The following is a 72,089-nucleotide window of genomic DNA, read 5'->3' as shown; positions in this document are numbered from 1 at the left end:
GAGAGCACTGCTGACCCGGTATCAACAATCCAAAAATACAACTCAATAATAACTCTAACTTCGTTCTAAACGTAAATCATTGTTCCAATTGAAGAAACGAAGCATTGTTAACAAGATTAATCAATAGAAATCATGAATTGACGAAGAAGATGAAGAAAATGAATTTACCGACGAGGAGAAGTGAGAAAATAGAGAGCCGGCCGGAAAACTTGCTAAAATCCCACCAAACTGGAGCAATGGACTCGGAGAATGTTGTGAGAGTGTTTTCAAGTGAAAAGGAGTCGTGAAGAAGGAGAGAAATCATCCCCGTTTTAAACAGAACTCGCGACTTTTGACGTTATGTGCATCCACACGGGCGTGTGAAAATTCCCCATGCCCGTGTGCCTCACTTCAAAAGCTCCACAGGGGCGTATGCACGCCCCTGTGGCTTCCCTGGACATCCGAGAAAGATATCAAGTCTTCCACACGCCCGTGCGGAAATTCCCCACGGGCGTGGATATTCACAAGCCCGATTCATAGAGGCAGCCACACGCTCCTGTGTTTTCTCGGGATGGAGGGAACAACTCGCGAAAGCTTCGCGCAGGGCATGCGAGAGTACCCCACGCGTGTGTGGTTCACAAGGTCACCCAGTGGGCGAGTCCACACCTGTGTTCTCGGGAAAATCGCCCTAACTCTGCAGGGAAGGCACACGCCCTGCACGGAGTACCCATGGGCGTGCGCCCGGTCAGCATGGTCATCCACAGGCGAGCCGCCCTGCGCCCTCTCTCGAAGAGTTCACGGCACAGCCGCGCGTGACGGAAATTCCCCACGCCCGTGCGTTTTCTCTGGATGACTTAGAAAAACCTGCAGGCTCTGCAGAAATATTCTGAACATGTTGACATACTCAGAGCCTGCCCTATTATGCAAAATTTACCAGATAAAAACACAAAAATAGAACTCAAATGACCAAGTTTTGCCAATTCGCAACAAAACACACAATGAATTCCTTTAAAACCCACAATAAAATCCCAGCACATGCACTCAAAAATTTAAACACCAACACTTAACAACTTATTCATGCAAACAAACTAAACTAAAAGGCACGAAAATAGTAAACACTTGGGTTGCCTCCCAAGAAGCGCTTGTTTAACGTCACTAAGCTTGGCGTATCTTTCTTACCTCACGGGGGTTCATGAATGAAGGTTGCCCTCTTACCCATAACTTGAAAGCATGATGAGCAAAGTCTCTTGAGAGTAGAGGGTGTACTATCGGGCTTCGGACCACCTAGCAATCGTTCATCCAAATTCCTTGGCTCATGTACGTCTCCAATAGTCTTGGTGCATTTTCGGTGGCGTCTCCTAGCCCTCTTCATTTTCCGGAGCACATTCTTCAAGATCCCCGGGGTAGATGTTTCCTCTCCATTCGAACCAAGCATCATTACTTCTTCATTGCTGTCCTCTTGGTCGAACAAACCTTCATACAGATCCGGGTTGAACATTTCCTGTATATATTCATCAATAATCTCATCAGTAGTGTCTAGAAAATAAAAAGTGTCATCAAAATCAAGAGAATGCCACATGGCTTCAGCAAGGCGGTAAGTGAGCTTATCGTCTCCGACTCTCAATGTAAGCTCTCCTCCGTCCATGTCAATCAATGCTTTAGAAGTTCACAAGAACGGTCTACCAAGTATCAAGGGTACATCTGCATCCTTATCGACATCCAGCACTACAAAGTCAACCGAAAAAATGTACTTGTCCACCTTGACAAGCACGTCATCAATGATGCCTCTCGGATGTTGTACCGTTCGGTCCGCTAATTGTAAAGTCATCCGAGTAGGCCTAGGCTCACCCAAGCCTAGCTTTTGGAAAAAGTATGGCATGGGGTTGATACTTTCCCATCGAATGCCATTTCCTCACCTAAGTTGCCGATGTTACACGGAATAATGAAGCTTCCCGGATCCTTCTTCTTGTTCGGCATGTTCTTTTGCAACACCGCCGAGCTTGAAGCATCAAGCACCACTGAAGCACTCTCCTCTAATTTCCTCTTGTTGGTCAATAGGACTTTCAGGAACTTCGCATACTTAGGCATTTGAGCCAAAGCCTCAACAAAAAGAATGTTGATGTGGAGTTACTTCAACAAACTCAGGAACTTCTTATACTGTTTATCCCCTTGGTCATTCTTCAATCTAGAGGGATAAGGGATTCTTGGCTTGAAACGTTGGGGTGCCACCTCTTTCTCTTTGTTTGCTCCCTTCTCAACCTCTACGACCTCGGGTGCGTGTTCTTTCGGCTTCTCATTCGGAAGCCTCCCTTCAACCTCACGACCGCTTCTCAAAGCGATCGCCTTCACATGTTCTCTCGGGTTGGTTTCCGTGTTACTTGGTAAACTTCCATGTGGCCTTTCGGAAAGATAATTTCGCAATTTGCCACTTTTGATTTTCAAGATTGTGTAAGAAGGCGGTGTGATTGCGAAGTGTAGCCTCGACTGATTCAAACCTTGTATTTGTCGATTGAACAAATCTTGCCAAGTGCTTCTCCAAATCCGTCATTCGGGTTTCCAAGCCCGAAATTCTGCTTTCCACTTGAGGGGCTTGTTGTTGTTGGAACCCCGATGGCCCCATGGTCTTTTGTGGTCCTTGATTACTCCATGAAAAATTGGGATGATTCTTCCAACCTGAATTGTAGGTGTTCTTTGTATGGATTCCCTTGAGGTCTCATTCCATTACCTACAAAGTCAACATTCTCAAGCGAAGAAACATCACCAATGACGATTGGAGCAATCGGAGGGAGCATGTCCTCCACCACAACGGTGCAATTGGTCATGGCCACAACTCTATTTCGAAGCTATAAGATCTAGCTTCTTACTCAAACTCTCCACTTGCGCCCGCCAATGAAGTTACCGCATCAATTTCATGGAGTCGGCCACTTTTTTTCTTTTTCCCTAGCGGTCCACTTTGGTAACTATTTAACCCCTATTTCCTCAATCAATTGACGAGCCTCGTCGGGGGTTTTTGCTACCTAAGGTACCTCCACGTCGCCGCATCCAAGAGTTGCCTTGTACTCGGGTTCAAACCATTGTATGAAAGGTTTGAACAATCATCCACTCCAGGGAATCCGTGTTGCGGACACTTGCGCAGGAGTTCCTTGAACCTTTCCCATGTCTCGAATAGAGACTCCAATTAGAACTGCATAAAGGATGAGATCTCATTCCTAAACTTTGCTGATTTTCTTGGAGGGAAATAACGGCCTAGAAAAGCTTCTACCATCTCCTCCCATGTAGTGATTGATGCTCTAGGTAATGAGTGTAGCCACTGCTTCACTTTCCCATTTAAAGAAAATGAGAAGGTTCTCAACTTGATGGCATCATTCGTCACACCATTTATCTTCAGCATGTCACACACCTCGAGGAAGCTCTCTATGTGACTGTTTGGATCCTCATCGGCCAAACCGTTGAATTGTGCGGACTGCTGCACCATATGGATGAATGCCGGCTTTAGCTCGAAATTCTGAGCTGTAATTGGGGTATGCACAATAATCGATTGTGTCCCCAACACTGAAGGTCTGGCATAATCGGATAGTGTTCGTTGTTGCTCATTTTGTTCTGCCATGTTGTCAGATCCCTCTACTTCCAAATCAGCTGTGTTAGGCTGTTCTTGTACAGGTTCTTTCCCTTTCCTTCAAAGTGTACGTTCAAGCTCAGGGTCTCCTTCAATCAATATTGATGGATTCCCTCGGGTCATAACCTGGAGCTGCACCAAAAGTAAAGAAAAAGAAAATCAGAATGATGATAGAATAAGAAGATATGAAATAGAATGTGTAGTGAAATAGCTAAGAAAACAAAGTGCAAAGTATCTCTAAACGCCTAACTCCCCGGCAACGGCGGCAAAAACTTGACAAGATCCCCTTGCTTATATCCCGCAAGTGCACGGGCTTGTCGAAGTAATAATCCCGGGTGAGCGGGGTCGAATCCACAGGGAGTAGGGAGTAAAGACACTTAATTCGATTCTTAGCTATGTGAAGTAGCAACAATGATAAGTGTGGTAATGATTCAATTCTCAGAAATTAAAAGCAACAAGTAAGGAGCAAAAGTAAGGAGGAGGCAAGGCAATCAATAAAGATGGGGTACTCGGATGATGCTTCAGCTAGGATAATTGCTTCAAGTGCAAGAACTCTCTATTATGCTTCCTAATCAATGCAATGGTGAGTCGTGGAAATCCTTACATACATAGTCCCAAATCTAAGGTCAACTATGGCTAACTCTATACATGAGCTCTAGGGATTCCATGTGATAAATCTCTTCTTAGATTTAGACCTAACCCTTTGGTCCAGGCGGAAGGTCCCTAGCCACAATTAAGCCCTAGATACTAAGATCACCTTAACGCTTCACTCCATTGCACGCGCAACTAGGCCCCAGCGGAGGTTCATCCCTTAGACCATTCACTCTATTATGGTTGCAAAGAACTCGAGGAATGGAGGTAGAATCTATCACGTTGGAGGGAAAAAGGGGACGCTCCTGTACCTCTCGACTCACCCTCTCAACCCTCTCAACCCTCTCCAACCTAGCTTTGTCTAACGCTCATGGTGTGTCACTCACTCACAAGGTTACCAACAAGAACTCTCAACCCTAGTGTCACTCTAGGGGAAATGTTCATACAATCAAGCATTCAAGGTTGGAGCTCACAATAAACATCAATTTATTGAAAGCATAATAAAGAAGTTCAATGAAACGAATACATCCTAGGGTTCACAATCACCCAAGTACCAGGGTGAGGGTTTAGCTCTCCATGGAGCTAAGTACAATCAAAGAAATCGAAATGTAAAAAGCAATGAATCCATAAAAGAAACCCCTCGATGGTCGTGTCGATGGTCTTGTGGAAAGCCCTCTACTGTCAGTCCAAAGGATTCCTTCAGTCCGGTATAGGATACGCCTCGATCGAAGCTCCCCTACCAACCTTCTTCCTAATGGAATCGCGATGTCGGAGCCATAGAACCTCTCCAAAACCATGGCCAATACCCCTCCAAACCCTAGCCGAAGCCCTCTCGCAAGTTGGGGAAAAGATGGAGAAAAGAATACCAAAATCGGGGCTGAATCGGCTTTAAATAGAGTTAGAATCGGGCAACTCCACGGGCGTGGATGGTACACGCGCCCGTGCGGAATTTCCACACGGGCTTGGATAATTTCCACTAGCGGCTGTAAACAGTGCTGCTGCAGTCGTTGCTACATTGTTGCTAAAGTACTCTTCTACAGTCTTCGACCTGAATAACTTCCCAATTCCATACTTTCATCGGGGTAATACAAATGGGCACACGTTCACGTCGTGAATCACTTGCTTCTTCAATGATATATATGTTGGTGGGGTTCTTGTTCTTGTATGCATAAGACGGAATGCTCGAGTGTGCCTGCCTTTGTGCCCCACCAAATGGATGTACTCACTCGAATGCGAGGAGGTTGGCACACACTCTAGCATCTCACACCTGTCCTATGTCTTCGCGTTTGAACCTTAGTAAGATCTCCTCCAAAATAGGTGCATTATGATCCACATTGACCCATTTCCTTCACACTCGGCCTCACAACCCTACCTGCATAAAAGTAACATAAAAACACACATATTAATGTAAAAACCTGAGAAAAGTAATGCTCAACATAAGGAATGAACGCTTCGCGTTCATATCGCGCAAGCACTTATCAAGTATACTTTGGGTTGACTTGAGTGAGTTCACACACTTACACGATTTCAGGTTTGTTGTCCTTTTTTATTCAAGTTTTTAGGTAGAGCATTGATTTTTAGTATTTAGTGTTGAAATTTCTCTTGTAGAATGATCTCTTTGCATGCATTGGTGAACCTAAGGCCAAGCACTTCCAATATTTCCTTTATCTATGCATGCAATGTTTTAATTTTTGCTTGAGGACAAGCAAAAGCTTAAGTGTGAGGTAGTTTGATAAATGCTTGTGTGTTGAGAATGCGAAGTGTTCTTTCCTTACAATGAGCATTACTTTTATCAGGTTTAAGCGCTAATACATGTGTATTTGTGTTCTTTTGCGCAGGTAGGGTTGTGAAGATATGTTTTATGAAAAGAAGCCAAAAATAGATCGTGAATGCATTATTTGATAAATCTTGGAAGGAACAAACGCGAAGACACAAGTTGGCCTCAAAGATACGTCAATGTGTGCCAACCTCCATGTATTCAAGCAATTATAATGATTTGGAGGGGCACATGGGCAGTCACATTTGCGTATCCTGACTTATGCATTGTTAGCAAGATCCTCATCAATGAACCCATTTATTAAAGAAGCGACGCGACCTACAGCGTAAACGTGTGCCCGTTTATGTTGCCTCGATGAAAAGTGGATTCAGGAGTGTTTTTGGCGGAGTACTGTAGTAGGTAATGTATCAATGTACTCTAGTAGTTACTGTTCATAGCACATAGAAAATCAGAAATTCAAAGAATCCACACGGGCGTGTGGAAATTCCACACGCCCATGTGGATGCCCGATTACAGCCCTTTAAAAGGCGCGATTCAGCCCTGATTTCTCCATCTTTTCCCCTATCTTTTCTTCCACCTTTCCCCATCTTTGGAGGCGCCGGCGGCTAGGGTTTGGAGAGATTTTGGCAAGGCATTGGAGAGGTTTGATGGCCTTCGACACCGCGTTTCCTTCAAAAGAGAGTTATTGGGGGAGCTTTCGTCGGCACTGATCCGGCGAGGTGTGCCCTAGATTTGACGATTGGACCTTTGAAGAAGACACGGCCGATCCACAAGACCTTCGACACGAACACAAGGGGGTTTTCATTTATTGATTACATCTCTTTACTTTTGATTTCATTATCTATTGTATTTTGCTCCATAGAGAGCTAAGCCCCTAGTGGGTACTTGGGTATTTGTGAACCCTAGGATGTATTCGTTTCATTGAATATCTTTATTATGCTTTCAATTAATTGATATTTATTGTGAGTTCCAATCTTGTAGGCTTGATTGTTTGAATACTCCCCTAGAGTGACATTAGGGTTGAGAGTTCTTGTGGTAACTCTTGTGAGTGAGTGACACACCATGAGGGTTAGACAAAGCTAGATTAGAGAGGGTTGAGAGGGTGAGTCGAGAGGTAGTGAAGCGTCCCCTTTCCCTCCAGTGTGATCTATCCTACCACCATGTTCCAAGAGTTCTTTACGACCATAGTAGAGTAAATGGGCTAAGGGATGACCTTCCACTGGGGCTTAGTTGCGAGTGCAACAGAGTGAAGCGTTAAAGTGATTTTAGCACCTAGCGCTTAATTGTCGTTAAGGACCTTCCACCAGAACCAAAGGGTTAGGTCTACACATAGGAATAGGGTTTATCATTTGGAATCCCTAGAACTCATTGCAATTCTATACGAGTGTGAGGTTGAGAGGTTATTCAATTTCTCCTCTGTGAAATGTATAGAGTTAGGCATGGTTGACTTTAGATTTGGGACCATGTATTAAAGAATCTCCAAGACTCATTAATGCATTACTTAGAAAGCATAATAGGGGGTTTTGCACTTGAAACGATTGTCCTAGGCGGAACAATATCCGGGTACCCCATTTATCGTCGATTGCCTCCCCTATCTTTTACTTGCACCTCCTTTATCTTTTTCTTATTTTTATTTGCATTGAGTTTGTTTTCACATCACTTTCAACATATTTCCATTCTAGTTAAATAGCAATCTTGGTGGTTCTAAGCACTATTCCCTGTGGATTCGACTACCCTCTCACCGGGGTATTATTACTTCGACACTCGTGCACTTGTGGTTTACACGCATATTCAGTCGTGTCATTCTTCATTCTCTAACTCTCCCAAACACTCATCCAAAGGGTTTATCGAGAGCATCTCCTTCACACAATCAGAAATCAACCTATCAGTTTCATCAATGAAGTCAAGTGTGTTATCATGATCTAAAGAATATTTCATAGCAGCCGGCAAAGTGTACACCACTTCCTCTTCTCCAACTCTTAATGTTAATTTCCCTCCTTTCAAATCAATTAGCGCACTTGAGGTGCTGAGGAATGGTTGGCCGGGAATCAATGGTATCTCCACATCCTCATCGATGTCCATGATGACAAAATCCATAGGGAAAACAAATTTGTCCACTCGGACAATCACATCTTCAACAATCCCACGAGGTTTCCTTGTTGATCGATCCACCAATTGTAGAGTCATCCTCGTGGGCCTTAACTCATCCAGGCCAAGTTTTAAATACATGGTGTAGGGCATGACATTTATACTAGCCCCCGAATCCACTAGAGCATTTTCTTCGACTCTACCTTCAAGCATGTACGGGATAATGAAGCTTCCCGAATCTATCAACTTTTGTGGGAGCTTTTTTCCTAAAATAGCCGAGCAATTCCCCGTAAGTGCAACCGTGCCTTCTTCGTCCAACTTTCTCTTGTTTGTAAGGAGCTCTTTTAAAAAATTGGCATATTTTAGCATTTGAGTCAATGCTTCAACTATCAGGATGCTTAAGTGGAGTTGCTTAAAGATGTTGATGAATTTTTTGAAATGAACATCCTCCTTGTCATGCTTCAATCTGGTTGGATAAGGGATCGGAGGCTTGTACTCGGATGATTTTGACGGTCCTTGTTGTTGCAGCTTATCATTTCTTCTCTGATTTTGATCTTCACTGTTTTATTCAACTAGCTTGGGGGTCTTCCCCGAAGGCTACCCTACTTTCCTTGACACTTGGGTCATCCTCGACCTTTGTCTCCACTTGCCTCCCACTTCTAGGAGCAATGGCCTTCAAGTGCTCCATTGGATTGTCTTCCGTGTTACTTGGAAGACACCCTAGAGGACATTCAGAATTTTCCTTCGTGAGTTCCCCTACTCGATGCTCAAGTGACTTTACCGAAACTTTGGGGTTTCTCAAGATAGAACCTATCTCACTAAACTGTTCGGTGTGCTGAGTGAGCTAAGCATTCACCTTGGCAAGTCGTCCATCCATGCTACTAGTTAGGCTATTGAACCTGTCATTAGTACTGAGCATGAACTTGGCAAAGGACCTCTTCTGTAGTAAATTTCTTCTCAAAGGCTGGTTGCTGAAATTGAGATCCTTGAGGTGGTGTACCTCTTTGTTCTTGGCCTCGGTTCCATGAAAAATTTGGTGTGGTTCTTCTACCCTGGATTGTAAGTTGAGTTGTATGGGTTTTTTTTCTTTTGTTGCCCCCCAATATAATCGGCATTCTCAATGGAAGCGATAGAGGACCTAGCAATAGGACATTGGGTTGCACCATGCCCACCACTGCAAGTGCTACAACTCAACACTGATTCCGGCCTTGAACTACTTCCCATAAAAAAATCAAGCTTTCTAGTTAACACATCGACCTTTGTGGCCAAGGCATCATTGCTACTCACTTCATAAAGCCCAGCAGTCTTTTGTAAAGATCCTCTTGAGGCCCAATGTGATTCATTGCTCGCCATAGACTCAAGTAATTGCTTGGTCTTATTGGGATACTTGTTGCTAAGGGAACCACCGGCTGCGGCATCAATAAGTTGGCGAGTAGCATAATTCAGCCCATTATAAATGATTTGTACACGCATCCATGAGGCAAAACCATGATGGGGACACCTTCTAAGGAGATCCTTGAATCTTTTATAGGCTTCAAACAATGTTTCTGACTCCCCTTGTTTAAAGGCTGAAAATTCTTATCTCAACTTCGCATCTTTGCTTGGCGAAAAATACCTCCCAAGGAACATCTCAACCATATCCTTCCATGTTTTTATAGACCCTGGAGATAATGATGTAACCCAATGATATGCCCCGTCTCTCAAACTGAATGGAAATAGCCTCAAACGGATAGCATCGTCTAACACCCCATTAATCTTGAATGTAGAGAAAATTTGGAGGAACTGGGAAAGGTCGTCATGTGCATCTTCATTTGCACGACCATTGAATTGAACCGAGTTCTGGACCATGCCGATTGTACTTTCTTAAATTTCAAAGTTGTTGGATGCCACGGATGGTGCTTGAACACTAAACTCATCACCCGTGAATTGAGGTCTTTCATATTCGAATAAAGTGTGTCTCTCTTCGGCCATGATTGAAGACTCTCTATCCTCAATTTCAATGTTTTGTGTACCCAACCCTTCACCAACTTCTCTCAATCTCCAATGTAAAGTTCTTTCAATCTCACTATCTGGTGTAATCAAGGTCGATGGGTTTGAACGTGTCATGCACAACACCTTGCAAAACCAAGAAAAATGGTAGAAAGTTAAGATCAAAGGAAAAGACAAATAACTATAAAAATGAGTAAAGAATGAAATGGCTAGAATAATAATCTAAAAGTTTCCTAGAATTCCTTAATGTTCCCCGGCAACGGCGCCAAAAACTTGATTGCTTTCCCGCAAGTGTACGGGATCGCCAAGTAATACCTTGTGTGAATATGATAAGTGTCTAAATGTAGGTGTTTTCGTATATATATCGTATTCACTTTGCATCATATATATTTTGTATGCACTGTACCAGCGGAATGACTTGGAGTTGTCTGCCCAGATTTTAATACTACCCAGTATACAGGCCATATGGAGGTTGTATGCACCCCGTATGAAACACGAATCTAGGGTTTTTGAGTGCTATACGACCCCCATACGACCCCTATACGGCCCGTATGTCATGGGGGAGTATAAATACTGACTTTTAGGGCAGAACAAGGGACTTTTTCTGGGCATATTTTGAGAGATAACTTGAGAGGCTTTGGACGACCTTGGGAAAGAGAAGAAGGGCAAGGAAGCTAAGAGATCATTCAAGGCCAAGGTCCAAGACTCTCAAGGCAAGAAGGTAACATCATTCAAGGGGAGATCTACCATGATTTGAAGAAAGGAGACCCGTGGCTAGAGTAAGCATCATTCAGCACATTTTCTACCTCCTCCTCCACTATTTTCTCTAGGGAGTGTCATGTATGCTTTTCTTTTGTGTTTCAGTTGATTGTATTGCTTGTTGTGGGATGATGACACACTAGACCCCCAAGGCCACCGGGTGTTTGTGAACCTTGGGGCGTTTTATCATGTATTTTGGATGATTACTTGTTAATTCCATGCTTGGGTAATTTTGAGATTTAATCGATTATTTTTATGCTAAGTGCTACACTAAGGAGAAATCTGTAGCTCTTTTATGAGTGATGCATGTAGATGTGACTTACTCGCATGTATTAGATCATGAATGGATTAGAAGGGAATACTTTTATAATCACGCCGAGAAATTGGGTGTTGGTAGCCCTCCATGGTTGGTTAAGCCAAAGAAGAGTAGGTTTACTCCTATTTGAGATTTCCTTGTGCGTAATGCAATCATAGGAATGTGGATTTGGAAGAAATTCCTATCTATGTTCATATGGGATTAGGGTTCAATAGCCGAGAAATTGGGGTTGTTCTAATCTAGAAATCTCTTGGTCCATTTTACCCTTACATCTTTTAATCATCATCCATGTTTCATGATACTCCTCAAGGGGATCCACACCCATAGGCCTTTGCATTACATTGAATTTCTTGCTTGCTCATTGCTTGTTCTTTCTAATTTGTTGGAAATCTTGTTTTAGTTTTAATTGCTTCTGGTGGAGTAAATTCCATCACTTGAGATCTTAGGCTAGATAATAGTTCGAGAAGGAGTAATAAGAGATCCTTAGCCCCGAGGAATACGATCCTCATGTCTTCACACGAGGTATTACTTGGCGATCTCGTACACTTGCGGGGAAGCAATCAAGTTTTTGGCGCCGTTGCCAGTGAACTTTAAGGAATTCTAGGAAACTTTTAGATTATTACTCTAGCCATTTCATTTTTTACTCATTTCTATAGTTATTTTTATTTTCCTTTGATCTTAATATGAGTTAATCCAAACTCGTATAACTACAGGGTGGAGGGTATGCATCGACTATAGAAAATTTAATGAAGCCACCCGAAAAGATCATTTTCCCCTACCATTCATTGAACAGATGCTGGAGAGACTAGCTGGACATGCCTACTATTGCTTTCTGAATGGGTTCTCTGGTTATTTCCAAATTCCCGTCGCCCCCGAAGATCAGGAAAAGACTATGTTCACTTGTCCGTATGGCACATTTGCTTATCGCCGCATGCCTTTTGGGCTATGTAACGCCCTGGCTACCTTTCAGAGATACATGACAGCCATTTTTGAGGACATGGTAAAAGATTTTATGGAAGTGTTCAAGGATGATTTTTCCGTCTTTGGTGATTCATTCGATGTGTGCCTCAAGAACCTTGAGCGGGTCCTCATTCGATGTGAAGAGACTAATCTTGTGCTTAGTTGGGAGAAATGCCATTTCATGGTCCAGGAGGGAATAGTCTTGGGTCACAAAATTTTGAAAGAAGGAATTGAGGTCGATAAGCCAAAGATTTCCACCATCAAAAAATTATGATAAGAGTCTAAATGTATGTATTTTAGTATATGTATTCCATACTTCTAGCATGTATTTTTATAAGAATTGATTCCCGTTTTGTGCTTAATCATGTGTTATTTGCTTTGCAGGGTACAAAAACGCCACGGAGGACACGACGATACAATTTGGGCAAAAAAGAGAAGAAAACCAGGTCGCGGTACTATAGCGTATACACTACAGCAAAATTACTGTAGCAGGAGTACTGTACCATTGACACTGTAGTTGCCACTCTAGCACCTGGCAAGTCAGGAATTGAATCATGGCATACGGCCTCAATGCTGCCCGGGATTGAGCTCGGGATGATTACTGTAGCCATAGAAGTGGACAGTTTGCTTGATGTCATGCTGGCTCAATGAGGTGCTCATTGAGCCAATATGGATACTGTTACGAGAGCTTTTATACATTTTTGCCTACCCCAAACGGCCTCAATGAGGTCCACATTGAGCAGGTATACCACCCGTATAGAGGCCAATTTGAGGGGGTTTTCATTACTTTTGTTATGTTTTTATCTTCCTTGTATATTGTATAAGTGTCCCTTATCATGAGGGATTAACTTATTGTTGTCTTTGGATTTGGATGAATCCTAGGGTTAATCTTGTGTATGAACTTGGGATGTTGTTCTTCATTTAATTTGATGGTTGTTTGAGATTCAATATTTCATGCTTTGATGCTTAGAATTACATGTATGGAGAAATCCGTAATTCTATTATGAGTTGTATGCGTAGATGTGACCTACTCACATGTACTAGATCTAGGAGAGATTGAAAGGGGATACTTGTGACTATACGCTGAGAGATCGGGTGTTGGTAGCCCTCCATTGCTAGGTTTAAGCTGAAGGATAGTAGGTTTACTCATATTAGAGAACTCCTAGAACTTAATGCGGTCATAGGTGTGTTGATCCAGAAGAGATTCCGATTGATATTCATATGGGATCAGGGGTTAGTCACCGAGAGATTGGGGCTAATCTACTCACAAGGTCTCTAGGTCTCAATCATCATCAATGCATCTTTAACTCATCCTAGTTCGGGACTTAATGACAACCCTAGGTGGATTCCTTGTCCAAACACTCCCTTCTCATTCTTGATACTCCCTTGTTTGTTTACATCCCTGTGCTAGTTACCCGGCCATAGATTAGTTAGTTTATTTTATTTTATTTCATTTATTCTTCATACTACGAATTGTAGGCTAGATAATAGATGAAGAGTGAGTAATAATACTTCATTGGCCCCGTGGAATTCTACGACCCCTTTGTCACTAACAGGGTATTACTTTGCGATCCCGTATACTTGCGGGCGATCAATCAAGTTTTTGGCGCCGTTTCCGTGGATTCAAGGAATATTAGGAAAGCTTGTAATCTATTACTCTAGCCATTTTTCTTTTATTTGAACATATTAATCTTTGTACATATTTTTTCTTATTTTGTTTAACTTTGTTCTTTATATCTTCTTTTGTGCAAGGTACAATTTTCTTGGCAAATGCAAGGGGCTTGCAATTTGAATGATTCTAACACAATTTCGGCCACTAAAATTGATGCCCATGTTGATTATATTGAAAACCAAAGACTACAAAAAAACCCTTACCACCCAAAATTTTCATTGAATCAAGGGAAAAATCAAGAGGTTGCACCTCCTCAGTGTTCAAAAATGCAACAACCACCACTAGTAAAGAGATTTTACTACAAAGGATTTGTTAGCAAAAATTCATGATAAATCTTGAGCAGAGATTTCGAGACATCGACACCAAATTTGATGCCCTCACCACCGAACTTCATACCCTTGATGCCACGTGTAATGCCGGTTGAGGGCCATCGATGCCACACTTTTGTTTGTGCAAGCTTCTCTTCACAAATTAGAGAATCGGGTTGAACAATTATTTCAAGGTAGAATAAGTGGCACAAATATCACTTGAGCTAGCCCTTAGCATGGAAGTGACTCAAAACACCAAGCACAAAAGAGAATTATTCGGGTCGATTGAAGATATGGGTAGGAGGTTGAAGCCATTCAATGACCCACCGATGCTAATGTTAGACACGTCCCAACCAAAACTTTTTCCTTGGAGGCCCAAATGATTTTTGTGGGTAATTAATGGAAGATTGACTTTGGTTGAAGAAGGAGATGTGGGTAGGAGTTTTCTACTTTTCAAGGACCCACCAATGTCGAGTTTGAAATATTTTCAACCAAACTTTTTCCTTGGAGGCCCAAATGATTTTTGAGGAAGATCTATGAAATTTAGCTGGGACCGAAGTAGAAGTGGGGAGGAGGTTCAAACTATCTAAGGATCTGCCCAAGTTTAAATTGCACAACTCTTGGCCTAAAGGTACCATGTTGTTGGTCTCGACAAGCTCACCATCCTGGAAGGTAATTCTTTTCTTTCATGGAAGTAGCTATGCTACATGTTGTCGGGAGGAACACACCCTCTTGAAGCCTCCTTAAGGTGAGCAAGAGGTACGTCGAGCTAATGATGTTAAACAAGCGCTTCTTGGGAGGCAACCAAAGCTTCAATTTCTTTATTTTCTTCTTTTCTTGTTTTAGTTAAGTGTTGATTGTGCTTTTGTTAAGTGTGTGTGTGTGTGCTTCTTTTATGTTTTTGTTGTGTGAATAAGTCCATGCTTACTTTCCTTGTACATTTTTTCTCATCGTCCTTCTTGTGGTTTAATCATTTATTTTCTTGAGAAATTCATGTTTTGGATAGTATTTCAAGCATTAGATTGAAATTTTGAACCATTATTTCATGTTGGAGATGATATTAGAACACCTTGTAGCCATGCCCATGCGTTTGGAGAAGTGTTTATAGGATTTAAACCAAATTCTAGGTCCATATGGCCTCAATGAGTAGCTCATTTAGGCCGTTTGGATTTTCCAGAAACTTTACACTACTCCAAACGGCCTCAATGAGCTGCTCATTGAGGTCGTATGCACTGTAGCAAGAGCTATGCTTAGCTTTTTGGCCACCTTTTCTCACTCTTCTTTCTCCACCATTCCTTGGCCAAAAAATCTCATTTTTTCTCTTAGATCACCTCCTAAACTCTTTGAGACTTTGATCTAATTGTTCAACAAAGTTTTAACTCGAGTTTTCTCAAGGTTTTGTCGTAAGCTCTTTGATGCCCTAGTTTTATCTTGTTCATTTTTTTTTTTTTGCATTCTTGGAGCTTATTTGTGGAATTTATCAAGTATTTGGCTTGGTTTTTGTGGTGTGATTGTTATGGATGAAGTCTCCCATCAATTTATGTAAAACTTTTTCGATTTTCATGTTTTTGGGAAGGTTCTTTCTGAGTGAACAGTACCCATACGGCCGTATGGACACTATACATCATGTTTTTCATTGTTTCCTCATCTCTTACACCACATTTTGAATTATATTGGATTCCTCTATGCTTGATTGGTTTTTTCATGGTTTGTAGCAATTATGAGGATGAAGAATGGGCAAACAACAATGGAGATATGTTTACACCACATGAGTAACCACATTTTTGGACAAGAATACCATAGAGCAAGATGCTATTTTTGTGATGAGAAACCTAATTCTAAGGACAAGGACTAGCATGGACACTATGTTTTGTTGTTTAGACTTTATTTTCTAGTTTTTGTGTTAGTTTTTGCATGATTACTCCCCATCTCTTCCTTGTAAATTTTTGTGGAATGATGATGTCCCCTTTTATGCCTTGCGGGGGCATTAAAGGGGAGCTTGGTAAGCCCTCCTTCCATTTAGTGGAAGCCGGACCCGACATGTATAGCTCGCCATACCTTTTGTTCGGGTCACATCTCGCCGTGTGCACAAGAATAACCGGGGAAGTTCATTCCACCCTCCTCCATTGTTTTCATTGCATATATTACCATGCTTTTTATGATTAGTGTACATTGGGGACAATGTACAACTCTAGATGTGGGGATGGGTGTATTTCATGAATTAGGGTTATTATCTACATAATAGTATACCCATGATGGCTTGCTCATTCTTGTAAGACTCTTCTAGCATGGTTTAATGATTGATGTGAGTTACATATTTGTTGTTATGCTCTATTGAATCACGTTTCACCTCTAGTATTGTTTTGTGCTCTGAATCTTGTGTTGATGCCCTGGGAATAGCCAACTTGACTACGCTTAACACACAACTTTGAGTATTTGGTCTTAGAGTATTAAGTTCTTTCATTCAATGAACTCTTAACAACTTCTAAGTCTTGTTGAGCTAGCCCTAGTTTTATGGCATGTAGAGTAGTCTGAAGACGTGATCTAGGGTGAATGTGAAAAAAAAATAAAAATAAGTGAAAAAAGAGAGAAAAAGAAAAAATGAGTCTATGTCAGTATTCCTCTGCTAGTGAAGCATGAATGTGTCTATGTAGACTGTAATCGAGTAGTTGGGTGGCTCTTGTGCCTAACCAGCATGTTCACCCTCCTGAAAGATTTTTTTAGTGTAGTCTATGTCAGTCGGACTCGAAAAAGAAAAAAATAAAATGAACTGAAAATAAAAACGCTAGTGATCTTGTTGACTACCTACTATAGATTCTGAGAAAGAAGAGGGAGTTAATTCAAGTTTAAGGCTTAGAAGGATCCTACTTGCTCATTGAAGCAGCACTTAGCATTTTAAGACTTAGTACTCATGCATGTGGAGTGATTAGCATCTAGAGCTGTACTAATTGAAGTCAGTAGGCTAGACCAGATCAGGGCAAATGAATTACAAGGTTCACACACATGGCACATATATATAAGAGGTGAGACTGGATCTGTCTTATGTACATAATGGTTGTAACTCATTATCTCTTTATCATTTTCCAATGCCTGTAGAGTCTTGTATTTATTTGAGCTGGAGGTAATACATTTAGCCACTTATCATTATCTTTGTTTTTCATGATGTGATTGCTTGGGGACAAGCAAATGCTTAGGTGTGGGGATATTTTATAAGTATCTAAATCTACATATTTTAGTATATATATTGCATACTCCTAGCATGTATTTTAATAAGAATTGATGCCCTTTTTGTGCTTAATTATGTGTTATTTGCTTTGCTGGGACAGAAACACCACGGAGGACACAAAGATACAATTTGGGAGAAAAAGAGAAGAAAACCAGGTCACGGTATTGTAGTGTATTCATTACAGCAAAATACTATAGTAGGAGTACTATAGCAATGGTACTATAACATTGGCACTGTAGATGCCACTGTAGCACCTGTAGAGTTTTCAAGTCAGGAATTGAATCATGGCATACGGCCTTACCGCTGCCTGGGATTAAGCTCGGGATGATTACTGTAGCCATAGAAGTGGACAGTTTGCTTGATGGCATATTAGCTCAATGAGATGCTCATTGAGCCAGTATGGATACTATTACGAGAGCTTTTATGCACTTTTTCCTACCCCAAATGGCCTCAATGAGGTCCTCATTGAGCCGGTATACCACCTCAATTAGGTCCTCATTGAGCCGGTATACCACCCGTATGGAGGCCAATTTGAGGAATATAAAAGAACATTTGTTGGGCAAATGAGAGAGACTTTTTCTTGGCCTCTTGGGCTACCGCGACCACACATTCTTGAGTACTTCTGGCCATCTTCCGGTGATGTTCCTTGTGAGAAACGAATGCACATCATCACCAAGAGGGAGAGGACCAAAGGAGAAGGAGTTAGAGTGAAGATCTAAACCACCATTGCATCACCATTCAAAGCTTCATCCATTCATGGAGATCATGACCTAGAGGGGGTTTTAATTACTTCTTTTATGTTTTTGTCTTTCTTGTATATTGTATAAGTGTCCGTTATCATGAGGGATTAACTTATTGCTGTCTTCGGATTTGGATGAACCTTACAGTTAATCTTGTGTATGAACTTGGGATGTTGTTCTTCATTTAATTTGATGGTTGTTTGAGATTCAATCTTTCATGCTTTGATGCTTAGAATTACATGTATGGAAAAATCCATAATTCTATTATGAGTTGTATGCGTAGATGTGACCTACTCATGTGTACTACATCTAGGAGAGATTGAAAGGGTATACTTGTGCCTATACGCCGAGAGATTGGGTGTTGGTAGCCTTCAATTGCTAGGTTTAAGCCGAAGGATTCTAGGTTTACTCCTATTAGAGAACTCCTAGAACTTAATGCGATCATATGTGTGTTGATCTGGAAGAGATTCTGATTGACATTCGTATGGGATCAGGGGTTAGTCGCCGAGAGATTAGGGCTAATCTACTCACGAGGTCTCTAGGTCTCAGTCATCATCAATACATCTTTAACTCATCCTAGTTCGGGACTTAATAACAACCCTAGGTGGATTACTTGTCCAAACACTCCCTTGTTTGTTTACATCCGTGTGCTAGTTACCCGGCATAGATTAGTTAGTTTATTTTATTTTATTTCATTTATTCTTCATACTAAGAATTGTAGGCTATATAATAGATGAAGAGTGAGAAATAATACTTCCTTGGCCCCGTGGAATACTATGACCCCTGTGTCACTCATAGGGTATTACTTGGCGATCCCGTATACTTGCGGGTGATCAATCAGATTACCACCTCCAAATTCTGTTAAGGCCATAACAAGTTTTTTGGGACATGCCGAATTCTATAGATAATTCATCAAAGATTTTTCAAAAATTGCTAGACCCCTGACAGGATGTTGGAAAAGGATGTCCCATTTGAGTTCGATAACGATTGCATGATGTCCTTTATTACACTCAATGAGAAACTAATTCAAGCACCCATCATGGTAGAACTAGATTAGGACTCCCCATTCGAATTGATGTGTGATGCGAGTGACTTTGCAGTTGGGGCAGTACTTGGTCAGCGGAGAGATGAACATTTCCATACCATTTACTATGCAAGAAGGACTCTAACAGGAGCCCAAGACAATTACACTACGACTAAGAAGGAACTACTTGCTGTGGTATTTGCCTTTTATAAATTCTGGTCATATTTTGTTTCTTTCTAAAGTGGTGGTGTACGCTGATCATTCAGCTTTGAGGTACTTACTTAGCAAATCAGATGGCAAACCATGTTTGATAAGGTGCGTCTTATTGCTTCAAGAATTTGACCTAGAGATTAAGGACAAGCGGGGAGCAGAGAATCTTGCAACTGATCCTTTATCTCATTTAGAGAGCTCTGGCACTTAAACTATTAGAGAAAAGGACATTAATGACTCATTCCCTAAAGAACACTTGTATAATATCTAGGTAGTAGAAGAGCAGGAACCACCCTGGTTTGCCAATTTTGCTAATTACTTGGTCGGTGGGGTCATCCCAAAATGGTTTACATATCAACAAAAGAAGAAATTTTTTTCAGACTTAAACACTACATATGGGAGGATCCATACCTATTCAGAGTTTGTTTCGATCAGGTTGCTCGTAGATGTGTTTCTAGGGTAGAGGTTTTAAGCATTTTTGAGGCATTGCCACTCGGGACCCATCGGTGGCCATTATGTCGCAAAATATAACAACAAAGAAAAATTCTTGATGCAGGTTTCTATTGGCCATCAGTATTCCAAGACACCCGAAATTTATTCAAGCTTGTGATAGATGTCAGCGGGTATGCAACATATCTCGCCAGGACGAGATGCCCCAAAATTGGAACCAAACCTGTGAAGTTTTTTATGTGTGGGGGACTGATTTTATAGTACCCTTCCCGAGCTCCCATGGATACAAGTTCATACTCGTGGCAATCGATTATGTGTCTAAATGGGTGGAGGCTTAAGCCTCGCAAACAAATGATGCGAGGGTGGTCGTAAAAATCTTTTAAGAAATTATTTTTCTCGTGTTCGGTGCACCACGTGCAATCATTAGCGATAGGGGCACTCATTTCTGTAACGCCCAATTTGTAAAAATTTTGAAGCGCTATAGAGTCTCCCATAAAATGGCAACACCATACCATCCACAAACTAGTGTGCAAGTAGAAGTGTCCAACAGGGACTTAAAGCATATTTTGGAGAAAAACTCGATCTCGTAACCAAATCTAGATTGGGGCGTAACATCTAGATGACGCTTTCTGGGCCTACAGAAAAGCTTACAAGACTCCTATTGGAATTACTCCGTATAGGCTAGTTTATTGAAAAGCTTTCCATTTACCTATTGAGCTTGAGCATAAAGCGTATTGGGCAATTAAGTTTCTAAATCTCAATTCTTCTCTTACAGGTTGCAAGAGAAAACTCCAACTGAATGAACTTGATGAGTGGCGCTCCACGGCATATGAGAGTTCGGAGCTCTATAAAGAAAAAGTAAAAGAGTACCACGACAGACGCATCAAGCATCCTAAATAATTTCACGAGGGAGATCAAGTCCTACTGTTCAACTCCAGGTTGAAATTATTTCCAGGGAAACTAAGATCACATTGGTCGGGTCCATACATGGTGACTCAAGTTTCCCACATGGAGCAGTTGAGGTAACCCACTCGGAAAATGGCACTTTTAAGGTCAATGGGCAACGATTGAAATTATACTTCAATAACAACATTACAAGGGAAACTAGGGGGGCTTCAAACTCTTTGAACCCCCATGAGGTAAGGAATGAGGCACGTCAGGCTCGTGATGTTAAACAAGCGCTTCTTGGGAGGCAACCTAATAAGTGCTTGTGCGATATGAATGCGAAGCGTTCATTCCTTATGTTGAGCATTACTTTTCTCATTTTTTTACATTAATATGTGTGTTTTTATGTTACTTTTATGCAGATAGGGTTGTGAGGACGAGTTTGAAGGAAATGGGCCAATGTGGATCATAATGCACCTATTTTGTAGGAGATCTTGCTAAGGTTCAAACGCCAAGACATAGGGACTGTGTGTGAGATGCTAGAGTGTGTGCCAACCTCCTCGTGATTCGAGTGAGTACATACATTTGGAGGGGCACAAAGGCAGCACACTCGAGCATTCCGCCTTATGCATACAAGAACAAGAACCCCACCAACATATATATCATTGAAGAAGCAAGTGATTCACGACGTGAACGTGTGCCCGCTTATGCTACTCCCTCGATGAAAGTATGGAATTGGGAAGTTATTCGGTCGAAGACTGCGAAAGGGTAGAAATGTAGTATTACTCGTAGAGCAAGACTGCTCACACTGCCGAGAAATCATTGAGACAGAGAATCCACACGGGCGTGTGGAAATTATCCACGCTCGTGTGGAAATTCCGCACGGGTGCGTGTACCGTCCACGCCTGCTGAGTTGCCCGATTCCAGCCTTTATTTAAAAGCGGATTCTGCCCTCGATTTTTGGTATTCTTTTTCTCCATCTTTTTCCCCAACTTGCGAGAGGGCTTCGCTAGGGGTTTCGAGGGGTATTGGCCAAGGTTTTGGTGAGGTTCTACGGCTCCGACATTGCGATTACATTAGGAAGAAGGTTGGTAGGGGAGCTTCGATCGAGGCGTATCCTATACCCGGGACGTAAGGAATCCTTGGACAACGAGTGGAGGACTTTCCACAAGACCATCGATCACGACCATCGAGGGGTTTCTTTATGGATTCATTGCTTTTTACATTCGATTTCTTTTGATTGTACTTAGCTCCATGGAGAGCTAAACCCCTAGTGGGTACTTGGGTGATTGTGAACCCTAGGATGTATTCGTTTCATTGAACTTCTTTATTATGCTTTCAATAAATTGATGTTTATTGTGAGTTCCAACCTTGAATGCTTGATTTTATGAACATTTCCCCTAGAGTGACACTAGGGTTGAGAGTTCTTGTTGGTAACCTTGTGAGTGAGTGACACACCACGAGCGTTAGACAAAGCTAGGTTGGAGAGGGTTAAGAGGGTGAGTCGAGAGGTACAGGAGCGTCCCCTTTCCCATCCAACGTGATAGATTCTACCTCCGTTCCTCAAGTTCTTTGCGGCCATAATAGAGTGAATGGTCTAAGGGATGAACCTCCGCTGGGGCCAAGTTGCGCGTGCAATGGAGTGAAGCGTTGAGGTGATCATAGTATCTAGGGCTTAATTGTGGCTAGGGACCTTCCGCCTGGACCAAAGGGTTAGGTCTAAATCTAGGAAGAGATTTATAACTTGGAATCCTTAGAGCTTATTGCAACTCTATGCGAGTGTGAGGTGTTGAGATTGTTCGATTTCTCCTCCGAGACATGTATAGAGTTAGGCATAGTTGACCTTAGATTTGGGACTATGTATGTAAGGATTTCCACGACTCACCATTGCATTGATTAGGAAGCATAATAGAGAGTTCTTGCACTTGAAGCGATTATCCTAGGTGAAACATCATCCGAGTACCCATCTTTATCGATTGCCTTGCCTCCTCCTTACTTTTGCTCTCTTACTTGTTGCTTTTAATTTCTGAGAATTGAATCATTACCACACTTATCATTGTTGATACTCCACATAGCTAAGAATCGAATTAAGTGTCTTTACTCCCTACTCCCTGTGGATTCAACCCCGCTCATCCGGGATTATTATTTCGACAAACCCGTGCACTTGCGGGATATAAGCAAGGGAACTTGTCAAGTTTTTGGCGCCGTTGCCGGGGAGTTAGGTGTTTAGAGATACTTTGCACTTTGTTTTCTTAGCTATTTCACTACACATTCTATTTCATATCTTCTTATTCTTTCATCGTTCTGATTTTCTTTTTCTTTACTTTTGGTGCAGCTCCAGGTTATGACCCGACGGAATCCATCAATATTGATTGAAGGAGACCCTGAGCTTGAACGTACACTTCGAAGGAAAGGGAAAGAACCTGTACAAGAATAGCCTATCCAGCTGATTTGGAAGTAGAAGGATCTGATAACATGGCAGAACAAAATGAGCAACAATGAACATTATCCGATTATGCCAAACCTTAAGTGTTGGGGACACAATCCAGTATTGTGCGTCCCCCAATTACAGCTCAGAATTTCGAGCTAAAGCCGGCATTCATCCATATGCTGCAGAAGTCCGCACAATTCAACGGTTTGGCCGACGAGGATCCAAACAGTCACATAGAGAGCTTCCTCGAGGTGTGTGACATGCTAAAGATAAATGGTGTGACGGATGATGCCATCAAGTTGAGAGCCTTCCCATTTTCCTTAAAGGAGAAATCGAAGCAGTGGCTACACTCATTACCTAGAGCATCAATCACTACATGGGAGGATATGGTAGAAGCTCTTTTAGCCCGTTATTTCCCTCCCAGAAAATCAGCAAAGCTTAGGAATGAGATCTCATCCTTTATGCAGTTGGAATTGGAGTCTCTATTCGAGACATGGGAAAGGTTCAAGGAACTCCTGCGCAAGTGTCCGCAACACAGATTCCCAGAGTGGATGATTGTTCAAACCTTCTACAATGGTTTGAACCCGAGTACAAGACAACTCTTGGATGCGGCGGCATGAGGTACCTTAGGTAGCAAAACCCCTGACGAGGCTTGTCAATTAATTGAGGAAATGGGGTTAAATAGTTACCAGTGGAACGCTAGGGAAAAGAAAAAAGTGGCCGGTCTCCATGAAATTGACGCGGTAACTTCATTGGCGGCCCAAGTGGAGAGTTTGAGTAAGAAGCTAGATCTTATAGCTTCGAATAGAGTTGCGACCGTAACCAATTTCATCGGTTGTGGTGGAGGACATGCTCTCTTCAATTTCCCAATCGTCATTGGTGATGTTTCTTCAGTTGAGAATGTCGACTTTGTAGGTAATGGAATGAGACCTCAAGGGAATCCATACAGCAACACCTACAATTCAGGTTGGAAGAATCATCCCAAGTTTTCATGGAGTAATCAAGGACCACAAAAGACCATGGGGCCATCAGGGTTCCAACAACAACAAGCCCCTCAAGTGGAAAATAGAATTTCAGGCTTGGAAACCCGAATGACAAATTTGGAGAAGCACTTGGCTAGATTTGTTCAATCGGCAAATACAAGGTTTGAATCAGTCGAGGCTACACTTCGCAATCACACTGCCTCCTTGCACAATCTTGAAAATCAAGTGGGGCAAATTGCGAAATCTCTTTCTGAAAGGCCACATGGAAGTTTACCAAGTAACACGGAAACCAACTCGAGAGAACATGTGAAGATGATCGCTTTGAGAAGCAGTCATGAGGTTGAAGGGAGGCTTCCGAGTGAGAAGCCGAAAGAACACGCACCCGAGGTCGTAGAGGTTGAGAAGGGAGCAAACAAAGAGAAAGAGGTGGCACCCCCGCCTTTCAAGCCAAGAATCCCTTATCCCTCTAGATTGAAGAATGACCAAGGGGATGAACAGTATAAGAAGTTCCTGAGTTTGTTCAAGCAACTCCACATCAACATTCCTTTTGTTGAGGCTTTGGCTCAAATGCCTAAGTATACGAAGTTCCTGAAAGACCTATTGACTAACAAGAGGAAATTTGAGGAGAGTGCTTTAGTGGTGCTTGATGCTTCATGCTCGGCGGTGTTGCAAACGAACATGCCGAACAAGAAGAATGATCCGGGAAGCTTCATTATTCCGTGTAACATCGGCAACTTAGGTGAGGAAATGCCATTGGCGGATTAAGGGGCAAGTATCAACATCATGCCATATACTTTCTTCCAAAAGCTAGGCTTGGGTGAGCCTAGGCCTACTCGGATGACTTTACAATTAGCGGACCGAACGGTACGACATCCGAGAGGCATCATTGAAGACGTGCTTGTTAAGGTGGACAAGTACATTTTTCCGGTTGACTTTGTAGTGCTAGATGTCGATGAGGATGCAGATGTACCCTTGATACTTGGGAGACCGTTCTTGCGGACTTCCAAAGCATTGATTGACATGGACGGCGGAGAGCTTACATTGAGAGTCGGAGACGATAAGCTCACTTACCGCTTTGCTGAAGCCATGTGGCATTCTCTCGATTTTGATGACACTTTGTATTTTCTAGATACTACTGATGAGATTGTTGATGAATATATACAAGAAATGTTCAACCCGGATCCGTATGAAGGCTTGTTCGACCAAGAGGAGAGCAATGAAGAAATAATGATGCTTGGTTCGAATGGAGAGGAAACATCTACACCAGGGATCTTGAAGAATGTGCTCTGAAAAATGAAGAGGGCTAGGAGACGGCACCGAAAACGCCCCAAGACTATTGGAGATGTACATGGGCCAAGAAATTTGGACGAACGATTGCTAGGTGGTCCGAAGCCCGATAGTAGACCCTCTACTCTCAAGAGACTTTGCTCATCATGCTTTCAAGTTATGGGTAAGAGAGCAACCTTCATTCATGAACCCCCGTGAGGTAAGAAAGATACGTCAAGCTTAGTGACGTTAAACAAGCGCTTCTTGGGAGACAACCCAAGTGTTTACTATTTTCGTGCCTTTTAGTTTAGTTTGTTTGCATGAATAAATTGTTAAGTGTCGGTGTTTAAATTTTTGAGTGCTTGTGCTGCGATTTTATTGTGGGTTTTAAAGGAATTCATTGTCTGCTTTGTTGCGAATTGGCGAAACTTGGTCATTTGAGTTCTATTTTTGTGTTTTTATCTGGTAAATTTTGCATCATAGGGCAGGCTCTGAGTGTGTCCACATGTTCAGAATATTTCTGCAGAGCCTGCAGGTTTTTCTAAGTCATCCAGAGAAAATGCACGGGCGTGGGGAATTTCCACACGCCTGTGGATGTGCACTGTGAACTCTTCCAGAGAGGGCACGGGGGCGTGCGGCTGCCCCTGTGGATGACCATGCACTGGCGCACGCCCGTGGGTAATTTCCGTAGGGGCATGTGCCTTCCTGCAGAGTTGGGCAGATTTTCCCGAGAACACACGGGCGTGGGTCCATGCCCCTGTGGGTGACCTTGTGAACCACACACGGGCGTGGGGTAATTTCCCCACGCCCGTGCGAAGCTCTGCAGGTTGTTCCCTCCATCCCGAGAAAAAACAGGGGCGTGCGGCTGCCTCTGTGAATTGGGCTTGTGAATGTCCACGCCCGTGGGGAATTTCCGCACGGGCGTGTGGAAGACTTGATATCTTTCTCGGATGTCCAGGGAAGCCACAGGGGCGTGCGTCTGCCCCTGTGGGTCTGGCGCACGGGCGTGGATAATTTTCGCACGCTCGTGGGAGATCGTTCTAAGTCAGTGAGAGTTTTTCCCGAGAGCGCACAGGGGCGTGCATACGCCCCTGTGAAGCTTTTGAAGTGAGGCACACGGGCGTGGGGAATTTCTCTCAAAAGTCACGAGTTCTGTTTAAAAAGGGGATGATTTCTCTCCTTCTTCACGACTCATTTTCACTTGAAAACACTCTCACAACATTCTCCGAGTCCATTGCGCCAGTTTGGTGGGATTTTAGCAAGTTTTCCGGCCGGCTCTCTATTTTCTCACTTCTCCTCGTCGTTAAATTCATTTTCTTCATCTTCTTCATCAATTCATGATTTCTATTGATTAATCTGGTTAACAATGCTTCGTTTCTTCAATTGGAACAATGATTTGCGTTTAGAACGAAGTTAAAGATATTATTGAGTTGTATTTTTGGATTATTGATACCTGGCCGTGCGGTTCTCACGCCCCGTGAATCCACATGGGCGTGCGGAAATTCCACACCACTGTGTGGATTTCTGCAGTTGACACGCATCCGAATATGTGTGTATGTACCGCAAGTGCACGGGTGTCGAAGTAATAATTACCCCGGTGAATGGGTAGTCGAATCCACAGGGAACAGGGCTACTAGTACTAACTTCTTCTCTGCTTTCTAACCAAATGATAAATGGAAAGGTGTGGTGATCTAATGTGCAAAGAAGTGAATACCGGAGACGAATATGCAAGGGTTAAATGGATGGAGATCTCAATCAGTAAAAGTGGGGTATTCGCGCAATGCTCCCCCTAGGATTCGGTATTAGGGTACTCGAATAAGCAAAGTGTTTCTATGATGAGTAAGTTAAGTCATGGAAATCCAAATATAATCGGATCCGGCCTCCCGATCACCGATACTAGTCCCCCACGAGGTCCCGTGGAGAAATCGCTCAATCTCAACACCTCACACCACATATGACCCGTAAAGCACTCTAGGGATTCCAAGAGTTGTATCCGATTCCTAAAGATTGATCCAACCCCTAATTCCCGGCGAAGGATCCTATCCCCCTACAAGGTCCCGTGGAGAAATCTCTCAATCTCACGCCTCACACCAAATATGGTTGCATAGAGCTTAAGGAACGGAGATAGAATACACTCAATCGGAAGGGAGAGGGGACACTCCACTATCTCATGACTCACCCTCTCAACCCTCTTTAACCTTGAAGTTCTAACTCTAATGGAGACCTCTCTCACATCAAAGTAACAAATCATGCAAATCCAATCAACCACAAGGATTAATTAAACAAGCAAAGCAATGAGAATACAAGATTAAAAACTTAATCAAACTCGGATTAAATAGAAACACTAAGCAAATCCACAAAAGATGAGAATCCTAGGGTTCACAAGCCCAAATACCCTCTAGGGTTTTAGCTCTCCATGGAGAAACAAACAAAAACACACCATCAATGAATGAAAGTACATTAAAACCATAGAAATAAACCCCTTATATATGAACCGATGGCCTTGATGGAGAGCTTCGACGCCTTGAAGGACCCACTCCGAGCTAGGTTCACCGGGTGGCTTCCTTGATGCTATGACGGAGGAGGAATCGATCAAAGTTGGTGACGAAGCGCCCAAAGCCACAAAGACCTCCTCTCCAAACCCTAGCCGTCTCACCCCTCAAGAGTTGCACAAAAGATGAGAAAGAATACGGCAAAATGGCTATTTATAGGCCTTAGATCGCGCCTGTCACGTGCCCTCACGCGCCCGTGTGGATTTTCCACGCGGGCCGCGGGTCGCAGAAATTTTTCAAGCGGGCGCGTGGAATTTCCACGCGGGCACGTGAACAGTAATTTTGATACAGTACTGCTACATTAATTTTGCTACAACATTTTTCACAAAAACGCGGTCCAATCACTCTTCTCTTGAGGCCACATGTCCGGGCACACGTCCATGTGGTAGGCTATAAAACTTTTCTTCATCGATGTATCTTTGAGAGGTCTTGCAATCTTCACAAAGAGAAGAAACATGAAGATGTGGCTGCCTTTTGTGCCCTTCCAACTAGTGAATTGACTTGAATCTTCTTGGAAGTTGGCACACATCTCCACGCTTATAAACTCCTCTCGTGTCTTGGTCCTTGAATTGAACAAGAACTCCCAACATTATGTCTTTATAGCCCATCTTTGCTTCCTTTTTACTCTTCAAGGCATTCACAACCTCATATGCATAAAAAGAACACCAAATACACAATATGAGACATAAACCATAGTAAAAATGATGCTCAATACATATAAAACATATATAAAAGTATGTCTACTCAAGCATTTATCAGCAGTATTGTTTTATCAACTTGTTTGACTAATTTTGTTTAAATTTGGCAGATCATGGCACCTAGGACAAAAAAGCAAGCTGATAAGAGGCCACGTGAGTCATCCACTAAGCCCGTGGGCATGCGATTTGCGATTCCCGAACATCAGGCCCGTTATGAGCGCTTATTAAGACTCCACTCGAGACTGCACTCGAATCTCGGACATGACTATATTACGAGATCTTCGACAGGGAGATGAGTTCACGATGAGGTTGAGGACCTTGTTTTCGAGATGGTGGTTGGCGGCGCTTGTTGACGATTAGAGAGCCGCCTATCCCAGGCTTGTACTCGGAGGTGCTCTCCTCGCTTGAGTTTGATAGAGCATATGCGAGCTTTAACAGTTTGGGTACCATTCAGTTCAGAGTGTTTGGACGCCACCATAGTTTGAGCATTAAGCAGTTTTCCATACTATTTGGCGAAAAGACGAGTTTACCCGCTTCCCTGGGTCTAGAGACAATGCAGTTGATGGGCATGGTCCATAGGGTTCGGACAGTGGTTTTTGCGTTAGTTCTACCAGCCCCAGAGATAGCTGAGGATGAGGGTGATGACGCCGAGACATCTCAGCCCGCCCCGAGCCTCGACCCGCATAGATGGAGACCGAGGCACCTCCAGCGGCCGAGGAACCACCCCTGCAAGTCAGTAGTTTTCACCTTCTCGAGCCAATGATCGCTTTGAGATGCTCGAGAATGCTATAGGAGTGATCCGAACCGAGGTTGCTGAGATTAGGGCTACGCATGCCACTCAGTACACAGAGTTCATGGCGCGTTTCAACATATTACAACAGATCCTAGAGCGAGACGTTGCCTCATCATTCATCATGCAGTGAGGGACTCTTCGTGCACCGCCAAGATCTCCAAAGACCTCCATCCTCGACCCCAGCACCAGAGGACCCACTATATGGTTCCACTTCCACAGCAGCAGCAGCGGAGCCCGAGAGCGACTTCGACACTTGACCTTTCTTTTACTTTCATGCATTTTTACTTTTATCTTATTTTCTTGTTTTTTTAGACTTTGTTTACTCGTAAAGGATTTTCCTTCCGAGTTTATGTTATTTTGCATTATCGAGTTGTATTCATTGCTTCATCTTTTTATACACTCGAGTTATTTTTTTGTTTTTTTCTTGAACTTCACTCGAACCCCTCGTGTATGTGTACGGATGGTCTTGTCTTCTTGGAAATTGAGACTTAGTCATGGGCACGGCCAAGGTGCTTTCAAGACTTGGCCGTGCGAAGCTTCACAAACCCGTTGGAACACTACTCCCAATGAATTAGCTTCATCAAACGCAACACTAAGAGTTAGGGGAGTATTGTTTTGATTGCTTCTCACACATCTATTTTTGAATGATATATTTTGAGTAAGCTTGCATGTGTACATTGAGGACAATGTACAACTTAAGTGTGGGGGGGAGTTTCATAATGCGCACATCTTTTCTATAGTTCTTGATTGATATATTCTCACATAGCCAATGGCGGTTCACCTTAGTTGCAATGTTTGTATTCTTAAGTCTAGGAGAATTGTTAACATTGAATGTTTTTTATGCTCTAGTTCTTGCTTGAATTTTTAGGAATTTTTGCCCGATTTACACTTAGTGCACTACTCACTCTTTGAACTCTATTGGAAACTCATGTTTGATGTTAAAGGGACTAGTTAGGTTTACTTCTTTTGAAAAAAACAAAAAAAAACAAAAAAAACAAAAAAATGGAAAAATGAAAAGAAGGAACAAAATAGTTTTTTGTTTATTTGTATTTGTTGGGTGGAAAGAGCTACCACCTATGAAGATTGAAGCTACTCTCACAAGTCGGATACTAGTTATGCCCTAATGAGAGAAAGAGCTATCTCGTCGGATGAGTGAAAGCTACCACCTGGGTAGAAAGAGCTACCACCTCGAAAGTGTGAAAGCCACCTTAGCGGCCGCTTTGGAAAGGGCTACCTTAGAGGATGTGTGAAGCTACTACGATCTTTTAAAATTTTTATCACTTGTGTAGATAAATAAGTCCCTTGCACTTAGAACTTTGAGGAGTATAACTTGGGGTGTGACAAGTTCCCCTTGCTTATATCCCGCAAGTGCACGGGCTTGTCGAAGTAATAATTCCGGGTGAGCGACGTCGAATCCACAGGGAGTAGGGAGTAAAGACACTTAATTCGATTCTTAGCTATGTGGAGTATCAACAATGATAAGTGTGGAATTGATTCAATTCTCAGAAATTAAAAGCAACAAGTAAGAGAGCAAAAGTAAGGAGGAGGCAAGGCAATCGATAAAGATGGGGTACTCGGATGATGTTTCACCTAGGATAATCGCTTCAAGTGCAAGAACTCCCTATTATGCTTCCTAATCAATGCAACGGTGAGTCGTGGAAATCCTTACATACATAGTTCCAAATCTAAGGTCAACTATGCCTAACTCTATACATGTCCCGGAGGAGAAATCGAACAATCTCAACACCTCGCACTCGCATAGAGTTCCAATGAGCTCTAGGGATTCCAAGTGATAAATCTCTTACTAGATTTAGACCTAACCCTTTGGTCCAGGTGAAAGGTCCCTAGCCACCATTAAGCCCTAGATACTAAGATCACCTCAACGCTTCACATCATTGCACGCGTAACAAGGCCACAGTGGAGGTTCATCCCTTAGACCATTCACTCTATTATGGCCGCAAAGAACTCGAGGAACGGAGGTAGAATCTATCACGTCGGAGGGGAAAGGGGACGCTCCTGTACCTCTCGACTCAATCTCTCAATCCTCTCCAACCTAGCTTTGTCTAACCCTCGTGGTGTGTCACTCACTCACAAGGTTACCAACAAGAACTCTCAACCCTAGTGTCACTCAAGGGGAAATGTTCATACAATCAAGCATTCAAGGTTGGAACTCACAATAAACATTAATTTATTGAAAGCATAATAAAGAAGTTCAATGAAACGAATACATCCTAGGGTTCACAATCACCCAAGTACCCACTAGGGGTTTAGCTCTCCATGGAGCTAAGTACAATCAAAGAAATTGAATGTAAAAGCAATAAATCCATAAAGAAACCCCCTCGATGGTCGTGTCGATGGTCTTGTGGAAAGTCCTTTACTCGTCGTCCAAGGATTCTTTCGTCCGGTATAGGATACGCCTCGATCGAGGCTCCCCTACCAACCTTCTTCCTAATGGAATCACGATGTTGGAGCCATAGAACGTTTCCAAAACCTTGGACAATACCCCTCAAAACCCTAGACGAAGCCCTCTCGCAAGTTGGGGAAAAGATGGAGAAAAGAATACCAAAATCGGGGCTGAATCAGCTATAAATAGGGTTGGAATCGGGCAACTCCACGGGCGTGGACGGTACACGAGCCCGTGCGGAATTTCCACATGCACGTGGATAATTTCCACACGCCCGTGTGGATTCTCTGTCTCTCTGATTTCTCGGCCGGCTGTGAACAGTGCTACTACAGTAACTCAAACGGGCACACGTTCACGTCGTGAATCACTTGCTTCTTCAATGATATATATGTTGGTGGGGTTCTTGTTCTTGTATGCATAAGACGGAATGCTCGAGTGTGCCTGTCTTTGTGCCCCTCCAAATGGATGTACTCACTCGAATGCGAGGAGGTTGGCACACACTCTAGCATCTCACACCTGTCCTATGTTTTCGCATTTGAACCTTAGCAAGATCTCCTCCAAAATAGGTGCATTATGATCCACATTGGCCCATTTCCTTCAAACTCGGCCTCACAACCCTACCTGCATAAAAGTAACATAAAAACACACATATTAATGTAAAAAACTGAGAAAAGTAATGCTCAACATAAGGAATGAACGCTTCGCCTTCATATCGCACAAGAACTTATCAAACTCCCCAACAATTAAGCTTTTGCTTGTCCTCAAGCAAACATTAAAACATTCTGTGCATCAATGAAGAAAATATTGAAAGTGCTTGGCCTTAGATTCACCAAAGTATACAAAGATAGCATTCTACAAGTAAGGAAAATTTCAACACTAAATACAAAAAACCAATGCTCTAGCTAAAAACTTGAATCAAAAAGGATAACAAACCCGAATTTCGTGTAAGTGTGTGAACTCACTCAAAACACCCCAAGTTATACTCCTCAAAGTTCTAAGTGCAAGGGACTTATTTATCTACACAAGTGATAAAAATTTTAAAAGGTGGTAGTAGCTTCACACATCCTCTAACGTAGCCCTTTCCAAAGCGGCCGCTAAGGTGGCTTTAACACTTTCGAGGTGGTAGCTCTTTCTACCCGGGTGGTATCTTTTCACTCATTCTATGAGATAGCACTTTCTCTCATTAGGGCATAACTAGTATCTGACTTGTGAGAGTAGCTTCATACTTCATAGGTGGTAGCTCTTTCCACCCAACAAATACAAATAAACAAAAAAATCTATTTTTGTTCCTTCTCAATTTAGCAAAAAGAAGTAAACCTAACTAGTCCCTTTTAACATCAAAACATGAGTTTCCAATAGAGTTCAAAAGAGTGAGTAGTGCACTAAGTGTAAATCGGGCAAAAATTCCTAAAAATTCAAGCAAGAACTAGAACATGAAAACATTCAATATTAACAATTCTCCTAGACTTAAGAATATAAACATTGCAACTAAGGTGAACCGCCATTGGCTATGTGAGCATATATCAATCAAGAACAATAGAAAAGATGTGCGCATTATGAAACTCCTCCCACACTTAAGTTGTACATTGTCCTCAATGTACACATGCAAGCTCACTAAAAATATATCATTCAAAAATAGATGTGGGAGAAGCAATCAAAACAATACTCCCCTGACTCCTAGTGTTGCGTTTGATGAAGCTAATTCATTGGGAGTAGTGTTCCAACGGGTTGTGAAGCTCGCATGGCCAAGTGCCGAAGCACCTTGGCCGTGCCCATGACTAAGTCTCAATTTCCAAGAAGACAAGACCATCTGCACGCATACACGAGGGGGTTCAGTGAAGCTCAAGAAAGACAAAAATAACTCGAGTGTTTAAAAGATGAAGCAATGAATATAACTCGATAATGCAAAATAACACAAACTCAGAAGGAAAATCCTTTCTAAGTGAACAAGTCTAAAAACAAGAAAATAAGATAAAGTAAAATGCATGAAAGTAAAAGAAAGGTCAAGTGTCGGAGTCGCTCTAGGGAAGGTGAAAACATACGCACTGGGGGTGGTTCCTCGTCACTGGAGGTGCCCTCGGTCTCCATCGATGCGGCCGAGGCTCGGGGGCAGGCCGAGATGCTCCGGCGTCATCACCCCTCATCCCTCGCCTATCTCTGGGGCTGGTAGAACTAACGCAAAAACCCCCGTCTCGAACCCCTCGCGGACCATGCCCATCAACCGCATAGTCTCTAGACCTGTGGGAAGCGGGTACACTCGTCTTCTCGGCCCCGCGAATCGAATCCAAGAGACCCATGCCCAGCACTAATCTCGTAATGTAAGGACCCAAGAAGATCACTCCCGGCCTAGTGTATCGTCCCCTCGTGTCTCGATGTAATCAGCCAAGATGTGCCCCTAAGTGGATCGAGTACATGCTCTACCATTGAGTACAAGCATGCAGCCTCCCTGGCGGCTCAAGACACTCAGATCTATCGCCATCGGGCATTCACCGACCTACTCATGATTCCGTGCAAATATCTGTAGGCAGGTCGGGAAAGGCACGTGGCCTTGAAGACCGCCGGCTCAGATCGACCTCGACCACATAGCACTCGTAAGCTCTCTGCAGGGGTCAAGGTTCCGTGGATAATCGATGAGGCAACTGTGCATACTCCTTTGAATCTATGAATGCCTCCTCGTATAAGCCAAGTAGTATGGAAAACTGCGTAATGCTCAAACTATGGTGGCGCTCCAAACACTCGAATCGAATGGTGCCCAAATCGTTGAAGCTCGTGATACGCTCAATCAAACTCAAACGAGGAGAGCACCTCCGTGGCAAACTCTCTGATAGTCGGGCTCTCTAATCATCAACAACCGCCGCCAACCACCATCCGAAACAAGGTCCTCAACCTCATCAGTGAACTCATCTCCCTCGTCAAGATCTCGTAATATAGTCGTGTCCGAGAATTAAGTCCCGTCCGGGTGGAGTCTTAATAAGCGCTCATAACGGGCCCTCGATGTTCGGGGAATCGCAAATCGCATGCCCTCGGGCTCAGAGGATGACTCACGTGGCCTCTTATCAGCTTGCTTCTTTGTCCTAGGTGCCATGATCTACCAAATTTAAACAAAAATTAGTCAAACAAGTTGATAAAACAATATCGCGAAAATCCACACGGTCGTGTAGATTTCCGCACGCCCGTGTGGATTCACGGGGCGTGAGAACCGCACGGCCAGGTATCAACAATCCAAAAATACAACTCAATAATATCTCTAACTTCGTTCTAAACGTAAATCATTGTTCCAATTGAAGAAACAAAGCATTGTTAACCAGATTAATCAATAGAAATCATGAATTGACGAAGAAGATGAAGAAAATGAATTTACCGACGAGGGAAGTGAGAAAATAGAGAGCCGGTCGGAAAACTTGCTAAAATCCCACCAAACTGGCGCAATGGACTCGGAAAATGTTGTGAGAGTGTTTTCAAGTGAAAAGGAGTTGTGAAGAAGGAGAGAAATCATCCCCTTTTTAAACAGAACTCGCGACTTTTGACGTTCTATGCATCCACATGGGCTTATGGAAATTCCCCACGCCCGTGTGCCTCACTTCAAAAGCTCCACAGGGGCGTATGCACGTCCCCTCGCTGCGCTCGGAAAAAAACTCTCACCGACTTAGAACGATCTCCCATGGGCGTGTGAAAAATTATCCACGCCTGCGGCGCTGCACTCCACGAGGGCGGATGCACGCCCCGTGGCTTCCCCGACATCCGAGAAAAATACCAGAGTACGCACGCCCGTGCGGAAATTTCCCACGGGCGTGGACATTCACATGCCCAACTCACAGGGGCATCCACACGCCCCTGTGTTTTCTCGGGATGAAGGGAACAACCTGCAGAGCTTCGCACGGCCGTGCGGAAATTACATGACGCCCATGTGTGGTTCACAATGTTACCCACAGGGGCGAGTCCACGCCCCTGTGTGTTCTCGAGAAAATCTGCCCAACTCTGTAGGAAGGCACACGCCCGTGCGGAAATTACCCACGGCGCGTGCGACCGCATGGTCGTCCACAGGGGTAGCCGCACGCCCCTGTGCCCTCTCTGGAAGAGTTCACAGTGCACATCCACGGGTGTGTGGAAATTCCCCACGCCCGTGCGTTTTCTCTGGATACTTAGAAAAACCCTGCAGTGCTCGCGTAACTAGTCTCGAACATGTCTACACACTCGTAGCCCCTGCCCTATTATGCAAAATTTACCAGATAAAAACACAAAATAGAACTCAAACGACCAAACTTTGCCAATTCGCAACAAAACACACAAGGAATTCTTTTAAAACCCACAATAAAATCGTAGCACAAGCACTCAAAAATTTAAACACCAACACTTAACAATTTATTCATGCACACAAACTAAACTAAAAGGGACAAAAACAGTAAACACTTGGGTTACCTCCCAAGAAGCGCTTGTTTAACGTCAGTAAGCTTGACGTATCTTTCTTACCTCACGGGGGTTCATGAATGAAGGTTGCCCTCTTACCCATAACTTGAAAGCATGATGAGCAAAGTCTCTTGAGAGTAGAGGGTGTACTATCGGGCTTCAGACCACCTAGCAATCGTTCATCCAAATTCCTTGGCTCATGTACATCTCCAATAGTCTTGGGGCGTTTTCGGTGGCATCTCCTAGCCCCCTTCATTTTCCCGAGCACATTCTCCAAGATCCCCGGGGTAGATGTTTCCTCTCCATTCGAACCAAGCATGATTACTTTCTTTATTGCTCTCCTCTTGGTCGAACAAACCTTCATATGGATCCGGTTGAACATTTCCCGTGATATATTCATCAACAATCTCATCCAGTAGTGTTTAGAAAATACAAAGTGTCATCAAAATCAAGAGAATGCCGCATGGCTTCAGCAAGGCAGTATGTGAGCTTATCATCTCTGACTCTCAATGTGAGCTCTCCGCCGTCCATGTCAATTAATGCTCTGGAAGTCCGCAAGAACGGTCTCCCAAGTATCAAAGGTACATCTCGCATCCTCATCAACATCTAGCACTACAAAGTCAACTCGAAAAATGTACTTGTCCAACTGACAAGCACGTCTTCAATGATGCCTCTCGGATGTCGCACTGCTCGTCCACCAATTGTAAAGTCCTCCCGAGTAGGCTCTAGGCTCTCCCAAGCCTAGCTTTTGGAAGAAAGTATATGGCATGACGTTGATACTTTTGCCCCCTCGAATCCGCCAATGCCATTTCCTCACCTAGTTACTCGATGTTACACTGTAATAATGAAGCTTCCCGGGTCTTTCTTCTTGTTCGGCATGTTCTTTTGCAACACCACCGAGCATGAAGCTTCAAGCACCACTGAAGTACTCTCCTCCAATTTCCTCTTGTTGGTCAATAGGTCTTTCAAGAACTTCACACACTTAGGCATTTGAGCCAATGCTTCAACAAAAGGAATGTTGATGTGGAGTTGCTTGAACAAACTCAGAACTTCTATACTCGCTCATCCCCAGGGTCATTCTTCAATCTAAAGGGATAAGGGATTCTTGGCTTGAAAGATGGGGGTGCCACCTCTTTCTCTTTGTTTGCTCCTTCCTCAACCTCTGCAATCTCGGGTGCGTGTTCTTTCAGCTTATCACTCGGAAGCCTCCCTTCAACCTCACGACCACTTCTCAAAGTGATTGCCTTCACATGTTCTCTCGGGTTGGTTTCCGTGTTTACTTGGTAAACTCCCATGTGGCCTTTCTCGGATAGAGACTTCGCAATTTGCCCCACTTGATTTTCAAGGTTGTGAAAGGAGGTGGTGTGATTGTGAAGCGTAGCCTCTACTGATTCAAACCTTGTATTCACCGATTGAACTAATCTAGCCAAGTGCTTCCAAGTCCGCCATTCGGGTTTCCAAGCCTCAAAAATTTCGCTTTTCCACTGAGGGGCTTGTTGTTGTTGTTGTTGGAAACCCAGTGGCCCCATGGTCTTCTGTGGTCCTTGATTACTCCATGAAAAGTTGGGATGACTCTTCCAACCTGAATTGTAGGTGTTGCTATATGGATTCCCTTGATGTCTCATGCCATTACCCACAAAGTCAACATTCTCAACTGAAGAAACATCACCAATGACGATTGGGTAATCAGAGGGAGCATGTCCTCCACCACAACCGGTACAATTGGTCATGGCCGCAACTCTATTCGAAGCTATAAGATCTAGCTTCTTACTCAAACTTTCCACTTGGGCCGCCAATGAAGTTACCGCGATCAATTTTCATGGAGACCACCACCTTTTTCTTCTCCCTAGCATTCCATCGGTAGCTATTTAACCCCATTTCTTTTCAATCAATTGATGAGCCCTCATCGGGGGTCTTGCTACCTAAGGTACCTCCCGCCGACGATCCAAGAGTTGCTCTTGTACTCGGTTCAAACCATTGTAGAAGGTTTGAACAATCATCCACTCGGGAATCCGTGTTGCAGTACACTTTCGCAGTGTTCCTTGAACCTTTCCCATGTCTCAAATAGAGACTCCAATTCCAACCGCACAATGGATGAGATCTCATTCCTAAGCTTTGCTCGATTTTCCTGAGGGAAATAACAGGGTAGAAAAAGCTTCTACCATCTCCTCCCATGTAGTGATTGATGCTCTAGGTAATGAGTGTAGCCACCGCTTTGCTCTCCCTTTAAGGAAAAATGAGAAGGCTCTCAATTTGATGGCATCATCCGTCACACTATTTATCTTCAAAGATGTCGCACACCCCGAGGAAGCTCTCTATGTGACTGTTTGATCCCTCATCGCCAAAACCGTTGAATTGTGCGGATCGGCCGCAGAGATATAGATGAATGCCGGCTTTAGCTCAAAGTTCTGAGCTATAATTGGGGACGCACAATACTCAATTGTGTCCCCAACACTGAAGGTCTGTCATAATCGGATAGTGTCCGTTGTTGCTCATTCTGTTCTGCCATGTTTTCAGATCCTTCTACTTCCAAATCACCGGATTAGGTCTGTTTTCTGCACTGTGTTCTTTTCCCTTTCCTTGAAGTGTATGTTGAAGCTCGTGGTCTCCTTCAATCAATATTGATGGATTCAATCGGTCATAACCTGAGTCGCACTCAAAAAGAAAGAAAAAGAAAATTAGAATGATGATAGAATAAGAAGATATGAAAAAGAATGTGTGGTGAAATGGCTATGAAAACAAAGTGCAAAGTATCTCAAAACGCCAATTCCCCGGCAATGGCGCCAAAAACTTGACAAGGTCCTCTTGCGTATATCCCGCAAGTGCACGGGTTTGTCGAAGTAATAATCCCGGGTGAGCGGGGTCGAATCCACAGGGAGTAGGGAGTGAAAATACTTAATTTGGTTCTTAGCTATGTGGGAGATCAATAGTGATTAATGTGAAATTGATTCAATTCTCAACAATAAAAAGCAACAAGTAAGAGAGCATGAGTAAAGAAGAGGATAAGGCAATCGATAAAGATGGGGTACTCGGATGATGCTTCCCCTAGGATAATCGCTTCAAGTGCAAGAACTCTCTATTATACTTCCTAATCAATGCCATGGTGAGTCGTGGAAAATCCTTTACATACATAGTCTCAAATCTAAGGTCAATCGTGCCTAACTCTATACATGTCCCGGAGGAGAAATCGAACAATCTCAACACCTCGCACTCGCATAGAGTTGCAATGAGCTCTAGGGATTCCAAGTGATAAATCTCTTCCCTAAAAATAGACCCAACCCTTTGATCCAGGTGGAAGGTCACTAGCCACAATTAAGCCCTAGATACTAAGATCCTCTCAACGCTTCACTCTATTGCACGCACAACTAGGCCCCAGCGGAGGTTCATCCCTTAGACCACACACTCTATTATGGCCGCAAAGAACTCGAGGAATGGAGGTAGAATCTATCACGACCCAAAGGGGAAAGGGACGCCCCCTGCACCTCTCGACTCACCCTCTCAACCCTCTCCAACCTAGTTTTGTCTAACGCCGTGGTGTGACACTCACTCACAAGGTTACCAACAAGAACTCTCAACCCTAGTGTAACTCTAGGGGAAATGTTCATATAATCAAGCATTCAAGGTTGGAACTCGCAATCATCCAAGTACCCACTAGGGGTTTAGCTCTCCATGGAGCTTAGTACAATCAAAGAAATAGAATGTAAAAGCAATGAATCCATAAAGAAACCCCCTCGATGGATCGTGTCGATGGTCTTGTGGAAAGTCCTCTACTGTCAGTCCAAGGATTCCTTCGTCCGCAGATAGGATACACCTCGATGGAAGCTCCCCTACCAACATTCTTCTTCTTTATGGAATCACGATGTCGAGCCGAGAACCTCTCTAAACCCCTAGCTCAAGCCCTCTCGCAAGTTGGGAAAAAAGATGGAGAAAAAGATACCCAAAATCAGGGCTGAATCGGCTTTTAAATAGGGACTCGAATCAGGGCGACTCCATGGGCGTGACGATACAGCGCCTGCAGGAATTTCCACATGGGCGTGGATAATTTCCCAAACGCCCGTGTGGATTCTCTACTTTCTCCGATTTCTTGGCCGTGCCGTGAACAATACCGCTACAAGACTTAGATACAAGAATCGCCACAGTCTTCGACCTGAATGACTTCCTAAATCCATACTTTCATCGGGGTAACGCAAACGGGCACACGCCACGCCTTGAATGACTTGCTTCTTCAATGATGTACATGTTGGTGGAGCTCTTGTTCTTATATGCATAAGTCGGAATGCCTCGAGTGTGACCGCCTTTTGTGCCCTCCAAATGGATGTGCTCACTGAATACGAGGAGGTTGGCACACACTCTAGCATCTCACACATGACCTATGTCTTCGCTTTTGAACCTTAGCAAGATTTCCTCCAAAAATAAGTGCATTATGATCCACATTGGCCTATTTCCTTCATACTTGGCCTCACAACCCTACCCGCATAAAAAGTAACATAAAAAACACACATATTAATGTGAAAAACCTCGAGAAAAAGTAATGCTCAATATAAGGAATGAATGCTTCGCATTCATATCGCACAAGCACTTATCAAACTCCCCCACACTTAAGCTTTTTCTTGTCCTCAAGCAAACATTAAAACATTCTATGCATTGATGAAGAAAATATTGAAAGTGCTTGGCCTTAGGTTCACCGAGGTATATAAAGAAGGTATTCTACAAGTAAGGAGAATTTCAACACTAAATACAAAAAATCAATGCTCTAGCTAAAAACTTGAATCAAAAAGGACAATAAACCTGAATTTCATGTATGTGTGTGAACTCACTCAATATAACCCAAAGTATACTCCTAAAAGTTCAAAGTACAAGGGACTTATTTGTCTACAATAGTGACCAAAAAATTTACAAGATGGTAGTAGCTTCACACATCCTCTAAGGTAGCCCTTTCCAAAGCGGCCGCTAAGGTGGCTTTCACACTTTCGAGGTGGTAGCTCTTTCTACCCGAGTGGTAGCTTTCACCTATCCTATGAGATAGCTCTTTCTCTCATTAGGGCATAACTAGTATCCGACTTGTGAGAGTAGCTTCATACTTCATAGGTGGTAGTTCTTTCCACCCAACAAACACAAATAAACAATAAAACTATTTTGTTCCTTCTTTTCATTTTCAGTTTTTATATTTTTTTTTCAGAATTTAGCAAAAGAAGTAAACCTAACTAGTCCCTTTAACATCGAACATGAGTTTCCAATAGAGTTCAAAGAGTGAGTAGTGCACTAAGTGTAAATCGGGCAAAAATTCCTAAAAATTCAAGCAAGAACTAGAGCATGAAAACATTCAATGTTAACAATTCTCCTAGACTTAAGAATCCAATCATTGCAACTAAGGTGAACCGCCATTGGCTATGTGAGCATATATCAATCAAGAACAATAGAAAAGATGTGCGCATTATGAAACTCCCCCCCTCCCACACTTAAGTTGTAAATTGTCCTCAATGTACACATGCAAGCTCATTCAAAATATATCATTCAAAAATAGATGTGGGAGAAGCAATTAGAACAATATTCCCCTGACTCCTAGTGTTGCGTTTGATGAAGCTAATTTATTGGGAGTAGTGTTCCAACGGGTTGTGAAGGTCACACGGTCAAGTGCCGAAGCACCTTGACCGTGCCCATGACTAAGTCTCAATTCCCAAGATGACAAGACCATCTGCACGCATACACGAAGTGGTTCAGTGAAGCTCAATAAAGACAAAATAACTCGAGTGTATATAAAAGATGAAGCAATGAATACAACTCGATAAATGCAAAATGAACATAAACTAAGAAGGAAAATCCTTTCTGAGTGAACAAGTCTAAAAACAAGAAAAATAGAATAAAGTAAAATGCACGAAAGTAAAAGAAAAGTCAAGTGTCGGAGTCGCTCTCGAGCTCCTGTGCTACTACCGCTGCTGAGGTGGCATATAGTGGGTCCACCGGTGCTGGGGTCGAGGATAGAGGTGCTGGAGGAACTGAGGATCTGGGTCTCAGGAGATCTCGAAGGAAGTCGAACCGGGCCATAAGATCTGTGTACTGAGCTGACTGCATAGCCTAGAGCTCCGCTACATCAGTCCGAATCTCTCTAACATCGGTCTCCAGCCTCTCAATACGGTCATAGGCTCGAGTACCTAGTGCTACAAAAGATGGAGGAGTCTGCTGGACACCCCCGCAGTATCTCCTTCGCTCCTGGTGGTCTCAGCGGTAGTTGTGGTGAAAATATAAACCCCTGTCCCAAACCTCCTTACAAACACAATCATCCTAATCTTATCGTACGCAAGAGGAGTGCGTACAACTGTCCTCTCAGCACCACGTAGAGCGTCGCCCAAACCCATTCCCAGAATGAGTCTAGTGATATAAGGGCCAGCAAATAGTAAACCCACTCTCGTCGAATGACCCTGCTACTGCAAAACATCTACTAGAATGCACCCTAAGTGCAATGGTACATTACGGGCCATGGAGTATAAGAAGAGCAGATCCAGCCTGGTCAAAGCGGTTGTGTTATCAGCTCGACCTATCACGGACCTGCTGATGACTGCGTGTACATATCTGTAACTGAACCGGGATAAGCTAGAGGCCTTCGACAGTCCCGGTTCGTACTCCCCATGTCCACACAAAATCCTGTATGCATGATATGGAGTGACTGGCACTGGAAAATCTGCTGGTAATCAGTCGTACTCCACTGTACCTATATAAGCGACATCGTGCAGGCCCATCCTAATCGAAAACTCCATGACACTCATGGAGAACGGATGGCCGAATGCCCGAAACTGTATCGCCTCTGTAGTGTCAACTCTCCCATGCAGCAATAGAAACTCAAAGGACACTAAAACCTCTAGCGTCAGTGCGTGGTAAGCTGGCTCACTAATCGTCAGCAGCCTCCTCCAGCTCCCCACTGCCAGCATCTCGTCAATCTCATTAATTACCTCGTCACCTTGCTGAATATCTCTAAGCACTTGCACATCCGCGAAGCAGGTCTGACCAAACCCAAGTGCTGAAAGTCTCTCGAAGCGAGCCTGATTCTCGGGGTTCGAGAATTCCATATGTATTGGCTCGGTTGAGGTGAGTCTGAGGCGCTTCACTTCGTTCTTCTTCGCGCGAGGTGCCATATCTGTAGTGCAAAAGAAGAAATCAATCAAAAATCTCAGAAGCAATATACTGCAGAATTCCACATGGGCCTGTGGAAATTACCCATGCCCGTGTGGATCTGCAGAGCGTGAAACTCCCGCACGGGTGCATAACAAATCTTAACAATTCAATTTAAAGCCACTTCTAAATGCTTACTACACATCCATCATGCATGAAAATTCGCATTTAAAGGTAATCAATCCATTAAAAACCATAATTGGCGAAGAAAAGAGGATGAGAAGGTTACCGAAGAAATGAATATGAAAACTTCTGAAATTTGGTAAGATTTGCAAAGAAAATTCCTCCAAACAGCGATGAAGGGTCGGAAAGATGATCGGGAATCGTTTTCCGGCGACTGGAGATGAAGAATGAGACGGATCACAAGGTTTTTAAGGAGAAAATTGTGTCTCTTGGAATTCTGTGCATTCGCACGGGCGTGTGGAAATTATCCACGCCTGTGCGCCTCACTTCGAGAGCGCCACAGGGGCGTACACACATCCCTGTGCTCTCTCGGGAAAACGCTCCTTTGACACTAATTGCTTTCACACGGGCGTGCGGAAATTACAAACGCCCGTGCGCTCGACCCATAGGGGTAGACGCACGCCCCTGTGGCTTCCCCGGACATCCGAGAAAAGTATCAAGTCTTCCACACGCCCGTACGAAAATTCTACACGGGCGTGGACATTCACATGCCCAACTCACAGGGGCAGCCGCACACCCCTGTGTTTTCTCGGGATGGGAGAACACCCTGCAGAGATTCACACGGGCGTGCGGAAATTACCCACGCCCATGTGTGGTTCACAAGGTCACCCACAGGGGCGAGTCCACGCCCTTGTGTGCTCTCGGGAAAATCTGCCCAACTCTGCAGAATTCACACGCCCGTGCGGAAATTACCCACGGGCATGCGCCAGTCGCATGGTCGTCCACAGGGGCAGCCACACGCCCCTGTGCCTTCTCTAGATGAGCTCGCAGTATACACCCACGGGCATGTGGAAATTCCACACGCCCGTGTGTTTTCTATGGATGACTTAGAAAAACCTGCAGGCTCTGCAGAAATATTCTGAACATGTTGACACACTCAGAGCCTGCCCTAGTATGCAAAATTTACCAGATAAAAACACGAAATAGAACTCAAACGACCAAACTTCACCAATTCTCACCAATAATAAAAACCCACAATAAAATCACAGCACAAGCATCTAAACATTAAAACACCAACACTTAACAGTTTATTCATGTAAACAACTAAACTAAAAGGTACGAAAATAGTAAACACTTGGGTTGCCTCCCAAGAAGCGCTTGTTTAACGTCACTAAGCTTGACGTATCTTTCTTACCTCACGAGGGTTCATGAATGAAGGTTGCCCTCTTACCCATGGCTTGAAAGCATGATGAGCAAAGTCTCTTGAGGGTAGAGGGTGCACTATCGAGCTTCGGACCACCTAGCAATGGTTCGTCCAACTTCCTTGGCTCATGTACATCTCCAATAGTCTTAGAGCATTTTCGGTGGCATCTCCGAGCCCTCTTCATTTTTCGGAGCACTTTCTTCAAGATCCCCAGGGTAAATGTTTCCTCTCCAGTCGAACCAAACATCATTACTTCTTCATTGCTCTCCTCTTGGTCGAACAAACCTTCATATGGATCCGGGTTTAACATTTCTTGCATATATTCATCAACAATTTCATCAGTAGTGTCTAGAATGTATAGAGTATCATCAAAATTAAGAGAATGCCGCATGGCTTCAGCAAGGCGGTATGTGAGCTTGTCATCTCCAACTCTCAATGTGAGCTCCCCGCCGTCCATGTCAATCAATGCTTTGGAAGTCCGCAAGAACGGTCTCCCAAGTATCAAGGGTACATCCGCATCCTCATCGACATCTAGCACTACAAAGTCAACCAGAAAAATGTACTTGTCCACCTTGACAAGCACGTCTTCAATGATGCCTCTCGGATGTCGTACCGTTCGGTCCGCCAATTGTAAAGTCATCCGAGTAGGCCTAGGCTCTCCCAAGCCTAGCTTTTGGAAGAAAGTATATGGCATGACGTTGATACTTGCCCCTGAATAAGCCAATGCCATTTCCTCACCTAAATTGCCGATGTTACATGGAATGATGAAGCTTCCCTGGTCTTTCTTCTTGTTCGGCATGTTCTTTTGCAACACCGCCGAGCATGAAGCATCAAGCACCACTGAAGCAATCTCCTCCAGTTTCCTCTTGTTGGTCAATAGGTCTTTCAGGAACTTCGCGTACTTCGCCATTTGAGCCAATGCCTCTACAAAAGGAATGTTGATGTCGAGTTGCTTGAACAAACTCAGGAACTTCTTATACTATTCATACCCTTGGTCATTCTTCAATCTAGAGGGATAAGGGATTCTTGGCTTGAAAAGTGGGGGTGTCACCTCTTTCTCTTTGTTTGCTCCCTCCTCAACCTCTACAACCTCGGGTGCGTGTTCTTTTGGCTTCTCACTCGGAAGCCTCCCTTCAACCTCACGACCACTTCTCAAAGTGATCGCCTTCACATGTTCTCTCGGATTGGTTTCCGTATTGCTTGGTAAACTTCCATGTGGCCTTTCGGAGAGAGACTTCACAATTTGCCCCACCCTGATTTTTAAAGTTGTGCAAGGAGGTGGTGTGGTTGCAGTGTAGCCTCGACCGATTCAAACCTTGTATTTTGCCGATTGAACAAAATCTGGCCAAGTGATTCTCTAAATCCATCATTCGGGTTTCCAAGCCTAAAATTCTGTTTTCCACTTGAGGGGCTTGTTGGTGTTGTTGTTGGAAACCCGATGGTCCCATGGTCTTCTGTGGTCCTTGATTACTCCATGAAAAGTTGGGATGATTCTTCCAACCTGAATTGTAGGTGTTGCTGTATGGATTCCCTTGAAGTCTCATGCCATTACTTACAAAGTCAACGTTCTCAACTGAAGAAACATCACCGATGACGATTGGGCAATCGGAGGGAGCATGCCCTCCACCACAACCGGTACAATTGGTCATGGCCGCAACTCTATTCGAAGCTATAAGATCTACCTTCTTACCTAAACTCTCCACTTGGGCTGCCAATGACGTTACCGCATCAATTTCATAGAGACCGGCCACCTTTTTCTTCTCCCTAGCGTTCCACTGGTAGCTATTTAACCCCATTTCCTCAATCAATTGATGAGCCTCATCGGGGTCTTGCTACCTAAAGTATCTCCTACCACCGCATCCAAGAGTTGCCTTGTACTCGGGTTCAAACCATTGTAGAAGGTTTGAACAATCATCCACTCCGGGAAACTTTGTTGCGGACACTTTCGTAGGAGTTCCTTGAACCTTTATCATGTCTCAAATAGAGACTCCAATTCAAACTGCACAAAGGATGAGATCTCATTCCTAAGCTTTGCTGATTTTCCGGGAGGGAAATAACGGGCTAGAAAAGCTTCTACCATATCCTCCCATGCAGTGATTGATGCTCTAGGTAATGAGTGTATCCACTACTTTGCTCTCCCCTTTAAGGAAAATGGGAAGGCCCTCAATTTGATGGCATCATCTGTCACCCCATTTATATTCAGCATGTCGCACACCTTGAGAAAACTCTCTATGTGACTGTTTGGATCCTCGTCGGTCAAATCATTGAATTGTGCGGACTATTGCAAATATGGATGAATGCCGGCTTTAGCTCAAAGTTCTGAGCTATAATTGGGGGATGCACAATACTCGATTGTGTCCCCAACACTGAAGGTCTGGCATAATCAGATAGTGTTCGCTGTTGCTCATTCTGCTCTGCCATGTTTTCAGATCCTTCTACTTCCAAATCAGCTGGATTATGTTGTTCTTGCACAGGTTCCTTCCCTTTTCTTCTAAGTGTACGTTCAAGCTCAGGGTCTCCTTCAATCAATATTAATGGATTCCCTCGGGTCATAACCTGGAGCTGCACTAAAAAGAAAGAAAAAGATAATCAGAACGATGCTAGAATAAGAAGATTGAAATAGAACGTGTGGTGAAATAGCTAAGAAAACAAAGTTCAAAGTATCTCTAAACGCCTAGCTGCCCGGCAATGGCGCCAAAAACTTGACAAGATCCCCTTGCGCATATCCCGCAAGTGCACGGGTTTGTCGAAGTAATAAGCCCAGGTGAGCGGGTATTGAATCCACAGGGAGTAGTGAGTAAAGACACTTAATTCGATTCTTAGCTATGTAGAATATCAACAATGATAAGTGTGACAATGATTCAATTCTCAACAATTAAAATCAACAAGTAAGAGAGCAAAAGTAAGGAGGAGGTAAGGCAATCGATAAAGATGGGGTACTCGGATGATTCTACACCTAGGATAATCGCTTCTAGTGCAAGAACTCTCTATTATGCTTCCTAATCAATGCAATGGTGAGTCGTGGAAATCCTTATATACATAGTCCCAATCTAAGGTCAAGTATGCCTAATTCTATCCATGTCCCAGAGGAGAAATCGAACAATCTCAACACCTCGCACTCACATAGAGTTGCAATGAGCTCTAGGGATTCCAAGTGATTAATCTCTTCCTAAAAAGACCTAACCCTTTGGTCCAGGCGGAAGGTCCCTAGCCACAATTAAGCCTTAGATACTAAGATCCTCTCAACGCTTTACTCCATTACACGCGCAACTAGGCCCAGCGGAGGTTCATCCCTTAGACCATTCACTCTATTATGGCCGCAAAGAACTCGAAGAACGGAGGTAGAATCTATCACGTCAGAGGGGAAAGGGACGCTCTTGTACCTCTCGACTCACCCTCTCAACCCTCTCCAACCTGGCTTTGTCTAAAGCTCATGGTGTGTCACTCACTCACAAGGTTACCAACAAGAACTCTCAATCCTAGTGTCACTCTAGGGGAAATGTTCATACAATCAAGCATTCAAGGTTGGAACTCACAATAAACATCAATTTGTTGAAAGAATAATAAAGAAGTTCAATGAAACGAATACATCCTAGGGTTCACAATCACCCAAGTACCCACTAGTGGTTTAGCTCTCCATGGAGCTAAGTACAATCAAAGAAATCGAATGTAAAAGCAATGAATCCATAAAGAAACCCCCTGGTGATTGTGAACCCTAGGATGTATTCGTTTCATTGAACTTCTTTATTATTCTTTCAACATGGAGCTAAGTACAATCAAAGAAATCGAATGTAAAAGCAATGAATCCATAAAGAAACCCCCTCAATGGTCATGTCGATGGTCTTGTGGAGAGTCCTCTACTCGTCGCAAGGGATCCTTTGTCCGACCTAGGATACACCTTACCGGATCGATTCCGACGAAAGCTCTCCCAATTACCTTCTTCCAAACGACGCCGATGTCGGAGCCGTAGAACCTCTCCAAAACCCTAGCCAATACCCCTCAAAACCCTAGCCAAAGCCCTCTCTCAAGTTGGGGAAAAAATGGAGAAAAGACTACCAAAATCGGGCTGAATCGGCTTTAAATAGGGCTGGAATCAGGCAACTCCACGGGCGTGGACGCTACACGCGCCCATGCGGAATTTCCACATGGGCGTGGATAATTTCCACACGCCCGTGTGGATTCTCTGTTTCTCTGATTTCTCAGCCGGCTGTGAACATTGCTGCTACAGTATATACTACAGTGCTCTGCTATAGTGTACTACCGTCTTCGACCTGAATAACTTCCCAATTCCATACTTTCATCGGCGTAACGCAAACGGGCACACGTTCACGTCGTGAATCACTTGCTTCTTCATTAATATACATGTTGGTGGAGCTCTTGTTCTTATGTGCATAAGTTGGAATGCTCGAGTGTGACTGTCTTTGTGCCCCTCCAAATGGATGTGCTCACTTGAATGCGAGGAGGTTGGCACACACTCTAGCATCGCACACCTGACCTATGTCTTCGCGTTTGAACCTTAGCAAGATTTCCTCCAAAATAAGTGCATTATGATCCACATTGGCCTATTTCCTTCATACTCGGCCTCACAACCCTACCTGCATAAAAGTAACATAAAAACAAACATATTAATGTAAAATCCTGAGAAAAGTAATGCTCAACATAAGGAATGAACGCATCGCATTCATATCGCACAAGCACTTATCAGCAATTATATAGGCCAAGGCTTGTGAGACCACTTTGGGACAACTTCTAAAATCTTCACGGGCTCCATGCGCCCGCATGGAGGCCGTGAGGCTTTCAGGTTGGCCCATTTCAGCCCAACAAGGTTGAAGTTTCACCATAAACCCTCACGGGCTCCCATGCGCCCGCATGGAAACCGTGAGGCTTTAAGGTTAACCTCCCAAATGACTCTCTCCCACTTTTTAAACCTCCCAAAAACCTGAACTAAGGTCCTAACACAAAAGAACACTCAAAAGACTTAAACAAACAAGTTAAACTCAAGAGACAAAACATAAGCGAAGTAAAGAAAAAGTCAAACTCCCACATCCTACCCTCCTTAAAGAAATTTCGGCCTCAAAATTTAGCATACCTCTAGTTTCAAACAACAAGGGATATTTACTCTTCATTGCTCCTTCTAGTTCCTAAGTTATTTCTTCTACAACATCATTTCTCCAAAGTACATTTACCATAGGTATGTTCTTTCTCCGAAGAATTTTTACTTGTTGGTCCAAAATCTTCACCGGTTGGACCTCAAACTTCAAATCTTCTCTTAACTCCACCGGTGGTGTTTCAAGACAATGAGAAGGGTCAGGGATATATTTCTTCAACATGGAGACATGAAACACATTGTGAATCTTCTCCAACTCAGGTGGTAATTCTAATCGATAAGCTACTGATCCAATTCTCTCTAGAATCAAAAATGGACCTATATATCGGGGATTCAACTTTCCCCTACCTCGAAACCGAATTACCCCTTTCCATGGAGAAATTTTCAAGAATACTTTATCACCAACTTCAAACTCCAAGAATCTTCTACAGTTGTCAGCATAGCTCTTTTGCCTATCCTGAGCTGCTTTCAATCTATCTTTAATCACTTTCACTTTCTCAATAGTTTGATCAAGTAATTCCACACTTTAAAGCTTCCTTTCTCCCACTTCATCCCAACAAAGAGGAGTCCTACACTTCCTCCCATACAGAGCTTCATATGGAGCCATACCAATGCTTGCTTGAAAGCTATTATTGTAGGCAAACTCCACCAACGCTAGGTGTAGATCCCAACTTCCTTGGAAATCTATAACACAAGCTCTTAACATGTCTTCAAGGGTCTGAATTTTTCTTTCTGATTGGCCGTATATCTGAGGATGATAAGCAGTACTAAACTTTAAAGTTGTACCTAGAGCCTCATGAAATCTTGGCCAAAAATGAGAGGTAAATCTGGGGTCTCAATCTGAAACTATCGAAACTGGTACTCCATGCAATTTCACTATCTCATCTATGTACAACTTTGCCAATTTCTCCAAGGAATACTTAGTATGTACTGCTAAGAAATGTGCTGACTTTGTCAATCTATCCACTATCACCCACACTGTATCAAAACCTCGAGTTGTTCATGGTAAACCTACCACAAAATCCATCGTTATATGCTCCCACTTCCATTCTGGGATTGGAAGAGGTTGCAACAATCCTGAAGATCTCTGGTGCTCGGCCTTGACCTGTTGACACACTAGGCATTTAGCCACAAACTCTACTATCACTTTCTTCATTCGTGGCAACCAATAATTCTCCTTGATTGTTCTATACATATTGGTACTTCCAGGATGAACAGCATAAGCTGAGGAATGAGCTTCTTCCAAGATAACTTTCTTGAGATCTAAATCTGCTGGAACACAAACATGCCCTCGAAACTCTAGGATTCCATCTTCTCTCAATCTGAACTTACTAGTCTCTTCAGTTTGTAACTTCTGTATCTCTTGTATCAACTTTTCATCATTACCCTGAAGCTCCTAAATACGATCCAACAGTGATGGTCTTACTATGAAGCTGGCCACTAATGCTCCAATATCTTCAACGTTAAGGTCTAATCTCAAGCACTTCATTGCTAAAAGAAGTTACACATAGGACACCCTCAAAGAAGATACTGAAGTAGACTTCCTACTCAAAGCATCAACAACCACATTTGCTTTTCCTGGATGATAGTCTATGATCAAATCATAATCCTTTATTAATTCTAACCATCGCCGTTGTCTCAAATTCAATTCCTTTTGAGTAAAAAGATACTTCAAGCTTTTATGGTCTGTAAAAATCCGACACGTTTCTCCAAAAAGGTATGCCTCCAAATCTTTAAAACAAAGACCACCGCTGCCAACTCCAAATCATGGGTGGGATAATTCAACTCATGTCGCTTTAACTGTCTAGAGGCATAGGCCACCACTTTTCCCTCTTGCATCAACACACAACCTAAACCTTGCCGAGAAGCATCACTATAGACTACAAACTCTTTCCCACTTTCTGGCAAAGTAAGCACTGGAGCTGATGTCAAACGGCCCTTCAATGTTTGAAAGCTCTTTTCACACTCATCATTACAAGAAAACTTCACTTCCTTACGAGTTAACTTTGATAGTGGGAAGGCAATTAAAGAAAATCCTTCCACAAATCTCCTATAATAACCCGCAAGTCCAAGAAAACTTCGAACTTCGGAAACATTCTTCGGCCTTTCCCACTTTACAATGGCTTCAACTTTCTTTGGATCCACAATAATTCCTTCTCCTGACACCATATGTCCAAGAAATCCAACTTCATAGAGCCAAAACTCGCACTTGGAGAATTTAGCATATAATTGCTTCTCCCGGAGAGTTTGTAAAACAATGCTAAGATGCTGAGCATGCTCCTCATTTAAAGGTGAATAGACCAAAATATCATCAATAAACACAATGGCAAAGTTGTCTAAATAAGGCCTGAACACCCTGTTCATCAAATCCATAAAAGCAGAAGGAGAATTAGTCAAACCAAATGGCATCACCAAAAACTCATAATGGCCATAACGGGTCCGAAAAGCTGTCTTTGGGACATCCTCTAACTTAATCTTCAACTGATGATACCCAGACCGCAAATCAATTTTAGAGAACACCTTCGCTCCCTTTAATTGATCAAATAAATCATCAATCCCTGGCAATGGGTACTTGTTCTTGACTGTCACCCAATTTAATTGCTGGTAATCTATGCACAACCTCAAAGATCCATCCTTCTTCTTTACAAAGAGAACTGGTGCACCCTAGGGAGATACACTTGGTTGAATAAAACCCTTGTCTACAAGATCTTGCAATTAAGTCTTCAATTCTCTTAGCTCTACTGGTGCCATCCGATAAGGTGGTATAGAAGTAGGAGCCGTACCAGGTAGTAAATCTATAGCAAACTCCATTTCTCTGTCTGGTGGTAAACCTGGTAAGTCTCCACGAAAAACATCCTGAAGCTCACTCACCACTGGCATCTCTTCTAAAGCTGGCTCCTTAACTCTTGTATCGACCACATGAGCCAAAAACATAGAGCAACCTTTGTTTACCAATCTTTTAGCTTCCATGAATGAAATTAAACATGAAGGCAAAATCCTTCTCACACCCTTTAACACCACTGCGGGTCATAAAGACACAGGAAAAGTAACTTCCTTCTTGAAACAATCAATGGAAGCATGATGTCTATCCAACCAATCCATGCCAAGGATAGCATCAAAATCTTTGATCTCCAAAGGTATTAAGTCTGCCTTCAAGACAACTCCATTAATTAGCACAGGACACTCCCTGTACACCAAACTCCTTACTACCTCTTCACCTAAAGGAGTTTGTATCACTAACTCACCACCCAAGGGGGAAGGGTCACTATTCGCGTGACATGCAAATGTAGTACAAACAAAAGAACGCTCTGACCCAGAATCAATCAATGCAAAAGCATCATGCTGGAAAATGGATAGTGTACCTGTGATCACATTAGGCCTACACTCAGCCTCTTCCTCTGTCATGGCAAACACTGGGTCTGAGCTCTGGTCTGAGGTCGATGGGCACCTGGCTGTGAAGTGTTGCTAGCAGCTCCTGACTTGGTAGTAATTGGTGAAGATGCTACTGGCTGAGAACCTCTGAACTGGCTAGGAGATGATGGTGCAGATCCACCCCGTCCCAACTCTGGACATGCTGACCTCAAATGTCCAGTTTGACCTCAAATGGAAGCACTTGCGAGGTGTCTGACACTGTCCTTTATGTGGCTTTCCACAATTCTTGCATCTGCTACTAGCTTCTGGGCCTCTGACACTAGGAGCGCTATCAGAACGTGTGAGTCTCTGTTGATCACCACTTTGAGATAGTGGGAGTATGGTAGGGCCTAGAGCAGAATTGCCCTTGGAGGAACCCTCACTCCTGCTCTTCTTAGATGGCTGTCCTAACTCACCGATAATTCTCTCTATGCCTTAATCTAACTCTTCTTTTTGTAAGGAGCTAAGATTTCCACTTCTTCTTTTGTTTGGGGATCAAAGATGAGAGGTTTGAAGAGAGAAAAATGAAGAAAATCAGAGGAGAAGGAAGAAGGAGAGAAAAAGAAGTTAGGAATGTCCTAGAAGGTCCAAGAAGGCAATTATATAGGCCAAGGTTTGTGAGACCACTTTGGGACAACTTCTGAAATCTTCACGGGCTCCATGAACCCGCATGGGGGCCGTGAGGCTTCAGGTTGGCCCATTTCAGCCCAACAAGGTTGAAGTTTCACCAGAAACCCTCACGGGCTCCCATGCGCCCGCATGGAAACCGTGAGGCTTTCAGGTTAACCTCCCAAATGACTCTCTCCCACTTTTTAAACCTCCCAAAAACCTTAACTAAGGTCCTAACACAAAAGAACACTCAAAAGACTTAAACAAACAAGTTAAACTCAAGAGACAAAACAAAAGCGAAGTAAAGAAAAAGTCAAACTCCCACATATTTAACCCCATTTCCTCAATTAATTGACGGGCCTCATCGGTAGTTTTGCTACCTAAGGTACCTCTTGCTGCCGCATCCAAGAGTAGCCTTGTACTCGGGTTCAAACCATTGTAAAAGGTTTGAACAATCATCCACTCCGGGAACCCGTGTTGCGGACACTTTTTCAGGAGTTCCTTAAACCTTTCCCATGTCTCGAATAGAGACTCCAATTCCAACTGAACAAAGGATGAGATCTCATTCCTAAGTTTTGCTGATTTTTCGGCAGGGAAATAACGAGCCAGAAAAGCTTCTACCATCTCCTCCCATTTGGTGATTGATGCTCTAGGTAATGAGTGTAGCCACTACTTCGCTCTCCTCTTTATGGAAAATCGGAAAGCTCTCAATTTGATGGCATCATTCGTCACCCCATTTATCTTCAGCATATCACACACCTTGAGAAAGCTCTCTATATGACTGTTTGAATCCTCACCGGCCAAACCGTTGAATTATGCGGATTGTTGCAACATGTGGATGAATGTCGGCTTCAGCTCGAAGTTCTGAGCTGTAATCGGGAGATGCTAAATACTCGACTTTGTCCCCAATACTGAAGGTCTGGCATAATCGGATAGTGTTCGTTGTTGCTCATTATGTTCTGCCATGTTTTTAGATTCTTCCCCTACCAAATCATCTAAATTAGGCTGTTCTTGCACAGGCTCTTTCCCTTTTCTTCTAAGTGTACGTTCAAGCTCAGGGTCTCCTTCAATCAATATTGAGGGATTCCCTCGGGTCATAACTTGGAGCTGCACCAAAAAGAAAGAAAAAGAAATCAGAACGATGATATGAAATAGAATATATGGTGAAATAGCTAAGAAAACAAAGTGCAAAGTATCTCTAAACGCCTACTTCCCGGCAACGGCGCCAAAAACTTGACAAGGTCCCCTTGCGTATATCCCACAAGTGCACGGGTTTGTCGAAGTAATAATCCCGGGTGAGCAGGTATCGAATCCACAGGGAGTAGGAATAAAAACACTTAATTCGATTCTTAGCTATGTGAAAGATCAATAGTGATAAGTGTGACAATGATTCAATTCTCGAAAGTAAAAACAACAAGTAAGAGAGCACAGATAAAGGAGAAGGTAAGGCAATCGATAAAGATGGGGTACTCAGATAATGCTCCGCCTAGGAAAGTCGTTTCAATTGCAAGAACCCTCTATTATGCTTCCTAATCAATGCAATAGTGAGTCGTGGAAATCCTTAAATACATAGTCCCAAAACTAAGGTCAATTATGCCTAACTCTATACATGTCCCGGAGGAGAAATCAAACAATCTCAACACCTCGCACTCGCATAAAGTTGCAATGAACTCTAGGGATTCCAATTTATAAATCTCTTCCTAAATATAGACCTAACCCTTTGGTCCAGGCGGAAGGTCCCTAACCATGATTAAGCCCTAGATACTAAGATCACTTCAACGCTTCACTCGGTTGCACACGCAACTAAGCCCCAGCGGAGGTTCATCCCTTAGACCATTCACTCTATTATGGTCGCAAAGAACTCGAGGAATGGAGGTAGAATCTATCACATCAGAGGAGAAAGGAGGTGCTCCTGTATATCCTGTACCTCTCGACTCACCCTCTCAACCCTCTCCAACCTAGCTTTGCCTAACGCTCGTGGTGTGTCACTCACTCACAAGATTACCAACAAGAACTCTCAACCCTAGTGTCACTCTAGGGGAAAAGTTCATACAATCAATCATTCAAGATTGGAACTCACAATAAACATCAATTAATTGAAAGCATAATAAAGAGATTCAATGAAACAAATACATCCAAGGGTTTACAAATACCTAAGTACCCACTAGGGGTTTAGCTCTCCATGGAGCTAAGTACAATCAAAGAAATAGAATGTAAAAGCAATGAATCCATAAGAAACCCCCTCGATGGTCTTATCGATGGTTTTATGGAGAGTCCTCTACTCATTGCAAGGGATCCTTTGTCCGGCCTAGGATACACCTCGTCGGATTGATGTCGATGAAAGCTCTCCCAATAACCTTCTTTTGAATGACGGGTGATGTTAGAGTCATAGAACCTCTCCAAAAACCTAGCCATTATGTCTCGAAACCCTAGCCGACACCCTCTCTCAAGTTGGGGAAAACATGGAGAAAACAATACTGAAATCGGAGCTGAATCGGCTTTAAATAGGGCTAGAATCGGGCGACTACACGGGCGTGCATAATGTCACACGCTCATGTGGAATTTCCATACGGGCGTGCCACACACCTGTGTGGATTCTCTGATTTTCTGTTTTCTCGACCGGCTGTGAACAGTGCTGCTATAGTATTTTGCCACAATGTTGCTACGGTGCTCTGCTACAGTATCAGGCTTGAATAGCTTCCCGAATCCATACTTTCACCGGGGTAACGCAAACGGGCACACGTTCACGTCGTGGATCACCTACTTCTTCAATGATAGATAAGTTGGTGGAGCTCTTGTTCTATGTGCATAAATTGGAATGCTCGAGTGTAACTGCCTTTGTGCCCCTCCAAATGGTTGTGCTCACTCAAATACGAGGAGGTTGGAAGACACTCTAGCATCTCACACCCGGCCTATGTCTTCGCGTTTGAACCTTAGCAAGATTTCCTCCAAAATCAGTGCATTGTAATCCACATTGGCTCCTTTCCTTGATAATTGGTTTCACAACACTACCTGCACGAAAGTAACATAGAAACACACATATTAGTGTAAAGCCCAAGAAAAGTAATGCTCAACATAAGTAATGAATGCTTCGTATTCGTATCGCACAAGCACTTATCACATGGGGTACTATTTTCGATAGTTTTAGATCGAGACCCCAAATTTACCTCTCATTTTGGCCAAGGTTTTAGGCTCTAGGTACAACTTTAAAGTTTAGCACTGCTTATCATCCTCAGACAGATGGTCACTCAGAAAGAACTATTCAAACTCTTGAAGACATGTTGAGAGCTTGTGTTATAGATTTCCAAGGAAGTTGGGATCAACACCTAGCATTAGTGGAGTTTGCCTATAATAATAGCTTTCAAGCAAGTATTGGTATGGCTCCATATGAAGCCTTGTATGTAAGAAAGTGTAGGACTCCTCTTTGTTGGGATGAAGTGGAAGAAAGGAAGATTCAAAGTATGGAATTTATTGATCAAACTATTGAGAGAGTGAAAATGATTAAAGATAGATTGAAAGCAGCTCAAGATAGGCAAAAGAGCTATCCTGACAACCGTAGGAGATTTTTGGAGTTTGAGGTTAGGGACAAAGTATTCTTTAAAATCTCTCCATGGAAAGGGGTAATTCGGTTTTGAGGTAGGGGAAAGTTGAATCCCCGATATATAGGTCCACTTTTGATTTTGTAGAGGATTGGACCGGTAGCATATCGATTGAAGTTACTGCCTGAGTTAGAGAAGATTCACAATGTGTTTTAGGTCTCCATGTTGAAGAAGTATATCCCTAACCCTTCTCATTGTCTTGAAACACCACCAGAGTTAAGGGAAGATTTAAAGTTTAGGTGCAACTGGTGAAGATTTTGGATCACCCAGTGAAAACTCTTCGGCGAAAGCTCATACCTATGGTTAAAGTGCTTTGGAGAAATGATGTTGTAGAAGAGATAACTTGTGAGCTAGAAGAAGTGATAAAGATTAAATATCCTCATTTGTTTAAAATTATAGGTACGCAAAATTTGGAGGACGAAATTTCTTTAAGTGGGTATAATGTGGGAGTTTGACTTTTTTCTCTACTTTTCTCATGTTTTGTTCCTTGAGTTTAACTTGTGTGTTTAAGTTGCTTCAAGTGTTTTCTTGTGTTAGAATCTTAGTTGAGGTTTTTAAGGAGGTTAAAAAGATGGGAGAAAGCCTTGATAAGAGTTAAAAGAAAGCCCGAACTTTGCATGTGCTTGGTCTGCCTTCAATGGGGCTAATTAGGAGGGTTGATGGGTTGTTTTACAGCCTGTAATACCGCTAGTATATTGACCTATGAGTCAGTTCATAAGGCATCCAGAGAGGCTTCCTGACCTCCCTTATGCCGACAAGGCTACCCGTGAGACTCCACATGTTTTGGCCTATATAAATGAGTTCTTGGAGCTTCTAGGCCCTTCCAAAGCTCCTTTTTCTCTCCTTCTTCCTCCTCCTCTAATTTCCTTCATTTCTTCTCTTCAAACCTCTCATATTTGGTCCCTAAACAAAGAAAGAAGTCGATATTCCATCTCCTTCCATGAAAAAGAGCCCGATTAAGGTTTATGAGGATTCGGTGGTGAGTTGATTCTCTTTTTCATCATCTTTCCTCCTCTATTTCCTTTTGAGTTTCTTTTAAATTTTAGTGGTAAATCTTAGTTTTTGAATGTATTTAAAGTTTAGAAGCATTTTAAAGTTGTAAAATTTTCGATTCATTGAGAAATGAGAGAGATCTTGCACCCCTAAGGTTCGGGGTTACTGTAGCACCGAACCAAGTTAAGTTTCTTTTGTCTTTCCTATTGGCTTTGAGGGTTTTATGAGTTCCATACTTGTTATATGTTCTTGATAGAGTGCCAAGTAAGCCTTAAGGGTAATTATTATCCAATTTTTAAGGATTTGTCTTCATTTAATTCGATCTAGAATTGATGATGTTGGTTGTGTGTTTTGGGTTTCTTAATTTCTTCTAGTAGTTGAGGCATCAAGCAAAGGAAAAGAGATTGTAGACAAGTAGCTTTCGAGGGTTTTAGCTCACCAAGTTTGTGAGTGGGATTTTATTAAATCATGGACTATATATCATGCATATTCTCAAATATATATATATATATATATATATATTTATTGCCTTTGAATGATAAGTTTTCTATCTTTAAGACTCTTTACATGTTTTTCATGGGATTTGAAAATCATGATGATTTATGATTTGATTTACTTCATGATTTTTACTAAAGATCATAAATATATATATTATGGTTATGATTTGAAAACTATATGTTTGGGAAGATATGTTTGAATTGTGTATCCTTATAAAAGATTGATGTTCTTCCTATGATGACCAAAAACTTTGGGTAAAACAAATTGAATCTTACCATGATGATGGCATAATTGATTTGAGGTATATATATATATATATATGTTTTCAATTAATACTCTTGTGTGATGTTCTTAATGAAAATGGCTTCATTGAATGGTTATGAACAAGTTGTTGACTCTTGGAGTGGGATTGGCATTTGTGAACACTTGTGATCTCTTGGTGAGATTTATGCTTCCCATATTGATTTATATATTGAGCCTAAGGGCAAGAATGATATTTATTCATTTTGATGACTCTTGTTCATTATTTGTAAACATAGTCCTGAATAAGGACTCTTTTGATGTTGTGATAAATATTTGGAATTTATTATGCGAGCACCCGTGGGTCTTTAATGTATTCATGGAAATGGTGGGCTACGGCCTTAATATTCTTGACATGGTGGTTTTGATGGTGACAGGAGGAATCCCTAGTACTTACTGCAGTAAGGGTATGGATGGTTTTCACGGGCCGACCTGTTTGGAGATGGCGAGGAATACCATCAAACCGGTTATGCCATTTCAGGTGGGAGCGTAGAACCCTGACTTAGATATAGTTGGGTTGTTCAGAGTCACCACATGAACTTCCTAGTGGCCAACACCAAAATATGCGCATCTTGGTGGCTCTTGACCTAACCGCAGCCACGGTTAGCGAGGGAGGGTTTTCGAGAATATTTATGATATATTTGCTTGTTTTAACTGATGGTTTATATACTTTTTGGACTATGAGTTATTAACAAAAGTTTGGATTTGGATTTCTTACTCATATGGATTACATGATGTTTTAGAGAGTCTTATCAAGCATTTCATTGTTGCAAATTTTATTTTTTAGTTTATACTTGACATTCAAAGTATATTAAATATTTTGAGGATTTGAAATATATTTTTAACATTTTATTTTTAATCTATAATGTATGAGATATAGCTCCATGTTTAGCCACTCACTAAGTAACCTAGTTTCTCATTCCCTCTTCTTTTCTCTCCCAGGTGATAGTACAGCAGCGGGATAGAAGCGTGAAGTGCTTGGCAGAGTAGTTTGTGTTTTCTTAAGCTGTGTATGATACTTAAACATTTTGGCATGTATTTATTGGATTGATAAGTGTCTAAATGTAGATGTTTTCAAGTATATATCGTATTCACTTTGCATGTATTTTGTGAGGCTTGATGCCTGTTTTGCGCTTAATCGTCTACTATTTACTTTGTAGGGCACAAGGAAGCCGTGGAGAACAAGAAGATCTCATTTGGGCGAAAAGAGAAGAAAACAGGAATTTCATACTACCCCCATAGTACCCTGTATGGGGGCCGTATGCACTGTAGTAGCGGAATGATTTGGAGTGTTTGCCCAGATTTCCTTACTATCCCGTATGGATCGCGAATCTAGGGTTTTTGAGTGCTATACAACCCCCATACAACCCGTATTCCTCAGGGGTATAAATACCAACTTTTAGGGTAGAAACTTTACTTTTTGGCTGGACCTTTTCTTGGCCAATTTTGGGAGAACACTTGGGAGATTTTGGGCAACCTTGTGAAGTAGAAGAAGGGCAAGGAAGCTAGAAGATCATTCAAGCCCAAGGTCCAAGACTCTTAAGGCAAGAAGGCAACATCATTCAAGGGGAGATTTACCACGATTTGAAGAAGGGAGACCCGCGGCTAAAGGAAGCATCATTTGGCAATCTTTTGGCGGGAAAAGTGTCAGTCGGCATATTCTTCACCCCCTCCTCCACCATTTCATCTAGGGAGTGTCATTTATGCTTTTGTTTCATGTTTTTCTTGTTTGTATTACTTGTTGTGGGATGATGACACACTACACCCCCAAGGCCACCGGGTGTTGGTGAACCTTGGGGGGTTTTATCATGTATGTTGGATGATAACTTGTTAACTCCATGCTTGGGTAATTTTCAGATTTAATCCATTGTTTTCATGCTAAGTGCTTCACTAAAGAGAAATCCATAGCTCTTTTATGAATGATGCATGTAGATGTAACTTGCTCGCATGTATTAGGTCATGAATGGATTAAAAGGGGATTCTTGTATCATCATGCCAAGAAATCGGTTGTTTGGTAGCCCTCCATGTAGGTTTAATCCGAAGAAGAGAAGGTTTAATCCTAAGTGAGATTTCCTCGTACTCAATGCAATTGTAGGAATGTGGATTTGGATGAAATTTCTATGTATGTTCGTATGGGATTAGGGTTCAATCGCCGAGAAATTGGGGTTGTTCTAATCTTGGAATCTCATGGTCCATTTTACCCTTTCATCTTTAGATCATCATCCATGTTGTATGATAACCTCTCAAGAGGATCCTCATCCATAGGTCTTTGCATCTCATTGATTTTCTTGCTTTCTTATTGCTTGTTCTCTCTAATTTGGTAATAATCTCATTTTAGCTTTAATTGCATTTAGTAGAGTAAAATCCATCACTTGAGATCTTAGGCTAGATAATAGCTCGAGAAGAAGTAATAGGAGATCCTTAGCCCCGTGGAATACGATCCTCGTGTCTTCACACGAGGTATTACTTTGTGATCCCATACACTTGCGGGGAAGCATTCAAGTTTTTGGCGCCATTGCCGGGGACCTTTAAGGAATTCTAGGAAACTTTTAGATTATTACTCTAGCCATTTCATTCTTTACTCATTTTTTTTATTGTTAATTTTCTTTTTCTTTAATCTTAACTTTCTATCATCTTCCTTGGTCTTGCAAGGTACTGTACATGACACGCTCAAATCCTTCGATATTAATTACACCAGATAGTGAAATTGAAAGAACTCTGCATCGGAGAATGAGAGAGGTTGGTGAAGGATCGGGTTCGCAGAATATTGAAATTGAGGATAGAGAGTCTTCAATCATGGTTGAAGAGCGACGCACTCTATCTGAATATGAAAGACCCCAATTCACAGGAGATGAGTTTAGTGTTCAAGCACCCACCGTGGCATCCAACAACTTTGAAATTAAAGCGAGTACAATCGGCATGGTCCAGAACTCGGTTCAATTCAATGGTCTAGCAAATGAAGATGCACATGACTACCTTTCCCGGTTCCTCCAAATTTGCTCTACATTCAAGATTAATGGGGTGTCTGACGATGCGATCCATTTGAGACTATTTCCATTCAGTTTGAGAGATGGAGCTTATCGTAGGCTTACATCATTGTCTCTGGGGTCTATTAAAATATCGAAGGATATGGTTGAGAAGTTCCTTGGGAGATATTTTCCGCCAAGCAAAGCGGCGAAATTGAGGCAAGAAATTTCAGCCTTTAAACAAGGGGAGTCCGAAACATTGTTTGAAGCCTATGAGAGATTTAAGGATCTCCTTAGAAGGTGCCCCAACCATGGTTTTGCCTCATGGATTCGAGTTCAAATCATTTATAATGGGCTGAATTATGCTACTCGCCAACTCATTGATGCCGCAGCGGGTGGTTCCCTTAGCAACAAGTATCCCGATGAGGCTGAGCAATTACTTGAATCTATTGCAAGCAATGAATCACATTGGGCCTCAAGAGGATCTACATAAAAGACTAATGGGCTTTATGAAGTTAGTAGCAATGATGCCTTGGCCGCGAAGGTTGATGTGTTGAATCGAAAGCTTGATCTTCTAATGGGTAGTAGTTCGAGGTCAGAATTACTGATGAATTGTAGCACTTGTGGTGGTGGGCATGATGCAGCCCAATGTCCAAAATCTAGCTCCTCAGTTGCATCCATTGAGAATGTTGACTACATTGTAGGGTAACGAAGTCAAGGGAACCCGTATAGCTTAACTTACAATCCACGGTGGAAGAACCACCATAATTTTTCATGGAACCAAGGCCAACAGCAACAAAGAGGTGCACCATCTCAAGGATCTCAATTCTGACAACAGGCCTTTGAGAGGAAGTTCTCCACTGAAGAGGTCCTTGCCAAGTTCATGCTCAGTACCAATGACAGGTTCAATAGTCTAAATAGTAGCATGGATGCACAATTTGGCAAGATGAATGCTCAACTCACTCAGCACACCGAACAATTCAGTGAGATAGGTTCTGTTTTGAGAAACCTCCATGCTTCTGTGAAATCTCTTGAGCATCAAGTGGGGAAACTCGCGAAGGCACACTCTGAACGTCCTCTAGGTTGTCTTCCAAGCAACATGGAAGACAATCCAAGGGAGCACTTAAAGGTCATTGCTCTTAGAAGTGGGAGGCAGGTGGAGACAAGGGTCGAAGTTGACCCAAGTGTCAAGAAAAGTGGGGTAGCCCTCGGGGAAGACCCCAAGCTAGTTGAAGAAAATAGTGAACACAAAAATCAGAGAAGAAATGCCAAGTTCCAACAACAAGGACCAACAAAATCATCCGAGTATAAACCTCCAATCCCTTATCCAACCAGATTGAAGCATGAGAAGAAGGATGTTCACTTTAAAAAGTTTATGAACATCTTCAAACAACTCCATTTGAACATCCCTGACAAAGTCCCCTTGAGTATATCCCGCAATGTGCACGGGTTTGTCGAAGTAATAATCCCGGGTGAACGGGTATCGAATCCACAGGGAATAGGGAATAGAAACACTTAATTCGATTCTTAGCTAAATGAAAGATCAATATGGATAAGTGTGAAAATGACATTATTATAAGAAAACACAGGATTAGGGGTTTGATTAAAAAATAGTAGACGTTCTAAAAAAAAACCTAGGATTAGATTTTTGATTGAAATATAGTAGGCAATCTGAAAAGGAAAAACATAAGATTAAGGTTTTGATTGAAAAATATGAGACATTCACAATATAAAATATTTGATTAGGGCTTTGAATAAATAATAGTAGACATTCCCAAAAGAAAACATAAGATTAGCATTTTGATTAAAAAATAGGAGGCATTCCAAAAAAAACTTATCATTAGCGTTTTGATTCAAATATAGTAGGCATTTTGAAAAAGTAATCATAGGAATAGGGATTTGAATGAAAAATATAAGACATTACTATAAGAAAATATAGGATTATGGTTTCGAATGAAAAATAGGAGACATAACTATAAGAAAACATAACTTTAAGTAATGTCCCTTATTTTTCAATCAAACTAGACGTGAGCAAAACCGGGTTCCCGATGAGGTTTTTAAAACTAGATCGGGTATCTGATTTTTTGGATCTACAAAAACTCGACCCGTATCATACCTGGTTTAAAGTGTGTACCGAGAATCGAATACCCAACTTAAACCGGATCAGATATTGGATATCTGGATCATAATTTAGGTTTTATCTACTCCATAGATTTGGCTTATATTACATCATTACAAGAAAAACAAACATGAAAAACTTATAACTTATAAAGACCATTAAAATCTTATATTATTCTTCACACAACATAAGTCATAACAAAAATAATAAAGAGTTTTATCAATCTTAGTCATTAAAAATAATTTCAAAAGCATCACGTGTCTCATCAATAGTGATCATTGGTTGCTAGAGAAAGAAGTGATTTTGACGGAAACAAGAGAGAAGAGGCAGGATGAAGGCCATTAGGGACTAGGAGGCATGGATTTGGGATTTGTTTTTTCTTTTCTCTATTAATCTATGTAGAATTTAAAGTTATTATATATATAACTACTTAAGTATATAATTCTTTAAGTTATTAAAGTTAACATTTGGATATTTTTTTTTTACTTTTAGCCCTTGTAAAATTTAGATATATTAATATACACATATATATAACTCTTAAAGGGTTTAGATGTGATGGATTTGGATTTTTTTTTTGCTTTTTAGACCTTATAAAATTAAAAAATTTTATGTATCTACGTATAAGAATATACTAAAAAGTTAAAAATAGATCGGATTCAGTTAGCCGATTTTTAATTTATCCCGACGTGGATCCGAAAAAAAATTTCAACTAAAAAATTCAGATCGGGTATCTGACCCTTTTATCAGGATTGGGTAGGCAAAAAATTTCGGGTACAAAATTCGGATACCAGATCGGATCATCGCATCTGAATATTTTTCCTCACCCCTTAAATTCAAAACCTAACCCTATGTTTTCTTTTCGAAATATCCATATTTTTTAATAAAAAAACAAATCATATGTTTTGTTTTCGAAATGTCTCATATTTTTAAATGAAAACCTGAATCTTATGTTTTTTTTGAATGCCTATTTTTTTTAATCAAAACGCTAATCTTATATTTTCTGAAAAATAACAGTCATTCATAAAAAAACATAGGATTAGGTTTTTGATTGAAAATTTATAAATGATAGACATGAAAAAAATACTAATCGTATGTATTCTTATAGTAATGTCTCCTATTTTTAAATCAAAAAATAAATTCTATGTTTTCTTTAAAGAATGCCTACTATATTTGAATAAAAACCCCAATCCTATGTTTTCTTTTCCGAATGTCTCCTATTTCACAAACAAAACACAAATCCAATATTTTCTTTTCTTAATGTATGCTAATCATCAGTTTTGAATCATAATCCTATCCTCTGTTTTTTTTCAAAATGTCTGCTATTTCTCAGTTTTGAATCAAAACCCTAACCATGTTTTCTTTTCAGAATATCTCTTATGTTTCAATCAAAACCCTAACCTATTTTTTCTATTGGATATGTCTGCTATTTTTCAATTAAAACCATAATCCTATGTTTTGTTTTTGGAATGACAGCTAATTTTGATTCAAAACCCTAAGCTTATGTTTTATTTTTAGAATGTCTCCTATCTTCCAATCAAAACCCTAATCCTATGTTTACTTTTTGAAATTTCTCATATTTTTCAATCAAAGTAAGAATCCTATGTTATCTTTTCGGAATGTCTCTTTTCTTTCATTTAAAGCAAGAATCCTATGTTTTCTTTTCTTACTGTCTCCTATGTTTTTGATTGTGGAATTGATTAGGGTTTTGATTAGGGTTTTGATTGAAATGATAATCCTATGCTTGAAAAATAAGAGGGTTTTGAAACCATAATGATAATCCAGTGTTTTGCTTTATGCTAGCCCCTAATTATGGTTTCAAACATTTGCGAATTTCAAGAATGCCATAAAAAAAATAGGATTATGGTTTTGATTGAAAAATAGGAGACATTATTATAAGAAAACATTGGATTTGAGTTTTAATTCAAAAATAGTAGACATTACGAAAATAACACATAAGATTTGGGTTTTGATTAAAAATATGAGACATTTCGAAAAGAAAACATGGGATTAGGGATTTGATTCAAAGAGAAGACCCATTCTGAACCAAAAAATAGGGGACATTTCTAAAAGAAAACATAGGATTAAAGTTTTGATTGAAAAATAGCAGCAATTCCAAAAACTAAATATAGGATTAGGGATTGATAGAAAAATATGAAATGTTCCAAAAAGAAAACATAGAATTACGGTTTTGATTGCAACTGTAAAATAGGAGACATTAAGAAAAATAAATCATAGGATTATGGTTTTGATAAAAATAGGAGACATTACTAAACGAATGCGTAGGATAAGGGTTTTGGTTTAAAATAATAGCAACTCTAATAAAGAAAATAAAAGATTAGGGTTTTGATTAAAAAATATGATTCATTAAGAAAAGAAAACATAGGATTATTGTTTTTATTAAATAATAGTAGACATTGTTAAAAGAAAATATAAGATTAGATTTTTGATTAAAAAATAATAGTCATTCCAGAAAAAAATTTGGATTATTGTTTTGATTAAATAATATGAGACATTACGAAAAAAATATATATGATTAGGGTATTGATTGAAAAATATTAGACATTTCGAAAAGAAAACATAGAATTATGGCTTTCATTGAAAAATATGAGACATTATGAAAAGAAAACATAGGATTATTATTTTCATTAAAAAATAGCAAACATTTCGAAAGAAAAACATAAGGTTAGAGTTTTGATTAAGAAATAAGAGGCATTTCAACAAAAAAAAACTTAGGATTATAGTTTTTATTCAAAAATATGAGGCATTCAGAAAAATAGCAGACATTCTCAAAAGAAAACATAAGATTAGTGTTTTGATTCAATAATAGGAGGCATTCTGAAAAGAAAATATAGGAATAGGGTTTTTATCAAAAAAAATAGGAAACATTCTGAAAAGAAAATATAGGATTAGTGTTTTGATTAAAAGTTAGCAGAGATTACCAAAACAAAAGATTGGATTATGCTTTTAATCCAAACGAATGTGACAGTCCGAAAAAAAAACAAAGGATTAGGGTTTTGATTGAAAATTAAAACATTGGACACATTGCGAAAAGAAAACATAGGCTTAAGTTTTTGATTAAAAATTGCAATCATTCCAAAAAGAAATAAAAGGATTAGGTTATTTATTTAAAAATAGGAGACATTTTGAAAAGAAAATATATGTTAGGGTTTTGATTTAAAACTAATAAATAGGCGGCATTCTAAAAAGAAAACATAGAATTCGGATTTTGATTGAAAAAATAGTAGACATTCTCAAAAGAAAACATTGGATTAGGGGTTTGATTTAAAAATAGGACCCATTCATAAAAGAAAACATAGGATTATGGATTTGATTCAAAAATATAAGACATTATGGAAAGAAAACATAGGATTGTTGTTTTGATTCAAAAATAGCAGACATTTCAAAAAGAAAACAAAGGATTAGGTTTTTGAATCAAAACTAATAAATAGAAGACATTAAGAAAAGAAAACATATGATTTAAGTTTTGATTGAAAGATAGGAGACATTCCAAAAAGAAGCATAATATTAGGTTTTTATTCAAAAATAAGAGGCATTCCAAAAAGAAAATATAGGATTAGGGGTTTTATAAAAAATTAACGCAGACTACCTAAGAAAAAGATAGGATTAGGGTTTTGATTATAAAAAAATGAGACATTCCGAAAAGAAAAATGATTAGGGTTTGATCCAAAACTCAAAAATAGGACACATTCTAAAAAAACATAGGATTATTGTTTTGATTAAAAAATAACAGACATTACTAAAAGAAAATAAATGATTATGTTTTTGATTGAAAAATATGAGACATTCAGAAAAGAAACCATAGGTTAGTGTTTTTATTCAAAGCTGATAAATTGGAGACATTGAGAAAAAAAACATAAGATTCAATTTTTTATTTAAAGATAGGAGATATTTCGAAAAGAAAATATATAATTAGGGTTTTCATTAAAATATAGTAGGCATTTTGAAAAGAAAGCATAAGATCAAGCTGTTTAATTAAAATTGAAAAATATGATACATCACTATAAGAAAACATAGGATTAGAATTTTGATTCAAAAGTAGTAGACATTCTGAATAGAAAATGTAGGATTAGGGTTTTGATTAAAAAATAGCAGACAATCCAAAAAAATAACATAGGATTAGTGTTTTGATTCAAAAATATGAGCCATTACGAAAAGAAAATAAAGGATTAGAGTTTTGATTGAGAAATATAAGACATTATGAAAAGAAAATATAGGATTATTGTTTTGATTCAAAATTAGTAGTTATTCCGAAAAGAAAAGAAAGGATTATGATTTTTAATGAAAACTGATAAATAAGGGACAATAAGATAAGAAAACATAGGATTAGGTTTTGATTAAAGGATAGGAGAGATTATGAATGGAAAACATAGTATTAGGATTTTTATATGAAAATAGGAGGTATTACGAAAAGAAATCATAGGATTAGAGTTTTGATTAAAAATTAGTACAGATACCCAAAACAAAAGATATGATTTGGGTTTAGATTTATGAAAATGAGGCATTTTGAATAGAAAATAAAGCAATAGGTTTTTGATTTAAAACTGAAAATAGGAGCCACTTCGAAAAGAAAATATAGAATTAGGGCTTTAATTAAAAAATAGGAGCCACTCCAATAAGAAAAGATGTGGGATTATGATTTTTATATAGAATAATGAGACATTACGAAAGCAAAACATAGGATTATTGTTTTCATTAAAAAAGTAGTAGAGATTCCAAAACTTAAACCTAAAGAAAACATAAGATTGGAGTTTTGATAAAAAAATTGGAGGCATTCCCAAAAAAACTTAGAATGAGTGTTTTGTTTAAAAGTATGAGTCGTTATGAAAAGAAAACATACGATTATTGTTTTGATTCAAAAATAGAAGACATTCTCAAAATAAAACATAAGATTTGGGTTTTTATTAGAAAATTAGAGGCATTCCCAAAAGAAAACATAGGATTAGAATTTGTATTAAAAAAAAGAGGCATTACGAAAAAAAACATAGAATTAGGGTTTTGATTAAAAATTAGCAAAGATTCTCAAAATGAAAGATAAGATTAGGGTTTTGATTCAAACAAATTAGACATTCCAAAAAGAAAACAAAGGATTACGGTTTTGATTCAAAACTAAAAAATAGGACACATTCTGAAAAGAAAATATAGGATTAGGGTTTTGATTCAAAAATCACAAACATTTATGAAAGAAAAGAAAGGATTAGGCTTTTGATTGAAAATTAGGAGACATTCTGAAAAAAAAACATAAGTTTGGGTTTTGATTTAAAATTTATAAATATGAGACATTAAAAAAACATAGGATTGGTGTTTTTATTGAAATATTGAAGGTATCCATAAAAGAAAACATCAGATTAGGGTTTTGATTCAACTACCATAGTCATTTTGAAAATAAAACATAGGATTAGGGTTTTGATTCAAACTTAAAAATAAGACCCATTCCTATAAGAAAACATAGAATTGGTATTTTAATTAAAAAATAGTAGACATTTGGAAAATAAAAAAAAAGGATTAGGTTTTTGATTAAAAAAGAGTAGACATTTACAATAGAAAACATAGGATTAGGGTTTCAATTGAAAAAAAGGAGACATTCAAAAAAGAAAAGATAGGATTAAATTTTGATTGGAAAACATGATACATTACAAAAAGAAACAATCAGAATATTGTCTTGATTCAATCATAGTAGACATTACAAAAATGACAAAAATGATTAGGTTTTGGAATCAAAACTAATAAATACGTTAGATTAATAAAAGAAAACATAGGATTCAAGTTTAGTTTCAAAAAATTGGAGACGTTCCGAAAAGAAAACATAGGAAAATATGAGGCATTATGAAAAAAAACATAGGATCAGGGTCTTGATTAAAAAATAGTAGACATTCTAAGAAGAAAACATATGATTAATGTTTACGATTGAAAAAAATATGAGACATTTTTCAAATGAAAAATAGGATACGTTTTTATTAAAAAACATAAGATTAGTGTTTTTGATTGAAAAATGAGAAAATGCTATAAGAAAAACATAGGGTTAGGATATTGATGTAGAAAATACGTGGGACATTCTCAAAAAAAGAAAACATTGGATTAGGGTTTTGATTGAAAAATATGAGACATTATGAAACAGAAACATAGGATTATTGTTTTGATTAAAAAATAGTAGACATTGCCAAAAGAAAACATAGGCTTTTGTATTTGATTTAAAAATAGGATGCATTCCGAAAATAAAATATTGGAATAGGATTTTTATTCAAAAATAGGAAGCATTACGAAAGGAAAATAGGTGTTTGATTAAAAATTAGTAGAGATTCCTCAAACAAAATACAAGAGATATTACTATAAGAAAACATAGGATTAGGGTTTTGATTAAAAACATAGGTTACTCTTTCATCTTTTTGTTATTATTGGAATTTTTTAATTAATAAAAATACATTCAAATAAACCATGTAGAAAAAAAGGTGGAGCGGTGAACACGAGGGCTACGGAGGTGGTCACCCATCCTAGTACCACTCTCCCTCAAGCTCGCTTCACTTCGAAGCTCTTATGGAATCCGCTGCTTTAGTGTTGGTATGATCGCATCCGATAGAAGTTCACAACAGTTGAAAAAGAAAAAATTATGTTTTTTATTGAAAAATAGGGACATTTTTAAAAGAAAACATAAGATTAGGGTTTTGATTAAAAAAATAGTAGGCATTCAGGGAAAAAAACTTAGGGGTTTTGATTGAAAAATATGAGACATTAGTAAATCTTATGTTTTCATTTACAAACAAAATTTGAATCCTATGTTTTCTTAATGTCTACTAATTTTTTTTAAAAAAAGGAGACATTACTATAAGAAAACATAGGATTAGGGTTTTGATTCAAAAATATTAGAAATTCCGAAAATAAAAGAGAGGATTAAGATTTTCTTTCAAAAATAGGAGACATTATGAGAAGAGAATGAAGTATTAGGGTTTTAATTCAAAACTAAAAATTAGGGCACATTCAGAAAATGAAACATAGGATAAGGGGTTTAATTTAAACATGGTAGGCATTCCAAAAAGAAAACTTAAGATTAGGGTTTTGATTGAAAAATAGGAGATATTACTATAACAAAATATAGGATTAGGGTTTTGATTCAAAATAGCAGACATTCACAAAAGAAAAAACATAGGATTATGATTTTGATTCAAATATAGTACGCATTCCGAAAAAAAAACATAGGATAAGGGGTTTGTTTGAAAAATAGGAGGCATTATTATAAGAAAAACATAGGATTAGTGTTTTGAATCAAAAAAATAGTAGACATTGTTAAAAAAAAAAAAAGGATTAGGGATTTGATTAAAAAATATGAGGCATTACGAAAACAAAACAAAGGATTAGGGTTTTCATTCAAAACTGAAAAATAGAAGACATTGCTATAAGAAAAACATAAGATCAGGGTTTTGATTCAAAATGATAAATAGGAGACATTAAGAAATAAAAAAATATAGGATTTGGGTTTTGATTGAAAGATAGAAGACATTACGAAAAGAGAACAAACGATTAGGGTTTTGATTAAAAAATATGAGACATACTGAAAAGAAAACAAAGGATTAGGGTTTTTATTCAAAAATAAGATTAGGGTTTTGATTGAAAACACCGGATTAGGGTTTTAATTGAAAAATAGTAGACATTGCGAAAAGAAAAACTAAGATTAGTGTTTTGGTTGAGAAATATGTGACATTTAAAAAAAACATATGATTAGGGTTTTGTTTGAAAAATAGAAGTCATTATTATAAGGAAACATAGGATTAAGGTTTTGATTCAAAACATAAAAATAGGACACACTCAGAAAAGAAAATATTGGATTAGGGGTATGATTCAAAAATAGCAGACATT

General features: G+C 40.9%; 6 non-coding genes across 6 annotated transcripts; 4 read left to right on the top strand and 2 right to left on the bottom strand.

Moving 5' to 3' along the window:
• Nucleotides 1–3,089: 3,089 nt before the first annotated feature.
• Nucleotides 3,090–3,196, top strand: LOC120252400. Its single transcript, XR_005533933.1, has one exon. It is a non-coding gene; the product is annotated as a small nucleolar RNA R71 (small nucleolar RNA).
• A 6,338-nt stretch (nucleotides 3,197–9,534) lies between these two features.
• LOC120252411 lies at nucleotides 9,535–9,641 on the top strand. The gene has a single exon (XR_005533942.1). It is a non-coding gene; the product is annotated as a small nucleolar RNA R71 (small nucleolar RNA).
• A 13,814-nt stretch (nucleotides 9,642–23,455) lies between these two features.
• Nucleotides 23,456–23,562, bottom strand: LOC120252085. The gene has a single exon (XR_005533635.1). It is a non-coding gene; the product is annotated as a small nucleolar RNA R71 (small nucleolar RNA).
• Nucleotides 23,563–46,543: 22,981 nt separating this feature from the next.
• On the top strand, nucleotides 46,544–46,650 carry LOC120252301. Its single transcript, XR_005533842.1, has one exon. It is a non-coding gene; the product is annotated as a small nucleolar RNA R71 (small nucleolar RNA).
• Nucleotides 46,651–54,214: 7,564 nt separating this feature from the next.
• LOC120252090 lies at nucleotides 54,215–54,321 on the top strand. Its single transcript, XR_005533639.1, has one exon. It is a non-coding gene; the product is annotated as a small nucleolar RNA R71 (small nucleolar RNA).
• A 7,991-nt stretch (nucleotides 54,322–62,312) lies between these two features.
• Nucleotides 62,313–62,419, bottom strand: LOC120252391. Its single transcript, XR_005533924.1, has one exon. It is a non-coding gene; the product is annotated as a small nucleolar RNA R71 (small nucleolar RNA).
• Between the last annotated feature and the right edge of the window lie 9,670 nt (nucleotides 62,420–72,089).

The sequence above is a fragment of the Dioscorea cayenensis genome, chromosome 20, assembly GCF_009730915.1.
Source record: "Dioscorea cayenensis subsp. rotundata cultivar TDr96_F1 chromosome 20, TDr96_F1_v2_PseudoChromosome.rev07_lg8_w22 25.fasta, whole genome shotgun sequence".
Lineage (NCBI taxonomy): Eukaryota > Viridiplantae > Streptophyta > Magnoliopsida > Dioscoreales > Dioscoreaceae > Dioscorea > Dioscorea cayenensis.
This window is presented reverse-complemented; position numbering and strand designations above follow the sequence as displayed.